Genomic DNA, 72,089 nt, shown 5'->3' on the forward strand with positions numbered 1-72,089 from the left:
AGTGTATGAATTCATGAATACAAGCATGTATTTGTTATGATTTGTATGTGTGCATGAGTATATGTGTTGACATGTTATTGTATGGGTTGTATGATCGATGTGCTACATGAGATATGCGAACATAAGATAACAAAATATAAACCATATGATAATGAATTATGAGACTATGTGAATACATGTCTATGAGATAAAATATGTAATAATATGAGAATATGATAAAAGTGAGTTCATGAGAAATGATATTAGCTAGGTAAGCATATGTAAAGGTTATATAAACAATAAAACCATGAGTTGGGCAAGTATATGGTTGGGTGATCATTTATGTAAACTAGTATAATAGAATTATATGATTAAATGAGAAGTGAGATAAGCTAAATAAGATTGACTTATAGGATGATATGAGAATAGTATATCAACGAGGAGACTTGAACATAAGTGATGATAAGAACATATAAGATAAGATATATTGGGAAAATTCATGTGCTTAATAAAATTTTGATATATAGGTTATATGATAAAGATCTATGGAGTCATATGAGAAGGTTATAGGAACTATATGAAATTGAGCTAAGTAAATAGATTAAATTGCTATATAAATGAAATAATAGAAGTGATATATGTGTATAAGTATGACATAGGTTAAGTGATCTATGTGAATAAAAAAGAGTGAAGCATAAGCTATATGATATTATATAGGTTATTATATACATATATGATATACGTTATTAAATCGGAAATATGTGATTATGAAAAGAAGAATATAAACTATGTGAATACAAGTATATGTAATATGATATATGACTATGAGCTAGGAAAATGTTTTATAATCTAAGCAAGGATAAGTTATGAGACTACATGTGAAATGAAATGAGTCATATGAGTACATATATATATGATGAAATGGTTGACTATATGAACATGTGAATATATGTCGATGAGAAGACATAAGAATAAGATTTGAGCAATGTGACAAGAAATTTGAAATTACATGAAAAGTTGATATAAGCTATGCAAAAGTGATCTATGTGACTATATGTATATGATATGTGATACAAGTTATGTGACAAGTATAAATGATATTTCCCATGTTAAGTGATATGAGAGCTAGGGGTATAGTTGGCATACCAAGAGTCGATGGTTATATGTGGTCCTTCGGGATATATATGTTATACGAGGTCTTTTGGGACATACATGAGGTCTTTTGGGACAAAATTTTACATGTCCCTAGTGGGGATCTATACGAGCTTTGGTGACAGCACATGTGCATAACCTCTACGTACTCACATTTCTTTAGTTTTCACAAGTGTACCATGGGCAATTAAATGATATAATATAAATAAAGTGTATGTGTGGTTGTGTGTTTCTTGGTGAAATGCGTTATATGGATTTTATAAATGATAAGTATAAGATTATATGATAAATGGTATTAATGATAATGATGATCTATGTGTATGTATAAATTTTGCTATATGAAACATTATATGATTTTGTGTGATAAGATAGTATGAAATGTTCATGCATTGTTAGTAGTTAAATTTTATATTATATGTTTTATCTACCTCTCTAAGTCATCAACTTAGCATGTGAATGTTTCACACGTAGGTTTCGAGAAGATTAAATGGCAAAGAGGAGCAAGACAGGTTAACCTCTCCTTTCCGAAGATCAGATCAGAAAAGTGTTTTGAATCATATGTATTTTGTTATATTAAATGCAGTTGGCATGTACTAAGAGATTTAAATTGAATATGCTCTGATATTTTTTGTAAGACCAATTGTTTTAATTAATGTAAATTATTCAGTTTTGATTTAAATGGAAATTTGAAATTCTCTATTTACCTTGTAAAAGAAAAACATCTTGAAAAGTCAATGTGACATCTCGGATTCGTATCCGGGTCGGGTACGAGTTGGGGGTGTTACAAATTCACCCTCTTTTGACTATTTCATCCTCTTGATTGGCTCAACATAAATTCTTTTTAAATCATAGCAAAGTAAATAAATGAGAACATAAGGTATGCGAGTCATTAATAATGCAGTTTTAGTGTCGAATCACATGTACAAAGATACCATCAATACATATGTATCAGTGTACTAAAGGTCAGGAATACTATAGCACCATCAACACATATGTATTGTATATTGTATCCTAAAAGTATTGTAGCACGATAACACATATATACTATATACCTAATGCAACTACTAATACTCTATGGCATGCCAAATATACGAAGAACCCTTAATGTACATACAATGAGTATTTCCATTGAAAACATATATCATTCATTTATCAGAGATATCCATAGATAGATATAACGAAAATATCATATAAAAGAGTAATGACCAGTTCATACTTGAAAATATTCAATTTCAAACATAGGAAAGTATATTATGAAAATATCATAACGAAATCAAAATAGTTTCAATATCCAAAATATAAAGGTTGGTTTATCACAATTCTTCCTTATATCATATATAATAGTATAAGTATAAGAATGCACTCACCTTAACACTATGTACCAACCCGAAATGTAACCTCTTGAAAAGTTTCAAACTCGTTCTTTTTCCTTTATGTTTTTGTTCATCTCGCCTTGACTAAACTTGGATGCTTCAAACACACAAAACTAAAAACATATGTTAGAATTTAATTCTAACCTTATAATATCCTAAATTTTGGTTATAGACCAAAACGTAAATTTTGAAAGTTTAGTTATCAAAGTATAAAGGTAAGAAAAGCTCAGGGACCAAAGTAGTAATTTTCTTGAAAAGAAATTTTATTCCATAAATGAATAGATCATCCTTAAGAATGAAGTTTTTGTGGGAATCATAATTTTGGTATAGGATTTGTGTTAAAAGTTATAAGCCAGTAAAGTTTGATATAGAATTGGATAAACGTATCGAATCAGAATTTCATGAAAATTTGAAGGATGATAGATAAAGTTTGGAAATATTAATTCCAAATTTTGGAATAGTGAAATTTAATGTGGATCAGTGGAATTGAAGCTGAATTTCCATATTTAGTCGAAGACTAAATTGTAGTTTTCAAAATTTTGCCAAGGGCAAATGTGAAAAGTGGATTTTTATTTGTTCATCTTTTACTTTGAATATGATATAAATAAGATGATGTTATATGAATGGAAAAGTGGAAATTACCATATTTTAGTAAGGTTAAAATGGTAATTTCCAATTAAATGAATTTTAAATTCATTTATATTAAATTAGGAGAAGTGTAATGTTAATTATGAAGAGAAATAAAGAATTTTCAGCCCCTCTTCTTGCTCAAGTCATGCACCCCCATAGCTAGGTAAGGAGAAATTTTGATTTTATTTTTAAGCTTATTCGATTGATTTTTGGATTTAGCTATTAGAGAGAGAATTAATCCTCTTGAAATTCTCTATCATTTGGTATAAAAATTACATGGAAATCATGCTTATATTATGAGAATGGAGATTAGGTTTTATGAAGGACATGTTTGATTTTGAAGATTTGATGGAAGATTATTATGTTTTTGATGTTATAGATTATTTCTAAAGCGTGTGTGATGATTAAAACACTTGAAATCAAGCTTAATCATGTTTGGCCTAAACCTAGGGTTTTGAAGAATTTGTGATTTGGTTAAATTATGTTAGAGGTTTGATTAGAGAAGCTTTGACATGTTGTTTAGAGGTTGAATCCGTGCTTGAAACAAGTTAGTAACCATTAAAAATCTTACCCTATAAATTTCAGCCATGGTGTTTTGAGGTGAGAAAAAATATGGAAAAATTATACAAGGATTGGAAATGATGTAGGAATGATTCTACAAGCTTTAGAAGTTGTTTGAACCATTTTAAATTTTGTGAAAGTTGAGAGGTATATTCAGTAATTTTCAAAAGTTATGGTGTTAATGTGTAATTATTTAATACATGAAGTAATATGCTGGAAATTAATGTTAAAGTGTTGAATTTGATGTTAGAGTGTGAAATTTGGACTATTTTGGAAAGTTAGCAAAGTTTGAGTACTATATGGCAAATATTGAGAAAGTTAGTAACTTAAGTGGTAATAGTGGAAATGTTGAGGTATTGTGCTGAAAATTAGATGCTGGAAAATTTAATTAAGTTGATTGAAGCTTGAATTAAAGAAAAAACTGGCAAGGAACCATTTTGAATGAAATGGAAAAGTTGAGATTAATTCTAAAAGAATTCGTAATTAGTGGTTAAAATGTAAAGTTGAAAATGTTATGTGAAGTTTTGATGAATTTGGATAAAAAGGGACTTGATGGTCAATTTAAAGTATTAAGGTCAACATTGATGATGTGATAAGAAATTAGTATCGATTGAGAATCAAAAGTTTTTTAGGAATTTATTTTCTATTGTGTGCCTATATTAGTAAGATTCTAACATGTGCTTTCAAATGTATATGTGTTATAAATGGTATTCATTTAGATTATGATTGAAATCAAGATTAAGCAATGTTAAAGCTAAGGAGAAGCTTAAGGATGAAATGTGAATTACTAAGGAATGTTTACAAGCTAAGGACAACAGGTGAGTTCGTATTTAATTTGTACTTATATTATCGAACAAACATTGGCTTGCGATGAGCCAGTGATGGAGTTACGATGGTAAGAAGTGACTCTTAAATGTTGTGTGATTTGTGATTCATGCATATATGTTCATTTGGTAAGCTAATAGAATTATGGAATGAGCTAAATATGCTAATTAGGGAAAGTTGCCTAGAAAATATGATATAAACAGTAAGTTTAAAAAATCACCATAAATTATACAGAAGTGATTAGAGAATGATTTTTATACTTTTTGATTTGTATATCAGTCTAGTTTCATTTAAAACAAATGGATACTGATTTCAATAAATATACAAAAAAGATATGAATTCTAAATCAATGATAGGTCAGAAAACATGGTAGCAAATTATGCTCAAAACAACTTTTGTAAGTCAGATTAGAAAATTTACTATAAATTGTACAAGATGAACTAAAAGTGCCTTATATGGTTAGATTTATATTCGAATCTAGTTTCTATTGGTATAAATGGAATATGTTTTAAGTGTGTATATTAATACATAATAATATTTCTTTGAAGGTAATGCAAGCTGTCAGCATATGAAATTCGACATAAATTGTGTTTTCATATTACTCCCATGTTTTATGCTATTGTAAATGTTCGAAATAAGTCAACTTTATTATAATTGGCATTATAGTTATGATATTTATTACATGATGAATATGATGTGTATATGTTAAAGAAAGGTAATTGATGATGATCATGATATATATATAAAAGTTATGTGGAAATGAAATGTTTAGGGTACGAATTGCCCATTGTGTTATGATATGAAAAGTTGAATATGATGATATATTGTTATATTTGATACTTCAATAACATATAATAAATTAATGGAAAAGCACATTGTATGTTGCATTGTGAGTCGTAGGTACACTTGGCATGCCATGAAGTTGAGTAAAATTCAAGTTAAGTTATGATACATTCGTGTACATTACGTATGGCATCGTTAGTGTATATGATATGACTTGCACCTGAAGTGCATCTTATGATGATGATTGGCACCGTGTAGTGCTTAGTGCGCACATTATGTTTGACTCACGTACCTTACATTCTCATAAATATGCATTGGGCTATGAATTTGAAAATAAGTACTTATGAATTTAGAAATAAGTTCTGAATCGAGAATAAGTTCTGAAATGGGAAGGTACTAGTTATGAAAATGAGATGTAAAAATGAATGTGAAAGTGAAAGATAAAAATGAAATATGAAAGTTCTAAAATATATATGAATGAAAAAGAATATGATATGATTATTATGTATGATAATGTTTATCATGGTTTTGACAAAATTGTGAGATGATGATTTTCAGGTCCATCATGAAGAAAAATGGCTTGAATTAATCGGTTTGGATATCTATGATTTTATTTGAATTAAGTTTAATGTTTTAAATTGATATAATTATTAAGTTGTTTTATATTTGATATCACCTTAGTTTGTTTGTAATGTCTCACTAAGTGTATACTTAGCGTGTGATGATTTGCACGCGTAGGTTAAGAAGAGCAATTGAAGAAAGGAGTGCAGATTGACATCAAATCAATAAAGAATAATTACAGGTATCAGTAATGACATCCTACTCTTTTAAATTTTCTAGATGACATGTATACGAATAAGAAATGTTTGAGATATATTATTATGAATATAAATAAGAATCTAAGTTTTGTGTTTTAGATAAAAGTTATATTTTATTAGAATAAAGAAATATTTTAAATTAGACAATTATTAGACATTTTACTTTATGATAGGAAACAATATAGAACTGTCTAGTTACTACCTGAAACTGATATTGATTTGGAAGTTTAAATATTATAATATGATTTTACGTAATTATATTATTCTATTGGAAGGATTAAATTAGATTAGTTTTAAAAATTTAAATTTGTACTGGTTTTCAACTATAGTATGTTTGTAAATACTATGTGACATCTTTTACTCGTATTCAGGTACGTATATGGGTTAAGGGTGCTCCAAACCTTGCTCACTAATCAAATAAAATCTAAAAAAACTCAATAAATGTAAATTCGAAGTACATAAACTTCGTATACTTCAAATTAGTCTTGAATACCATAATTCCATCAAAACTTTATCTTCTCTCTTTTACACTTCAACTCCAACTTTCACATTCTAACTAAAAAATGAAACTTGCATAATAACAAATTATCTAAACACTTCAAACACATTTGCTCTTTAACTTTTCTTAGTAACCGAACTAGTCCTTCCATCTTACTCTTAGGATTTAAGGTTCAAACAATTCATTTTTTTTAAACAACACCATTTCCTAATCAGTTCCATAATCGAACAAATTTATACATCAATAAAAAAATATGGATAATCCTTATTCTCATATGTAATGGAGTAAGGAGAAGGTAGGATAGTAGGCTGCCCCCAACGCCAGGTTGAGAGAGCTTCCGTGAGAGACCTCCAAATTATAAATTGCCCACAGATGTTCCTATACATCAATCCCTTATTTTTTTTTCAAAATTATCAAATTGGTCCACACATAGTCTATCCTTGAATTTTTACTTCAAACAACACTTTAAAACTTTCTAAACACTTAATCCTTCATGTCAGAACTCAAAACAAATTTTCATCTCAAACCAATTTTTTTCATAATACCCAAATAGGTTCCTATAGCTTTAACGATTGGTTTTCAACTTCATTCAAGTATAGAAATAATAAAATAACATTAAGTTTTCATAATCCATCATCAATTCAACTAAATCCTTAAACCTCAAATTCTCTCTCCTCATATTCCATAACACATACTTAATGATATCAAAGTGTCTAAACCTTAAATCTAACTTAAAAGGCTTGAAAATCAAATTTGAAAAATTACCTATTTGCTCTTGGGAGTTCACGGCAGTAGCAACACTTGGAGGAAATATCTTGAACTTTATTTTCCTATAATTTTTTATATCGATTCGATTATTTGAATTTTTCTCGAACTTTAACACTTTATAGCTTTTAACACCATTATGTACCAAAAATCCGAGTAACATGGAATCATTATTATTGGGGTAAACTATTCATTTACAGGAATACAAATTCTTTTCAAGAAAATTACTATTTTAGTCCCTAAACATTTTGCAAGTTTACACTTTATCTAACAAACTTTCATTTTATTCCTTTTGGTCACTAATCATATTTTTAGGTATTACAAATCTCCTCTAAAGAAAAATCCATCCTCAATTTTTTTTTGCCCATCCCTGATTCAAATAGATGAGGATACTACTCTCTTATTGCTTTCTCGGTTTCTCATGTAGCTTCTTCCACTTTATGAATATTCCGATAATTCTATTCCCGAATGTAATGTTACATTCCCAATAATGTGTCATGTAATATTACATTCCGATAATTCTATTCCCGAATGTAATATTATATTCCATGAACCAAACGCGTCATTAATGGTTTGTTGAAGTGACATAAAAAATTATTAAATTAAAAGGGTAAGCTACAAAAATGGTCACTAATGTTTGAGTAAGTATTTGTTTTCTAGATTAAAGTTTCAAAAATAACAAATTGGTCACTAAATCATCAAATAGGCCTTAAATAATGATTTTATATCTAATTTATTCTAATAGTTTTCTATCTTTTTGTTTATCATTTAAAATATTCGATTCCTTTATGTCCAAAAAAGTTAATTTTTAAGTTTTATTTTTAAAATTTAAATGGTATATATATAAATGGAAAATATTAGAAAATAGAAAATTGTGGGGTAAATTAGATATAAAATCATTGTTCAAGAACCTATTTGATATATTAGTGACCAATTTGTTGTTTTTAAAACTTTAGCAAGGAAAACAAAACTTCTCAAATATTAGTGAGTATATGTGTAATTTATCCTTTTTAATTTTATGTTTTCTTAATTAAAAGTTTACAAAACGTCTTGTTTGATCAATAACGTAGTTTATCTTCTTCTTTTTTTTTTTGTTTTTTAAATTTTAAAAACGCCCTGAACAAAAAATATATAAAAGAATTAGGGTAAATTCCCTATTTGGTCATATGTGTATTACTTAATTTATGTTTTGGTTACTTAGCTATTATTTTTTTTAAATCATGTTTAACGTTACGTTTTAGTTCTAGTTTGGTAACTCACCGTTAAAAAAATAATAGTAATGCTAATGTGATTTTTTTAAAAAAAAAACTTAATGCTAACGTGGCATTATCTTATGGAAACACCATAGTATTATCGTTAGTTTCTTAATAACGAGTGACCTAAATATAATATTATGTATGATTTTGGAAAAAATAATTATTTGAATGAACAAAACATAAACTAGGTAATAGGTGTATAACCAAACAGGTCATTTACCGAAAAAATAATATAAACATAAAATGGGTAAACTACACTTGAGTACCTCAATTATCACTTTTTTTGTTTGGACACCCAACTTTATTTTTTTCAAAATCAAACGAAACATTTAATTTTGGTTTTATTTTAGTCGCTCACCATTAAATAATTAATAAAACTACTGGCATAACATTTTATTTTTTCTCAATGATGATTTGACACTATCTTATTGCGATATGTCAATATCATCATTAATTTTTAACGACGGATGATCAAAATAAAACCAAACTAAACGTTAAGTGTGATTTTGAAAAAATATAGTTAGATGACTAAAATGAAACAAAAGTAAAAATTAGAGTACTAAAAGTGTAGTTTACCCATCTAAAGTTTATATTTCCCGTTGTTGCACATAATATTTCCTATTTTTTGTACGTCAAAGAATCGGATAACTATATAGTAATAAATAAGTAGTCAGTACGGTAGTATTAGATAAATAAATAAATAACAATTCTACTCATTGATAAGACAATAACTATGGTTGTTGATAGTATTTTTTTTCTTCTAATTACATCTTCACGTTTTTTCTTATCATGAATTTATTAAATAAAAAATTAATTCATGATTTAAATTTTCTTTGTTATTGTTGGTATTAATTTTATAAATTCAGCCAATAAAACATCATAGATATATATATATATATATATATATCGAATGATTATTAAAAAGGTATAATTCATATACAATTCGAACTCAAATATGAGATGTTTCATTGGTATTTTTATTTCATTAACATTTGATTTGAGAATTAAATTTATTATTATAATTAAAAAAAATAACCAACAACCAGTTGATTTAGTGAGACAACAAACATAAAAATCATTTAAATTTTTAAGCAATGTCAGAAATTTTAATATTGACATTTGCGAATTTAGTAAATTGAGTTAGGATGATCGCCCTCATCTTTGTATTACCTGATCCGGATTAGTTGACCAATAAACCGAATACATGTGGTTATAAAAAAAGACATACCCCATCTTCTATTCAAAATTTAAATGATTTTTATGTTTGTTGTATCAAACATACCTTAGAAGTTGGAACACTAAAGCAGAAAAATGGAGAAAAAGCAAAAGTTGAAGGCAATAAATGTGTTGATGTTCACTAAAATGAGTTCCACGTGTAGTTCAATCTTATTTCAAATAAGTTTATGAATTAATTTCGTAATCAAATCATTAATTTATTATACGATGGGACTTCCATAATCTTATTTTTTTCTTTCCTCTTCAAACAATCTCATTCAAAATTAGTTATGTAATTATTTTCTAATTATTTTTTAGACATGGTTTGTTGAATTTCTGATTTTTAAATCAGTGATTTAACAACTTGGTTTAATAATGTTATGTAATTGGATTGGACAAATGTTTTAGTTTTTGAAAATTGAATTCTAATAAGCGACTTTGGTCAAGCAGAAGGATCATAATTCAATAATATATATATAAGGTGTCTTTTAAAAAAAACTAGGGTAAATTATACATTTAGTACTTTAACTATTAGTTTTGGTCCGTTTTAGTACCTAAACTTTCAATTTTTTAAAAATCATGCCTAACGGTTAATTTTCATTTCATTTTGATACCCCACCATTAAAAACTGAACGTGTTTAGTACATAAACTATCAGTTTTGATATGTTTTTGTACCTAAACTTTCAAAAAAAAAATTAAAAAAACTTAACGTTAATTTTTGAATAGAGGAATTAAAATGAAACAAAACCTAAAATTTTTAATGGTGGAGTACTAAAATGAAACAAAATTTAAACTTTTAGTATAGTTTTGAAAAAATTGAAAGTTTAGGCACTAAAACGGAACAAAACTAATGATTTAGGTACTAAAGTGTAATTTACCCAAAAAAACAATTCAATCACTTAATTTACCCCTATACATTGTTTACAATAGAAATAGCTAAAGATGTACATTATAATTTCTTCTTTGACTTCGTTTAACCACATAGAAAACTAAATTAAGTATTCACCATAAATTCCAGAACCAAATGAATTTAAAATTTATACCCTTCTTAAATCATTAATTGCATAAACTCAGACTTGTATTTCTATGCAAGTGTTATCTCTTTATTTTAAATAAAAAATATTTTATTTTTCATTTTCTACAAGAATAAATACGATAATAACTCATGTTACTAAAATGAAACAAAAATTAAACTTTTAGTATAATTTTGAAAAAAATTGAAAGTTTAGGCACTAAAACGGATCAAAACTAATAATTTAGGTACTAAAGTGTAATTTACCCAAAAAAAATCAATTCAATCACTTAATTTACCCCTATACATTGTTTACAATAGAAATAGCTAAAGATGTACATTATAATTTCTTCTTTGACTTCGTTTAACCACATAGAAAACTAAATTAAGTATCCACCATAAATTCCAGAACCAAACGAATTTAAAATTTATACCCTTCTTAAATCATTAATTGTATAAACTCAGACTTGTATTTCTACGCAAGTGTTATCTCTTTATTTTAAATAAAAAATATTTTATTTTTCATTTTCTACAAGAATAAATACGATAATAACTCATGTTACTAAAATGAAACAAAAATTAAACTTTTAGTATAGTTTTGAAAAAATTAAAAGTTTAGGCACTAAAACGGATCAAAACTAATAATTTAGGTACTAAAGTGTAATTTACCCAAAAAATCAATTCAATCACTTAATTTACCCCTATACATTGTTTACAACATAAATAGCTAAAGATGTACATTATAATTTCTTCTTTGACTTCGTTTAACCACATAGAAAACTAAATTAAGTATTCACCATAAATTCCAGAACCAAATGAATTTAAAATTTATACCCTTCTTAAATCATTAATTGTATAAACTCAGACTTGTATTTCTACGCAAGTGTTATCTCTTTATTTTAAATAAAAAATATTTTATTTTTCATTTTCTACAAGAATAAATACGATAATAACTCATGTTACTAAAATGAAACAAAAATTAAACTTTTAGTATAGTTTTGAAAAAATTAAAAGTTTAGGCACTAAAACGGATCAAAACTAATAATTTAGGTACTAAAGTGTAATTTACCCAAAAAATCAATTCAATCACTTAATTTACCCCTATACATTGTTTACAACATAAATAGCTAAAGATGTACATTATAATTTCTTCTTTGACTTCGTTTAACCACATAGAAAACTAAATCAAGTATTCATCATAAATTCCAGAACCAAATGAATTTAAAATTTATACCCTTCTTAAATCATTAATTGTATAAACTCAGACTTGTATTTCTACGCAAGTGTTATCTCTTTATTTTAAATAAAAAATATTTTATTTTTCATTTTCTACAAGAATAAATACGATAATAACTCATGTTACTAAAATGAAACAAAAATTAAACTTTTAGTATAGTTTTGAAAAAATTAAAAGTTTAGGCACTAAAACGGATCAAAACTAATAATTTAGGTACTAAAGTGTAATTTACCCAAAAAATCAATTCAAACACTTAATTTACCCCTATACATTGTTTACAACATAAATAGCTAAAGATGTACATTATAATTTCTTCTTTGACTTCGTTTAACCACATAGAAAACTAAATTAAGTATCCACCATAAATTCCAGAACCAAACGAATTTAAAATTTATACCCTTCTTAAATCATTAATTGTATAAACTCAGACTTGTATTTCTACGCAAGTGTTATCTCTTTATTTTAAATAAAAAATATTTTATTTTTCATTTTCTACAAGAATAAATACGATAATAACTCATGTTACTAAAATGAAACAAAAATTAAACTTTTAGTATAGTTTTGAAAAAATTAAAAGTTTAGGCACTAAAACGGATCAAAACTAATAATTTAGGTACTAAAGTGTAATTTACCCAAAAAATCAATTCAATCACTTAATTTACCCCTATACATTGTTTACAACATAAATAGCTAAAGATGTACATTATAATTTCTTCTTTGACTTCGTTTAACCACATAGAAAACTAAATTAAGTATTCACCATAAATTCCAGAACCAAATGAATTTAAAATTTATACCCTTCTTAAATCATTAATTGTATAAACTCAGACTTGTATTTCTACGCAAGTGTTATCTCTTTATTTTAAATAAAAAATATTTTATTTTTCATTTTCTACAAGAATAAATACGATAATAACTCATGTTACTAAAATGAAACAAAAATTAAACTTTTAGTATAGTTTTGAAAAAATTAAAAGTTTAGGCACTAAAACGGATCAAAACTAATAATTTAGGTACTAAAGTGTAATTTACCCAAAAAAATCAATTCAATCACTTAATTTACCCCTATACATTGTTTACAACATAAATAGCTAAAGATGTACATTATAATTTCTTCTTTGACTTCGTTTAACCACATAGAAAACTAAATCAAGTATTCATCATAAATTCCAGAACCAAATGAATTTAAAATTTATACCCTTCTTAAATCATTAATTGTATAAACTCAGACTTGTATTTCTACGCAAGTGTTATCTCTTTATTTTAAATAAAAAATATTTTATTTTTCATTTTCTACAAGAATAAATACGATAATAACTCATGTTACTAAAATGAAACAAAAATTAAACTTTTAGTATAGTTTTGAAAAAATTAAAAGTTTAGGCACTAAAACGGATCAAAACTAATAATTTAGGTACTAAAGTGTAATTTACCCAAAAAATCAATTCAAACACTTAATTTACCCCTATACATTGTTTACAACATAAATAGCTAAAGATGTACATTATAATTTCTTCTTTGACTTCGTTTAACCACATAGAAAACTAAATTAAGTATCCACCATAAATTCCAGAACCAAACGAATTTAAAATTTATACCCTTCTTAAATCATTAATTGTATAAACTCAGACTTGTATTTCTACGCAAGTGTTATCTCTTTATTTTAAATAAAAAATATTTTATTTTTCATTTTCTACAAGAATAAATACGATAATAACTCATGTTACTAAAATGAAACAAAAATTAAACTTTTAGTATAGTTTTGAAAAAATTAAAAGTTTAGGCACTAAAACGGATCAAAACTAATAATTTAGGTACTAAAGTGTAATTTACCCAAAAAATCAATTCAAACACTTAATTTACCCCTATACATTGTTTACAACATAAATAGCTAAAGATGTACATTATAATTTCTTCTTTGACTTCGTTTAACCACATAGAAAACTAAATTAAGTATTCACCATAAATTCCAGAACCAAATGAATTTAAAATTTATACCCTTCTTAAATCATTAATTGTATAAACTCAGACTTGTATTTCTACGCAAGTGTTATCTCTTTATTTTAAATAAAAAATATTTTATTTTTCATTTTCTACAAGAATAAATACGATAATAACTCATGTTACTAAAATGAAACAAAAATTAAACTTTTAGTATAGTTTTGAAAAAATTAAAAGTTTAGGCACTAAAACGGATCAAAACTAATAATTTATGTACTAAAGTGTAATTTACCCAAAAAATCAATTCAATCACTTAATTTACCCCTATACATTGTTTACAACATAAATAGCTAAAGATGTACATTATAATTTCTTCTTTGACTTCGTTTAACCACATAGAAAACTAAATCAAGTATTCATCATAAATTCCAGAACCAAATGAATTTAAAATTTATACCCTTCTTAAATCATTAATTGTATAAACTCAGACTTGTATTTCTACGCAAGTGTTATCTCTTTATTTTAAATAAAACATATTTTATTTTTCATTTTCTACAAGAATAAATACGATAATAACTCATGTTACTAAAATGACCCTAATTTATTAATTATTTTATAACAAAAATAAAACGTTCACTTCTCATGGTATCACCAGGAGTGATATCTTTTAAAATCCAAATCAAACATATTTTACTTTTCAGTTTCTACGAAAATAAATACGATAATAACTCATGTTAGTAAAATGACCTTAATTTATTAATTATTTTATAATAAAATAAAAACTCCACTCCTCATGATATCATGTCAAGGGTTTTGGTATGAGTCGATAGTACGAATCGAAAACAAATTCAATTGAAAGAATACTAAAATATTATTATTTTTAAATAATACTAATTATTATTAAATAATTTTAAACAAAATAATTAAAAATTCCATATTCAATGATCAAATATTGCATTTAGGGATGGTAAAAAAACCCGAATCCGACGGGGAAAATTGAAAATCGAATTAAACGGGTCGGGTTTGTGAATGATAAACGGGGACGGGGACGGAGAAAAACTATTTATGCTAAACGGGGATGGGGACGGGTTTGATAATCCCCGTCTTGATTACCCGACTCGATACCCAGCCCGATAAATATAAAAATAATTATTTTATATATATATAATATTAATAAATTTAATTTAAATTAATATATATATATAATATTTATATATTTAATTTAAATATATATACTCGGCCCGATACCCGTTTAAATAACCGTTTATGCTAAACGAGGATACCCGTTTCCCTGCGGTTTTCTCCGATTACCCGATGGGGATCCCCATTTAAATCCTGTGATTTTTTAAACGGGGACGGATACAAGTTTTTTAAACGGAGACGGAGACGGAAGACCAATACCCGACTCGAACCCGACCCGTTGTCATCCCTAATTGCATTCAAGGAAGAGTATAAACTATATGTGACTTTACCACAAACATTAGTTAAATAAATTATATAAATATATTTTTATATAAAGTATTGTTCTCTTCGTCTTAATGAATTTATCTTTATTTAAAATGTTTTATTAAAAAAATAAATAAATAATAACATTTATATTTTTACCCTCTTATATGTCACACTTTTTCATATAATATATATATATATATATATATATATATATATATATAAAGATAAATCTGTTAAATTTATCAACTACTTTTAAAGATAATTTTATCATTTCTTTTATTTTATATAACTTAATGCATGATCATGTTTATATTTTAAATTTTTTGTGTTTAATCAACATAGCATAAAAATGAAGAGAATGAAACAAATTGGGTTGGAAGAGTTAAACCCTTAAGCCAGATCAAGAATTCGAATCATGACGTTTGTGACTGAAGTAAACTGGATTGAGAGGGTCGTCTTCGTCTTTACAGTATTCGATCTAGATAATTGATTAATTAATCGAATATCAGTTATTATTTCAAAACAAAATGTTGAGAGGGAAAGAATATGAAATAATTTAATATATATAAATAAATTAGAATAAATGTGTGAAACATACTTTAATATTTAATTAAAACGCCGACCAATTTGCAGTTGCAGTAAATTGAAAAGAAAAGAAATAATAAAAGAATAAATTTAAAAATTGTCCCACCAAATCAAAACAAGAAACGCATTGTGAAAAACCCCGTCCTGCCCGTTGTGTTACCTGCCCCTCTTCCTTCCTTCCTCCCTCTTTTATTTAACTCCCTTTCTTTTCGGAAAATAAATCAACGAAAACCCGCTAGATTCTTCTAACTCCCCCCAAATTCTAGGGTTTCTCTTTCCTGTATCCTCTGTTAGAAATCCTAATTCGGTAATTCTTTTCTTCTTTCTCTTGTTTCATGTTTATTTGATTTCTTCATGGATTTGTTTCTTTTTTTTGTCTGTTTGGTTCCCGCGAAATCTGTTAGCTTAACGAATGAGGAAAATTAACGAGGCTAAGAATCTTGTCTTTTTTGTTTTGGTTGGTAGTTTGATAGATTAGTTCGTTTTTCTTAGTTTATAGTTTTTTTATTGAATAAAAGATTACAGGAAAATGTATCAGTTTATGATTTTTAGAGTTTTGAATTCTGGTGGAGGATTTAATGTCTGGTTGTTCTGCTGTTTGGTTGCCTGGAAAATTTAAAGGAACGTGAACTGGTTAGAAGCCTCAATTCAAGTAGCAGAGATATCATTTTAAAGGACTACAAGAAAAGGATACAAAAATTTTTTGTGTTGCACCCGGTGCAAATAATAAGAGCATAGAACAGCTTACACTTGTTGTTTGCAAATGTGAAATATCCTAATTCTGAAAATTTTCTTGTTTCTAAGAGTAAATGCCGGCAGTTTTTTACTTTTTACTCTTTGGAATTAGACAAGTAATTCTTAAATTCATGGCTGGGGCCGTGAAGGCTCCAAGTGGTCAATTATCTAGATTAGAGCTTTTTTTGTTAGCTTGTTATTTTATAAAGTGTTTGATACACAATGTTAGTCATATTTCTTTGTCATATAATATGATCTCACTTGCCTTTATATCTGAATAAACCGAATACAATTTGATAAATGTTATTTAGTTCAGGAAAAAAGTTATTTAGTTCACATTTGGGGTCATTACCTGTCCGCTTTAAAGAGCTTATTTTTCCTTGAATTAGTCAGTTTGAAGGGCAGATTTGAAATAACTTGGATTATGAATATGATTCAGACTAAATATTTTTTTCCCTGTACTTTGAATGGTAGGATTTGTGTCAGCTACTTTGAAAATAGCAACAAATTCGATTGTAGTAGCGGTATTAAAAGAAAGGTGAGGTTGTAAAGAAATTGATGACGTCAACCTTTTTGTAGAAACTATGAAATAGATTAGAACAAAGTGGAGAATCAAAGTAAAGCGTGGTTTCTTGATTGAAACTGCCTCAATTGTTTTACCTATGGTCCTACACTATCATATTAAGGGTGCTCTCTCTCTCTATCTTTTCCAGCAAGTTGGATTCTTGTCTAACTATTCAACCTGGCCCCCTATTTCTTATTTCTTTTATTTAGGAAAAACTACCGCTACTATATTTATGCATTCTTAATGAATTTATTCTTTACATGTGGCTGGAAAAAGGGTTTAGGTAATTTCCTCTTCTTTCTCGATGATTTGAAATAAGGTTAGGGATACGTGGGAAGTGATTTGCATTTTCATATGATTTTTATTTGACTAACACTGTGATAAGTGTAATGTACATCTTGCATAAGTATTTGTGTAGAGTTATCTGCTGAAATATTTCGAAGAATTTCACATTTAGATGAATCAAATGGTCCTTATTGCCCTGCCATAGACCTTATCTTCTTGTGAGAAGGCCTTATTTAACTTTTATAGTTGACCTCTAATCATTCTGGTTATTTTTCAGTATCTCATTTTGGCTTTTGTTCACGATGTCGAGTTTGGAGGAGCCACTCGGTTTTGACAAGCTTCCTAGCATGAGTACTATTGATAGGATTCAGAGGTTCTCCGCTGGTGCTTGTCGACCCAGCGCTGATGAAACGGGCATGGGAAACTCGTGGATTGATGGGAGGAGTTGCAGAACATCTAATAGCTGCAAGTAAGCCAGATATTGTTATCTTTTGAACTGTTCCCCTAAGAACACCCATCTACTCCTTTTTGTTCCACAGAAGTTAACAGTAACATTTAAAACATTTTTGGGGCAATTTTTTGTAATTTTCTTGATATTTAACTGTTTTGATTTAAGTTGAAAGCAAAAATTGTTTTCTTTCTGGTGAAATTAGTTTTCTATTATTCATTACTAATATCAATGGTAATGCTCGCTGAAAAGATACTATAGTGATTTGTAGTGTATTGCAGTATCTGATGTTTACATCTTTGTTTATATTTCATAATTGATGATGGTACTTTATATTAGTCATAAGCAGATCTTCCCATCGAAGGCTAAATGGGTAAATTTAATAATAGAGTTTAAAAACTAAATAATGCTCTGGCAATTCTTCTATCAATAAAATAGATCAAGCTTTATTCTCATGCTAAAGCATTGCTCAAAACATTCTAGCTACTCAATCTCAACTTAATTTTCTTTCTGTGTTGCTTTGACTCTTAATTTTCCTTGATGTACCCATGTCTGAGACAAGGATATGAGGATATAACCTACAAAGATCCTCCGAATACATGAGAAAACTTACAAAAATTTCACTCCCTGATCACGCATAGGCCAAAATAAAATTGTAACTCTTGGGGATAATGTTTCTGTCGTCCATATTGGGTTACTGTTGATACTTGGAAAGTACTTAGATTATTTTTATTATTCCTTTGTTTAGTGAATCTATAAAAGATTGTAAGGGCATTAGCACTTTTTCAGTAAAATTTATTTTAGGATGTGAAAGGGAAAAAAGGCCAACGTTTAGTTTTTCCTTGAAATTTATCAAATGATCTATATGGTTAATTGTTGATGTTCCCTCTTTTCCTATTTCTTTTTGTACCATAATCTTTAAATGGTTAGTATTCTTTATGTATCAGTTATCAATTTATTGAAATTATTGAAAAATCTGTTTTCCAGTGAGGATCATGAAGAATATACAGGGGAGACATTCCCATGGAGAAGGCATGTGAGGGATGTGTCTGAAGGAGAAGCTTTTAACCAAAGGGCTAAAAGCTTAAGCAAGAATAGGGTGAAACTTGGACATGTTATTAAATCAAGGACACGGTCAGATCAGCAGTATAGCTCCAAGTGCAATGACAGAGCCATACGGGACATAACACACAAGGTAATAAATAACCTGAATAGAATAGTGTACAGTGTACTTTTTTTTTTGAAACTACTAGGATTTTATGTAATATTCATTTCCGGGATTTTTAAATGGTTAATAAGTTATCTCTGTATGTGATGAATGTGTTTTCTTTCTTGTGTTTCATTATTTAATATTTCTACAGCTCTTGACTTGCTTCATCTAAAATCTTTTTATTATTGTGAAACAGTTTTTCAAAGGTATGCCAAAGTTTGTGAAGATAGTGGAAGTTGGTCCGAGGGATGGATTACAGAATGAGAAGAATATTGTGCCTACGTCTGTGAAGGTTGAATTGATTCGGAGATTGGTGGCTTCAGGGTTGCCTGTTGTTGAAGCTACAAGTTTTGTATCTCCTAAATGGGTTCCTCAGGTATCATGATTTGCTTATTTTAGATTTAGATAGTACATTATTTTCTTTTCTTTTCTGTGGTTTTCATTCCATTTGATTTGATTAGATGATTATTTTTATGACCGATAGAGGATGCATATGATGTTCACAGCCTTGGAAATTGTCTGTTGTTTCAATTTGGATGCATTTTTTAGTTGGTTTTCAAATAAAGTCATTGAAAAATTGGAGTTGACCTTATAACCATGAGCAGTGAGGCAGTTGTTTTTGGGTTTAATTCCAGATTTTCCTTGGCTTCCTGAGAGCAACTAGTGATCTTTCTTCATCAAAATGTAGTTGTTATGGGTTGCCTTTGCAGTCAATACTATTATTAAGCGTAAATTATTTGGTTATTATTAGGAAATCAGCTTACTAGTATTTTATTAGAAGTATTTGGAGTTCTTATTTATGATTATTTTATATTATTAGAAGTCTTTCCTTATTAGGAGACTTGCTTTTTAATTACCTTGGTAACTCTTTTATTTGACCCAATGTAACCTCTATTTAAGATTCTCCATGATACATAAATAACCTACTATTGATTCATTCTTTACCTTTTTGTATAGTTAGCAGATGCAAAAGATGTAATGAAAGCAGTTTGCGACATAGAGGATGCCAGATTGCCCGTTCTAACTCCTAATTTGAAGGTTGATAATTTTCCATTGGAAGACATATCATCCTCATAGTGATGTCATATAAATTTTCCTAATCTGCCGTGCATATTCTTCTAGGGTTTTGAAGCTGCTGTTGCAGCAGGTGCAAAAGAAGTAGCAGTCTTTGTATCTGCTTCAGAGTCTTTTTCCAAGTCAAACATTAATTGTTGCATTGAAGAAAGCCTAGTACGTTACCGTGCTGTTTGCCTTGCTGCTAAGGAGCATTCAATTCCAGTGCGTGGGTATGTCTTGTTCTCAGTTTAGTTGAAACTCGAGTGATGATATACACATTTACTTGTGCTTATTGTTATCAAATAACTTGAATTCTGGAACAAAATGCCAAATGCTTTGGCACAAATACTTTGGAAAATTCTTGAGTTGCATATGTGATGTCTGCTGTAATGAATCATTAAAAATATAAATCGCAAAATTTGAGTCTTCAAACCTTTATTTCTTTGCTCGTCTTTTCTTATCCATTTCTAGTTGTTTTTAGAAGAATTCTTGATAAATTAGCTCAGCATGTTTGGCTAGTATAGAAGTTGTCTGACTAGATTTTTGAATTATAGTTTGTTAATAGATGCTTGGAATTTGTTTTGTAATCAATTATATTTTACTTTCTTTTCTGCCATTCTAGTTCTGAAAATGTTGCTCAATGACACATCAAATGCAATATAACTCTAGTTGGAGTATTTTGTTTGTGCTTTGTTCATTTTGGCTGGTACAATGTCCAAATTACATGTTGCTAAAATTTTACAGGTATGTTTCATGTGTGGTGGGATGTCCAGTCGAAGGAGTAATTCCTCCGTCCAAAGTGGCCTTCGTGGCAAAGGAACTTTACGATATGGGTTGTTTCGAAATTTCCCTTGGTGATACAATTGGAGTTGGTACCCCTGGTAATCCTCTAGAATCTAGATTGTCACCTTATAGAAACAGAAGTATGTGGTTGAGTAGGCAGCAATCACCTTTGCTAATGTTTTCCATTTTTTATTTTGTTTTCCTCATTTGAAATTTTAGAATTATGCATTACCTTTGCTCATGTGGCGGTAAAAAGAAAAAAAAGAAGAAATAGAATATTGCAAATGATTGTCTCGTATTATTTTTCAACTACTCTTTCATATGCTGAACAAGTTTGTATATGCACGCATTTATATTTGCTTAGACATCCACATTGACATGTACGCATGCATAAATCCATGTATAAAACATGCATGCTGCCTACGTGCATCCATCCATCCATGTAAGCAATATCTTCCCATACATGCATGCTTTGTCGATTTTGTTTTAAGATTTCAATTTAAAGAAAAAGAAAATGTAGAAAACAAATAGGAGTTACTGTTTCAATATGGGATTATCATCACCTTGAAGAATCATAGGTTATTTGTGCAAGAAGGATGTAAAATTATCTGAAAATCTCGTTCATGTGAGTCAAACATTGGTTCTGAGGAGTTCTTTGCCATTTCTATTTGGCACAGGTACTGTGGTTCCGATGCTTGAAGCTGTAATGGCAGTCGTTCCCTCTGAAAAGCTTGCTGTTCATTTCCATGACACTTATGGACAATCTCTTTCAAATATTTTAATCTCTCTCCAAGTAAGCCTTCAAAAAACACAGTTCGTTTGCAATATTAACACAGTTCAAAAACCAGTGATGGAAGCATTACCAGCTACCTTCCTTTATCATTTATCTTATGGACTGTTAGGTTTATTACAAGGTGAGACTGAAACATGGCATTTGTTATGTTGTATCAACAGATGGGGATTAGTACCGTGGATTCCTCGGTAGCGGGATTGGGTGGCTGCCCGTATGCAAAGGGAGCTTCAGGGAATGTTGCTACCGAAGACTTGGTGTATATGCTTAACGGCCTTGGCGTGAGAACCAACGTGGATCTGACGAAGCTCAGGTTGGCCGGTGATTTCATCAATGAACATCTGGGTCGTCAATCTGGCTCGAAGACCGCAGTTGCACTGTGCCGGGCAACCACTGATGCTTCCAAGATGTAATAATATACATACAGTTATAATTATAATTCTAGGGGGTGTTCCTTAAAATGTATAATGTACAATTGGTGTACGAAATAAAAGAACAAACTCGGCTGTATACGTAGCAGTAGTCTTTATTTTTGCAAGGGGAGATGTATTAAGAGTGTGAGGAAAAGCTCCACTATTGTAAGGCATTGGAACTTCTGCATTTTTCCTTGAATAAAAGATTCATTAAAGTTTAGTGAGTAAGTCCAAAAAGATAGGCATAGAAAACGTGAAAGGAGAATGAAATCACTTATTCACAAAAGTAAATAATTTCAAATCATTATTTCATTCTTATAGTCAGGGATATTGCATATAATCCTACATATACAACGAATAATAACTTCTTTTATCATTGAGATCACTGTATATATTTTTAAGATTAAATTAAATTTTCACTTTTTATTTGAATTTATGAGAGCTATAATGATAAAATTATATTATATTCACTTCAATTTTTTATTTTATTAAATAATGGATGAAAAATATTATTTTCCTTATTTTTTTATTGGGCAAACTCTACCATTGACCTCTCAATTATTTAGTCTTTTTACCACCGATCTTTCAATTTTGTCAAGTAGACACCTGACTATTTAATTATATTCAATCAAACCACTAGCCGTTAACATATAACATACATGGTGATGTGTCAGTTAAAACATTTGGTATAATTACACATCTAGTTATACTCACATATAATATTAATTTGGTCCTAATTTTAATAAATTAAAATAAATTTAATAATGAAAGATTGATATTTTAAGAATTTGAAAGATTTTATGACCGATCCCAATCGAAAGAAAAAGGAATAATAATATTTAAAATATGAACAATTCAATAAATCTTTTGGAAAAAAAATCAACAACAAAATTAATGATGAAAGAAGTGATAACTCTTAATTTCAATTTTGAAAAATTTAATTTTTTCTTTTTGAAAAAAAATATTAACTTATTATGTTAATTTTTTTAACGACAGTTAAAAACAATGATGATGACCACAATAAAAATAAATCAAAATATTAGTGATTATATTATAAGTTTTAGCCATGTCTCTAAAATGCAAACATCTTACGAGTTTTGGGACTCTTTATGTTGTTTGACCAACATAAAAGGTAAAATTATGTCAATATTTCTCTTTGTTTTCGGTCTGATCGATTTTAATCACCGATTTTTTTAATTAAGTGCATTTGATCTCTTATATTATTGTTCCATTCGGTATAAATATATTGACAATTAACTTTCGTTAACCTACTAACAGAGATTTGAGTTGGCAATTCCATTATCAATCTTTTTATTGTTTCCATTAACCACCCACGACCAATAAGTAATCTAACAATCATAAACAAATTCCGATATGTTCCTAAAGGAACAAATAACAAGATCAAAGCAAAAAAAAAAGTAAAAAGAAGATTTAAATAATACACTTAACCTTCCCCTGAGAAAGAATAAAAAGCTTTGAAACGTGAAATAATGAACCTGGATAAATAGGTAGCCATGTTTTGCATTGGTTCATACCTATTTTGAATCAAAATATTTATATAAACTGAAAAATAACACGAACATAAACAGGAAAAAGCTAAACAAAAGAAACAAACAGTTGATCTATGAGTTTTGAAACTAATATTTTCAATAAACAAACGGTTGAGCTATGTTTTGCATTGATTCGCAGCTATGGTTATTGATCCTTCTTCGACCAACATTGCTTCACCTTTTCCGGTGGTGGTATCGGCCGATGAAGGATTGGGATGAATCCGATGATTATTAACACTTCCTTGAGAAGATGAGCTGAGAAAACGAGACACTGGTCGATGTATTCTGGCTTTTGAGATGAACCCTTTTATTCTTCTTCTTTTTTCGTTTTGTGTCTTGTGTTGCTTTTTTTTTTCTTCTCGTAGAATCCAATATCTTTACAGTTGAATAAAAGATTCAATGGCGGTAAAGGGTTATTACTAGCAGGGCATTTTCGGCCATCAAAACCTAGGGCTAAACGTAAACATGAAACAACAAAAGGAGAGTAACGAGCGAATATTTTACGTTGTGGGATAATTTTCCTCTATGTAATCATAACACAGTCATGGTTAACAGTGTTTTTGAGTTGATTCATGGCGTTTGAGTTTACAAATGGAGGGAAAGGTCGAGCCTTTGGTGGCAACAATGAGATGGTTAAACAGTTTAAGTAGAAGTGTTTAACAAATAAGAAAGAGTGAGAGATTGTCGGCTAATGATTTGGAATGTAAAGAATTTTCATATTTGAGGAGAGCTAGGCAGGTCAAGAAAGAAGATTTTTGGGTGGTATGATTAGTAGATATATGGATAAATTGATTAGATTTATGAAAAGAATAATTATTTTAAAGAAACTTATCTTTAAAAGTACTGAAATTATCTTTTGCTCCACCCACATCTGAGTCGAAAGCTACTGAAATTAACCCACAGCTGAGCCGAAAATTACTGAAATTAATCCACATCAACCACCATTGTAACTTTTCTTTTGATACTGAAATCTATTGGATTGATAATATAAGACAAAAAGTATTTAGTTCATACAGTTTCCCTTCAATGGAGTCATTGCCGGAACTAATTTCCTCGGACCAGACATAAAAGTTGTGTCCTGTTTTGTACAATACATTTGCATAAAAATAAGCTTAGCTGATTGGCGAAGTATTATAGATATTTTTAGAACTCAATTCGATACATAAACTTGATTAGTTTTTTTAGTTTATCCGAAAAATCAGAAACCAGTGATGCTTTTTTTTTTTTAATATCTTGAGGAAATTGAACTGCCCTAGTCTTTTTTGTCAGATTTGCTTCTCTGATTATGTAACTCTGTATAGAAATTTAAGTTGGTTCGGAGGTTCAGTTTTTGTTCTCATTTTTGAAAGTCGGTTATGTTACAGAGCTTTTCTATTGCCAAGTGTAAAAGTGTATCTTCGGTTATCTTCTCTTGGCATGAGTATCTTAGCTTCTGCGGCAACAAATGTTAATTCCCGTCTGTTTTCTAGGTCTTTGAAAGTAAAAATATGGAAGTAGAAAATGCTAAAGAAGTGAATCTGGAACAGCAGAAGAAGCATAAAGGTAAACATGATAAGCAAAGCCATGGGACGAGGACCCAAACATCGATCGGTGGAAAATTGAAAAGTTCGACCCTTCTTGGAACCCGGACGGATTGTTGGAAGTTAGCTCTTTTTTCCACAATCTTCCCTCGCTACCGAGGTAATCAACTGATTTCCTCTCTTTTTTCTATGCTCGGTGGTACCTTTTTTCTCCTAAAGAAAAATACTTGCAAGAAGCTTGGCCAAAGGTTAAATCAGCTTTGAAAGAATATGGTATTGCTGCCGAGCTCAACTTGGTAAGTTCAAATTCTGTCAAATGTTTTTAGTGACTTAATCTAATGATCTTTTTGTATTCTAGATGTTGGGTTGGTTAAAGTTGAGTATTTTGTTTTTGGCAACCCTTTGTAGATTGTAACAGATAGTTCGGGTGTTCTAAAAGCGTGAGTAGAAAGGAAAGACATGATTTAGTTAATGTCTTCTGCAATTTTCACCATATTAGTTACTATTTTTAAAATTGGGTTTTAAATTTTTTAGAGCATACTTTCTGCACTCCATCTTGTCCCGTTGTAGAAAAAAAAGGATTAGTATTTTTGGTTCATTTCACTTTCACCTGTGTTCTTCTTTCTTCCATACAAACAGAATCTTCTGTCTTATGCCCCATCGATTGTTCCTTATCAGATTGATGGATCAGCATCTGCCTCTCTCATAATTAGATATAATCCCATATATTTATATGTCAGATTGCTTCTTCAAAGATTGAAGGGTCATCTTGCGTAAAATGCTATTACTATATATATATATATATATATATATATTTAATTAAAGGAGAGGTCTCATTAAAACCCCTTCATAATTGTTCTTTTTATGAAGGAAAGCAGAGAAAAATATTACCTCATTTTATTAATATATCATAAGAACAACAATAATTTTTTGTAATACATCAGAAAAGACTATCCTTTAGGTACACAGAAAACATCTTAAATGTATCCAGATTATCACCCAACCCTTAATTTATCAGCCTTCCAATTACAATCCCTAAGAATCAACTTCACTATTAACGCCCTAGACAGCACAAAAGACACGATTTCCTCGACTAGATTACTGAAGTACACAGGAGCAGAAACAGGCGACTGGATCCATTCCACAGCTGTTTTACAATGACTCTCCCGTGTCAATCTACCCCTAGTTGACCGACTGAGGAAAAGAAAATTTCAGTTCCTTTTCTAATTGCCTTCAATTCAGCTAATAGAGGAGGGCCAGATCCTGCACTTTCTAAAAGCGACGTTAGAGTGAAGCCATTTGAGTCTCTAAGAATGCCTCCTGCCAACCCATCTTTTCTAACAACTCCATCAACATTGAACTTGAAGAAATCCACAGGAGGAGGAAGTCATCTCTGCAAAAGGCCTGCTCTGAACCTTTGAGCACTTGAGCCCGTCTGCTAGCGAGGGATCAGCAATCAACGAATCAACTGAGATGGAAACTTGATGGAACTTGGCTAAAAACCACTTAGTCAATCTAAATCTTATGATGAAGAAGAGGGAAGACCTGTCTAGGTCTCGGTTCTCAAATACAATAGAGTTTCTATGTTTCCAAATAGACCAAAGAACAACACCCGGAATAAATTTTCAAATCGTAGAATTTGCCATCAAATCAGGCCAAGACCTAAGGATGGATGGAGGGTCACGAGGCAAAGCTGTACAGACATCCCAAAACATGAAGAACTTATTCCAAATCTCCCAGGCAACTGAGCATAAAATAAACAAATGCTGGACCGATTCTTCATTCTGTTTACAAAGCGGACCAAGATCACAGTCTGCCAAGGGAACCCCCTTTCTTCAACTCTGATTTCACTGCCAATTTTTGATGAGTTACTTGCCAGAGAAAAGTTTCTACTCTATATGAACTCTCTACCGCCAAAAGCCTTCTTTTCCTTGTTTATTCTAATATTTTTCATTGATTACTGGCACCATACTATCATTGCTATAATGTTGGCATTTGTTTCTTTATCATCTGATACCATTAATTGCTGATCAGGTTGAAGGGTCTATGACAGTTTCTACGAGAAGGAAAACTAGGGATCCATATATTATCATTAAAGCCAGGGATCTTATCAAGCTTCTGTCAAGAAGTGTTCCTGCATCTCTGGTAGACTAGTCAACTGTGCTTGCACTTTTCCTCAATAAGAAGCTAGTTAAATGCTTGTTTATTTCACATGAAATTTTTTGACTCTTTTACATGAAATAGGTTTTGATTAGTACTTAAAATCATACGTATAGAGGTTATTTTTCATAGTGCAGATTGCTGAGTTCTCAAGTTAATAGTTTGAGTATAGTTATTACTTTTTTTTTCTATTTTAGGCGGTCAAAATACTTGATGATGAAATGCAGTGTGACATTATAAAAATTGGAAACTTGGTCCGCAACAAGGTATGTGTTTCTGAATTTCATTTATTTTTTTGTTTAAAAATTTGCCCATTTTACTTTTTAAAATATATTGGTTGCTATTGGTGTACAAACAGATGCTCGAGTAGTTAGTTGAAATTTCTGTCGAGCTTTGTTATTTCTTTTATTTTCACTTGTACTTGAGCTTTGGTTGATCAATGGATCTTATATCTCTGGAACACCTGAACTTTAACTTTTTTATGCGCACACTATTTTAGCATTTTGTAGGACCATCGATGATGCACTTCGTAGTTTTACACGTTCTATGCATCTTAATTAAATTTGATGTAAGATCTTTCTTTTTTAGTATTTCATCTTTTTATGACTGTCTGTGCAATGCAAATCAGGGTCCTCTGATTTTGTTATATTCCAATCTGGTGATGTTTCTTATTCATCTCTAATTCTCCTATTCATAGAGTAGCTGATATTGGTATGTAGGTATACAAGTTCATATCTATGCCTATTGTCACTAGTGGGTCGGATATCTGTAATTTTTGAATTATTTAACTACTACTAGTACTATCCAAATTAAATATTACTCTGTCAGATATTTGAATCTGCAGAAATCCGGAGCCATTAAAAGTTGATTGACCAAGGTTTTTTTTTATAGGAATTGAAGGCCTCGTTAAAAACCTCCTTCATGATTAAAGGAACTTATAGATAAGCTCCTTAATCAGCGGGAGGAGGAAAAGAGTGCCTTAAGATATCATTAATTATTAGAAAATACAAGATACAACCTGAGAGCCACCCCCAACATAAACATAACACCAAAAGTAGTCGCAAACAACCCTAAACAACAACATAGACTCAACCTTATCCAACTTAGCAACAACATTAGCCTCAAAAACAGACTGACTATACTAAAATCCTAAATGTGGCCCGAAAGACGCCACAAAAGAAACAACGATAATAGAAGATAGCAGCCAAGTTCAAACACAAAAGCCAAAAGCTTCCACATGAAAAGAATACAAAACAGTAAGCACATAACCGCTTGCCTGCCACTTTAAACTTGTCTTAACAACAGAGACTGTAGTAACCAATTTGTCCATGTTGCTGCACAGTACCCCACGCTGCCCATACTCTGCTTTTCCAGTCCACACCCTGTTGTTTCCGCACTAGAACTCCACTAATGCAGCACTAACTCCACTAATGCAGCACTAACTCTATCATGCTGCAACACAATATAACAATAATAAAGGCCAAATAAACCAACTGACACAATCCATAGTAGCCAAAATCACACACCAAAGCCATGATCTTCCACGCTATAACAGTTGAACAAAACAAACTACAAACAAACTGTAATCGCCCTTCTGCCACTAACTGCTCAACTTCACATCGAAGACCCTCCGAACCTCCAACTCCATAAACAGAAAACATAATCTAGTCCACTAAAAACTATTCAGAACTTAATGATTATGTCAATACTTCCAGTGCTATAATGTTTTGTAACAAAAACCACTTGTGAGCCATCAAACTCTAAACCCAAACCATTACTGATCTTTAAGGAATCTGCCGCTTCCTTCTTTTGAGTCTGCCACTTTGCTCGAAAATCATCATCATATAAGGATCTACCTTCAAGTTCGGGCCATTCTTCTTCTCGATGCACCTTACTCTGGTATTTCTTGCTACGATAGTCTTGGAGAGAGCTGAAATTTTTGTTTTCCACCTTCTTTGCTCTCCGGTTCTGCCTTGGCTCACCCTTTGAATTTTTGAATGCACAATAATTTGTGAGGCCCACATTAGTCACATCCTCCACCACCTTTGACTCTACCCGACCATCCAACATGGGAAAATCTATAAAATAATCTGTAATACCCTCAAAAGCACGTGCAGTCTCACCACTTTTCCTAATGTCATTTTCTGCCTCTCTCTCCGCATGGTCTAGCACTTCCTCGTGTTCCTCCACTTCCTCAAAATTCGTTTGTACCATCCCCTGACCAGCAACCACATTCCTCATACCCATAATTAATTCCTCCCCTTTGTCCTTATTCTCCTCATCTTCACCCGACATGTTGCTGCCTCTAAATCTGTTCCCCAAACAACATAATATACTGTCTTCTTCCTCGAAAAACCGCTCGGAAATCTTCTCCACCGGTGGGTCCACGTTTCTTCCTGCTTCCTCAGCACACTTCTCCATCGCGGAAGGCAAAACTGGCGAGTCACTAACAAGTTCCCCCACCGTGGAAAACGGGTAGGAAACTCCCTTATCCATCAAGGACGAATTTACCCAGACAAATTCTGGGCTGAAACAAGGTATAAACTCAAAAACCTAAACTGTATAGATCCGTTCCCCGACTTTCAAATCGATGTATTCTTCCACTCTAGCTTGACAGTTCGTAGATATCTGAAACATTGCCCTATCAAACGAGCCTGGAAATAAAGACCCTTCCTCAATGGAGATAAGATCTCTCCATTTGTCTACAATGTTTTTGAAGGTGGAATGACACCACACCAACGGTGGGATCCCTCTGCACGAAAGCCATGCCCGACGGCTGCTGCACTAGTAGTTTTTTTACCACACTTTCACTTTATCAAAGCAGTTTTTTAACACCCCAATCTGATTATTAAGAGCATAACCTTACTCTCTTCATCTTCGAAAATGATTAGAATTGTTAAACCACTTAACCTCGTAATTTTCGGACCTAAAATGCCTTTCTTTTGCATAAGAACAACCAACTCTTTCATTGTTGAAAATTTTCTGCACCGACCTACCAAGCTATTTCTGAGAGTGAAGAGCTTGTCCTCAACAACACCGACAATGGGAGCCTCTGAATGCTTCTAAAACACCACATTACTCTTGGCCTCAGCTAGTTTTGGGCCAGCAAACTTCTTTCTCCAGAAAGCTTCACGAGGTTGAAATCTCGCCAAGAAAACTCTAACTATATTCCCTTGAATCCTAGATCTATCAACACAGTTGATAGCCTTCCTCGCTTCCTCCAATCTGGTGAAACGAACAAAACCAAACCTACTTCCTCCCTTGCTTCTTCTGTTAGGGATGAAAGAATCAACCACCTCACCATAACTATCGAAAAATTGCCAAAGACCTTGATGATGAATAAACTCTGGAATATTGAAGATGTTCACCGTAACACAACCTTTCCCAACAGATCTAATCACCTTACTCGCCATAAGTAATAGTGTATGAGATTTAAAAAGAATGGATTTTTGAAAATGCCTAATCTAATTGACCAAGGTTTGAATCCCCATAGAAGCAAACGTAATCTTCATTTCATAATCGGGAGTCGGATTCGGATATCCGAATCCCCAATCTTTATCCACATAAGTAATGTGATTAGGAGAATGGATATTCAAGGGTATCTATCCGTACCCACTTTGAATCAGCAGCAAATAGTAATTTTAACATCTGAATCCGTAAAAAAACGAATCAGATATTTGCAAATATCCTAATCAGCAGTCTGAGTTGTCATCCCTACTAATTATATTCCATAGCTTTATTATCTATTCATGCTGGATGTCTATTTCTCATTCAATCTGGCCTGCTCATGAAAATGCTATAGAATGTTCAAAGTGGAACATTTATGTCCACTTAGTGTTAACTAATTACTAGTCATTTGTAGTGCATGCTGAAAAGGCGAGTTATTTGAATTGCATCCTTTTAGTTTTTATATTTAAATTTGGAAGTTATTTCCGTTCAGGAGACAGTTTTCGGTAACATTTTGTTTGTTTATGTGGCATTTGGTTAATCTATTTTTTTTTGGTAGAAGTCAAGATATTACATTTGTTGTATCTAAAAATTTTCATAAAGTTGGCTAAATATTATGTTTATACAGGAACGATTCGTTAAAAGAAGGCAGCGTCTTGTGGGGCCAAATTCTTCAACTTTGAAGGTGTGTATGCACCCTTATTGATGTCTTCGACTTTGCAAAAAGGCTATTTTGAGGCATGAGTAGATACTATTACAATTAAGTGGTGTGCTGCAATTAACCTCTGCAATTCTATTAACGGTCTTATCCTCCCTTCCTTTACTGGATGCAGGCACTTGAAATATTGACAGGCTGATACATTCTAGTCAAGGTAATTGCTTACCGTCGTTATTTATTGGTAGTTGAACTGCATTTTTTTCTCTTTGTTGAAATGGAGAACCACAAACTGGATATTTTTGTCATCTTCCACATGATGGAATAGGGAAATACTGTCGCCGCTATGGGTTCTTTTAAAAGTTTAAAACAAGTCAGGAGGATTGTGGAGGACTGCATAGAGAATAAGATGCATCCCGTGTACCATATCAAGGTGCCAAAAACTTGACTTTGCAATCTTGGTTTTACTGGTGTTGCTTTAAATTATGTAGTGTTAGACATGTTTTCGTATTGTACGAACAGTCAGGTTTGAAGCCATGAATTTCGTGTTGGGGGCTGGGATAAAATTAATTTTTTATTTAGGGGTTGGAGGGAACAAAGCTTCAAATTTTGTTACAATGACGAATTGAATTGTCAAGTCTTGGGAGGTGCTACAAATGTAAATTTTCCTTTGAACGAAGAAGCTAAAAGGGATTAAATTAAATTATTAATGATTGGAAGGGACTAAAAGTGCTATTGGACCATTTAACCAAGTGATGACAAGGCCCTTCTTGCCACCCTTGGCTTCGCCCATCAGCACCATATCCTTTTTTCCCTGTGTTACCACATCTTTCCTTTCACTTCCCTTTCCGTTATCCAGATTCTCATGATGAAGAAAGAACTCGAGAAGGATCCGGCACTTAAAGATGAAAACTGGGACAGGTTTCTTCCTAAGTTCAAGAAGTAAGATATCTATTCCCTTCGTTCGTGTTTTTTAACGTTTAATTTATTTTCACCTTTGTTGTGTTAGATGCCAATTTAACCATCTAACAATGTGTCCAGGGAAAATGTTCAAACAAAGAAGGTTAAGAGTAAAGAGAAGAAACCATATACCCCATTCCCTCCTCCTCAGCAACCTAGTAAGGTAAGAAAGCTGATCATTTTTCATGGTAAAACAAGCAATGTTTTTTCCTTGCATTTGAAGCACATTACATCTGTATACTGTGTCTGAATGTATCGAATATGGTCTTGGACATGAGTTGTGTGAGAAAAATAAAGAGTTGAAGCATCATAGTATTTGTGGAAAGCCAACTTACATTGGTACATGGTATGTTCCAGATTGACCAAGAAGTCGAATCTGGAGAATACTTCTGGAGTGAGAAAAAGAAATTAGCAAAGAAGTGGCAAGATAACCAGGAGAAGCAGGCAGAGAAAACAGCTGAGAACAAAAGAAAAAGAGCAGCAGCATTTGTTCCTCCCAAGGTTCTAATTTCGAAGCCTATATCGGCTCAAACACACACACAAACACCGTGTCTGACCATTTTTATCACCCGCTTATTTGTTTAAACAATAATATAAATTACCGGTTACAGGAACCCGCGAAGCAAGATTCTAATAATTCCGGGAACATGGAGGAAGATGTCGCTGCCCTTGCCAAGTCGTTGAAGGTAGCTTTAATCATAACATCTCTTTCTCTTCAAATATACTTGTAAACAATCAGGCATATATCTAAGCACTGGTTCACACTGCAGCAAAAGGCCAAGGAGTTCGGGAAGCAAAAATCTCTGAAGAATATCAACGCCGAAGAGTATATTTCAACCCCAACTGCTGAACATCCTTCGAAAAAGAAAAAGAAAGCCAAACAAAGCTAGTATAGGTTTGAACTATAAATTTTAGTCTAGACAAGTTCATGGTACGATGAAGTCTGCTAAATACGTGGTGGCGTTGCTTGATCCCGTGATGCGGATGTACTATTGTCGAGAAAAAGGCTTATATTAGACTGAAAAAACCCGAATATGTCATGTTGGAACTTAATATAGTTGATCACCCAACTAGTTTCTGTTTTTGGGATGATTGATCATATAGCTGAACATGATATCAGAGTTTACTAGTTTGAATCATGAAAACTTGTTCCCCTGAACAGACATTAAAAGGGCTTAATATTCCCTCTCTTTGTTCAAACTATCGAAGAATAGGTAACATTTGTACCAGGTTAAAAATATTTTTTCCCAGTATGATGGCACAAAAAAGTTAATGTTTCATATATCATTTTTTTTTGTATAAATGGTTACTTTGTTTCCTTTTTTTAGCATTTTGTCGCTTAATATTTTATTTTGGAGTAAAATGCCCCCTGATTGGATGAAAATCGTTAGTTGACTAACGATCAATGCTTTCTATTAACGTGATAAGTTCACATGTGATGTCATATCAGTAAAAAATATTTTTAAAGCAAACTATAATTGTAATTAATTACATATATACTTATAAAAATATGTTTTAAAATAAATTTTTTACGACACGACATCACATATGGACTCCTTACGTCAATAGAAAGGGTTAATTGTTAGTCAACTAACAATTTTTATCTAATCCTATTACATTTTGCTCTAAAATAAAACGTTGATACTAAAATGCTCCAAAAAAATATAAGAGTAAAATGATTATTTGTACAAACTTTGGGAGGTAATTTTATTATAATGCCTATCATTTATATGTTTTAACACTAATGAAACAATAAAACACTCGATAATTGAGGATTATATGTGCAGTTTACCATAACTATAAGGGTAAACTATATTAATGACTACTTAATTATTTTTTTTCACTTTAATAATTGATCTTTTAATTTTGTCAATTAAATCACGTTATTATTTAATTGTAGCTAATAAATCCATTAACTTTTAACATTTGATGGAGGTATTAACGTGACAGTTAATAAAATTAACATAATTATATATTTAGTTTTTATTATTTATATTTTTATTAATTTAATTTCAATTTAATTTAGTTCAAAAAATTAATTATACAGTCAAGGGTAACACAATTAAATATAATATTATGATGACAGAGATCATCAACTGATTGAGTTTTTTATTATTATTTAATTTTAATGTTTTAATTGAATAATTTTCTCCTCAATCAAACTGCCAAAACATTAATCCGATAAATTTTCCCACCAATCAAGGGACTTAATTGATCGTTGGTATAATTTACCCTAAATATAAGCTTCATTTTTACATTGTCAACTGTGATAAGCTTTTGGAGAAAAAAATGGCTTCTTCTTCTTCTGCAGCAGCTGCTAAAAGACTATCGAATATCAGCAATCATATTTGTCCCACAGACTCAAACCCTTTAGTCAAAGTATCTGCAGAAGTGTTCCAGGCTTTGTCGAGTGGTCTCCCTGTCGTTGCTCTTGAGTCCACCATCATTTCTCATGGTACTTTTTCCTTTCATATTTTCTTTCTCTCTCTTTTTTTATATTTGTGAATCTGAATAAGCCCTATTTCTTATGATTGGAATTGTTGAAATCCCAGTTCGAGTAGTGATAACTTGCTTTCGAGGGTCAAATTTAATCCTTAATTGATAATAAAAAAATAATCTTTAATTGTCTGTTTGCTGCATTTGGTTGTAGGAATGCCGTATCCTCAGAATTTGGAAACAGCGAAGGAGGTGGAGGCGATTGTGAGGGAGAGTGGAGCTGTTCCTGCTACCATCGCCATTCTGGACGGCATACCTTGCATAGGTTTCTATTCTAAAACTTGTTATATTATAAGCCCTTTTTATGTCTGTTCATGGGAACAAGTTTGTTTCGTCGGTAGTTGACGGCTCACCCTTCTAATTTGGATATGGAGAGCGGCCGCCGGTGAGAGGGTGTCCATTGATCAGCATTTCTATGTTGGAGAGATTTGGTCATGAGAATAAAGATGAGTACGAGGATGAAGAAGAAAAGTGTCTCTAGGTGACGAAGATTCCAGTCTTTCTCACTGTCGTGTTGAGGGATTTTTATAGTGGTCCTAGTTGGTACTGTCAGACATAGGGTAATTATGTCTATATGGAGACTAACAAGCTAGATAGATCTGATAGTCCGGCCTTGGATTTCGTTCTGTCACAAGTCTTGGCTATGCATTGTAGTCATCCCAGAGACCCATGCCCGGAGACAGAGTAAACAGAGAGCTCTGTCTGAAGACTTTGGCTGACGAAGAGCTTACAGTTTCCGTAGGTCCTATCTGACGGAGGCTTGAAAGTTTTCGAAGGTCCTCTCCGGGAGTTTAAAAATGTCTAAACCTTAAATGAGTGGTTTCATTTCTATTAATGTTTGTTGCTAATGCTATTGATTTTCAAGGTTTACTATTTTATTACCTGGGAAAATTGACACATAGCCTTAGTATACATAGCCATTGCTTTGAGTAGCATACATTGTTTCAGGTACTGGATTTGATTATTGTTTTGTTTGTTGATTAAAACTAGAGACCATAAGGCATTCTTGCTAGTTCTTTCTTTACATTTGGAATGTGTAATTCAACAAACTAAGCTCATCTTCCAATGCTTTTAACCGTTTCATATGTTACTGCCATGGCTGCATTTTTGCTGGCCAGATTGGGTTTCTTCCTCTTCACCTTAACCTGGCCATTAGCTGGATATCTATGAATAAAAATTTTAATTTCATTTTTCAAATAGATTCTGGGATTATAATGTTGGTAGTTTTCGTTGTCTCTAGGTTTGAATTCGGAACAACTGGAAAGGCTTGCCAGATTGGGAAAAAGTGCTCAAAAGACAGCTCGAAGAGACATTGCATATGTTGTGAGTATCATATAAAATTGTTGGTTTTTGCATGACAGATTCTCCTGTTCTTTGCCATAGATCTACTCAGGGGAAAAATTGTATGGGATTTGTTACATAATAAATGACATTATGAGACTAATGAACAAAGTTTAATTCACCGAGTCATTAGAATTAAATATTTGGTAAAACATTTTTGTAACTTCTACCCTGAACAACATATGGTTGAATTCCATCTATGTTAGACATTGTTCAGATGGAAGAAAATCATTGTGAAACTTGATAAATAGTTAAACTTACTGTTTCTGTGAAGATATTTTGCAATATTTTCTATCATATCACATTTAGCTTGCTGCAGGGCTGTTGGTTCATCTCTGATATTTCAAAAGAGAATAAACATATTAGATATATGATTTGACTTTTTTAGGCTTTTTTTTTATTGAGTGGTTATAGAATGCTAATTTTTCCAATGAACTTTCAAATTTGGTGCAAATTATAAAGTAATAAGTACAGAGATTGATGTACAACTGCTTGCAGGTCTATTCATTAGTTTATAAAGTATTTTTTTTCTTTAGTATCTTCACTTCAGTTCAATATGTACTTCGAATTCTTTTTGTAATAAGTACAAGATTAAAACCATAAATGATACTGACCTATAGAAATCCAGTGAGTTTAAGGGGCTTATCTCTCAGTATCTAGATCCTATCATGTTCCGATATGTTGCACCTCAAAATATGTCTCTTAACAAACGTCCATTTGCAGGTGGCCACCAAGAGGAATGGTGCAACAACTGTTTCTGCAACTATGTTTTTTGCTGCAATGGTGACTGCCAGATTTGAATCTATTCTTTAATTATATACTCGGATGAATTAACCAATCAAATTTTCCCGTTTCATCTTCTTGGCCGTAATTTTTACCCTTGGTAGTGTCTCCTCTAAGACATTCAGCACTTGCAGGTTGGTATACCTGTTTTTGTTACCGGGGGAACCGGGGGAGTGCATAGGCATGGCGAGCATAGTAAGTCGTACTTTGACATCTGCAATAGTTCTACAAATTGGTTGTCTCTGATAGTGTTTAAGACTCTCCAACCAATGAACCATATCATTGTGTTTTTTTTCATGAGAACATAGACTTAAAATTGTATGAATTTTCTATGCTCTACTAATTGTACTTTTCCGCTTCTTTTGTTTGAAAATGCAGCAATGGATATATCCTCTGATCTCACAGAGCTTGGAAGGACACCAGTGGCGGTCGTCTCTGCTGGTGTAAAATCTATATTAGATATTCCAAGGACACTGGAATATTTGGTACTTATTCACTTTGTCGACAATTGTTTTTGTGAAAGATTCTGGCTTCATACTGAATTATCGATCTTTATACTTCATTGCAACATTGTAAGTTTTTCTTGTTAATACAGGAAACTCAGGGTGTTTGTGTTGCTGCTTACAAGACCAACGAGTTTCCTTCTTTTTTTACTCAAACAAGTGGCTGCAAGGTATAAATAGTCAACTCGTAGAACATTGTATCAAGGTATTTGCATCGAATTTGCTTTTCTGTCATTATAACATACTATTAGATCTGTATAATGGTTAACTTCAATCTTAGATATCAAAACGAAGATCAATGAAAAATGAGTTCTGCTTATTTATCTTTGGACTGCTTTTCTTCTCTTTGTTTTCTTGGAAAATGAGGAGTGGGTTTGGTTAGGAACATCACAGCATTTTTTAAGGTTTCTAATTTGTTGTAGATAGACATCGCTTTTCCGGTTCAAACTTCAAGCAAGAGTGTCAAATCGAGATGTTATGGTTCTGATATGTGCACAAAGAAACATTCTTAGAATGCTACATAGTTTTGCAGATTTACATGCAAGCTTACTGTTTGAATGCTTTGTTCAAAGGAGAATAAATGGTGTTTTCTTTTTCTTGGTTGGTGGTGATAATATAGGTGCCTTGTCAGGTCGATAGCCCTGAAGAATGTGCACGGTTAATTGGCAAGTGACAAAATTCATTCGATCGTATCTTCAGTTCATTGAGAGCTAGTAGTTGTGTCTTCATGACTTTTTTCCCCCTTAACTACAGATGCAAACAGGAAACTCAATCTCGGAAATGGAGTATTGATTGCAGTTCCCATCCCAAAAGAACACTCAGCTTCGGGAAGCTTGATGGAGTCTGCAATTCAACAAGCCCTTACAGAAGCCAGGTCAAAACTGCATCGTGTACACGAAGCATCTGATTTTCTTAATCAATTCCTTGGTTTCTGACCATCGTCTTTATCTTCAGGGAAAAGAACATAACAGGGAATGCCGAGACTCCGTTCTTGCTTGCTCGGGTTAATGAAATAACTGGAGGAGCATCACTCGCTTCTAGTATCCTTGAGAGATGAATTACATTTGTATTTGGAGATTACGCTTGTTGTTCTGTAGATGATATCTTGGGCAGTGAATATTCTTCAACTGGTATTGTATTGTGTTGTAATGGTTTTCTTAACCAAGCTCTAGACATTGCGCTTGTGAAAAACAATGCAGCTATTGGAGCCAAGATATCTGTAGCCCTGGCCAACCTCACCCCAAATAACATTGTGTAAAGGTACACTCTAGGGAGTTGCTGAAAACAATCCTCCCTCAATTTACTTTTGATTTGATATATATATATATATATGATATTACATTCAGGGATCCCTTGAAAGTTTTAAATTTTCCTGTTATTTTTTTATTGATGATATGTTTTCGTCCCTTTGAAGTTCATCCCTAGAATTTTATAAGTTTGCCTCTTTATATATTTCTTTTATTTCAGTTACTTGAATAAACAATTTTACAAGCAAAAATAAGTTGATATAAAAAAATAGCTATATAATGGATAAATTGAGTAATATTCATTTTAGAAATTCATTACATGAGGCCTCAAATCGTGGCTTATCACAGATGCGATTCAATGTTAATATATACTGGTCTTCTTTACACTTGTGTTGCACGTGTACATATTTTTATACGCCCCTCTTATACACTTGTTTTTCTACACCCAATAGACAAAGGTAAAGAGAGAGTACATGTACTGCTTTTCAAAATTATTCTCCTGCCAATCCAGGGGGAAGGTTTCATCTTTTATTTAATTCAGGGTTCTTAAATGTTGCCTGAAATCCCAAAGTGATTTAAAAGTCACATTACTACCATGGATTAAAAGTTCCTATTTGCACTTCGAATAGAATCTCAAAGTGAAAATTATGTTTTTTCTTTTACGTTTAATTTGTTTTTTCTTTAGTTTTTATGTAAGTAACATGCCATTTGTCACTTTTTTATTAGCTCATGTGTTTTTTCCTTTAATTTGTGTTAATTTTAAATTTAAAATATTCACAGATTGAAATTTTAGGTACCTATTTTGATCAAAAAATACTTTAGGTACTTAAAATAAAGTTGGTATATTTTATGTATTTATTTGTGATATAAACCTTAAAATTTATATGTTTATAATGTTTAAAAGGACATGTAAAATGTTTACCCATTTATTTTCACTAATCCAAAGATTGTTAAAAAAAAGTGTAAGAAGAGTGAAGCGATGAAGAATTTGATCAGTAAAGATGATTAATGAACATAGTACGATAGAGATAGTATGGAAAACTATATATTAGTCAAACCCAGTCAAAATCTTTATCTCAAATGTCAAAAATAGTTTCAGGTCTGGCAGTGAATACATCGCATCAATATTTTGTCACATCTAATAACGACGGTTAATATTGGATGATCAATTTGTTATAAATTGATAACATCGTTGATCAAATTATTAGTTTTAAAATATTAATAAAAAAAGATACTCAAATATAAATGGTCATGTATAATTTATCTTTTTTTATATATATAAAAATTGTTTTCACATAGGGTGGTTTTCACACATCGGTCATAGAAAAAAAAGGAAATATCACACTCCCAATGCAACACATTTGATTTGGCATCTTCAAGCTTTTTAACCCACTGAATATGCGTGAAACGGTCATGCATGGATGACAAGCATGACTTTTTTTTTCTTTCAGATATTTTTTAAAATATTATAAGAGTAATATATTGATATCTATTTAAATTTATTTTTAAAAAGAAGTATGTATATAAAAATATTAAATGGGTGGAAATTAGTTCACGTACTTCCACATTTCATTCCAGGTTGAACAGTCAAGCCACATGATTTAGCAACAAACACTACTTTCTCCATACTAACAAGCTTCTCAACGCCTGGTGTAACGTACTTGCACATGCATGGAATATCCAGGCCTTTTACCACATCACACCAGCTCTTCGACGGTGGGATCTCCGGCCCTGGTATTTTTTACGACCATTGGGATACCAAGCTCGGAATACTCATCTCGCATTGGGCCTAGACTCCATCGTGCTGTTCCCAGAGATTCCAACCGTCACCAACATTGCCAGGCTCAAGAAACCAAAGCTTGACGATGCCATTTGCTATTTCTTTTATTCTCTCTTATTTTTTTATCTAAGAAAAACTATATATTGAGATTTGAGAGAAACACTTTGGTAATTTCTGACATAAATACCCATAAACTAGTGGCCCTTTAAAACTTATTGGGTAAAATACACGTTTAGTATTTTAACTATCACTTTTATTCCATTTTAATCACTCTGTTATTTTTTGTTTCATAATCATACATAACATTTCATTTTGGTTTCATTTTGATCACCCGTTAAAAAATAATTGTAATGTTAACATATCATCATTGATTTTTTTTTTTAAAAAAATCACACCAGCAAATCTATTAATTTTTTAATAACAAGTGATTAAAATAAAATTAAAATGTAATATTATGTATGATTTTAGAAAGAATAACACTTAAGTTGAACACCAACAGTTCTATTATTGAATTCTATTCGGGCCGAATTTTAAAGTTGAACACATCTTTACTCAAAAACTCACAAACATAAAATTATCAAATACAACTTAAACTCAAAATAAAATTGAATATTATCTCAACTCTAAAGCTCAACTCCAAATCAAATGTTAAAGTTCGACTCAAGCTCAAAAAAAAATTTAGACAAAACATTCTAACTTTAACTCAATTGAAACTCGAACTAAAAAATGAACCCTTAATACATGAAAACCTTAAATTATATGTTTTTTCAAAAAGAAAAAAACATATAAATGTTAAAAATATTAATAATTTAATTTAAAACATTAAAAATTTAATATATTTTTCTTCGATTTGTTTGCAAACTTTTCGAGTCGGGTATCAAGTAACTCACTTCAGCTTTTTAAGAAATCAATTTGAGTTCAAGCTAGAGAGTCCATTCGATTCAAATATTGATTAAACTTTAACCGAATCAATCTCAAGTAACTCACGCACTGTCCCTTTTCGTTTCAGCTCTAATCACTCTAAAAACATTTCTACTCATGCATGCATTTTTTGAAGGATCAAATTAACATTTCTTAATATATTTCTATTGGAAACGAATCACACCGTTTAGAAGTCTTACATGATTTCAGCGTCAGAAAATTTACATGTAATTCTAGTCCTACAAACAAATATAACCCCCTACCACTTTATCTCAGTCCTGTTACACCAATTAAATGTTAGACTGAAAATCTAACCTAAGTTGCTTCTGTTCCATCATCTAACAAATTCAACAAATCTGCTAACTTACCTGGATGCAACTCGGGAGAGACCCCAACTGCAATCATCTTTCAAATGATCGTGAAACCCAAGGATCCCGATTTAGGCTTCATCATCATCCACAGTTGCAAGAGCATCAGGTCCTGTATTGATTCTACTATCTTGTAAGATAACTTCTCATCAGATGTTAATGTTACCGTATATGGTTTCGATTCAATGTTAAAAGTTTGTCATGCATCTATACTTTGCTTCTCACTAAAGGAAGTCCCATTTTGTTTGAATTTATGTTCAAGTTGGGACTCTTAGTACCCTGGTAAGGAGGGAAGGCACCATGTACTTCCTCAGAAGATTCAGTTCTAGATACCAACATTTTGTAATTCAGCCAATTGAGATTCATCAACTCTTTTGGCCACCATATTGGGACAGAGAGGAGGGGTCGTCTTACGGCAGACATGACACCTAAATCCAATAATCTTGCTTTCGTTCTCTGAATTAAGCCCATAAGCATCTCCATGAAACCATTCTGCATAAAATTAATTGACAGAAATATTATGGAAAAATACAAACAATGAAATTTTCAAGCATCAGCATGGAGGCAGTAGCCTATAGTGAGAACTGGTTAAAAGAAGATGAAAACTAATTACCTTCACAAATTTCACATGCAATATAGTTTGAATTGGATGCGTATCCTGATTCACAACAAAGAAGACATCTGGGTGGATCAGGGGTGATGGTCATATGTTCAGGAGGAGCAAACACCATTTTTCTTTGAAATTGCATCACCCGTTCATCGTTTGGCTTACTAGATAACCGAAGACCGTTAAGCCAGTAACTACTGTAAGCCCTTGTTCTCTTCTTCTGCCAAGAAATTTCCTTTATTTTCTTAGGTGCTTTCTTCTTTGGTTTCCTTTTGCCTTTCTTGCACTTACCAGACTTTTTCTTTTGCAAAGTAACGTATTTTATTTTCCTAGGTGAACGGCGCAGTGGCACAGCAGCAGCAACCTTTTTATCCTTCTGTGATCGTAGTGACATTCGTACCGCCAGTAACTTTTCATTAGCCCTTTTACCTTTTTGTGGCAGTTTCCTTGCACTTTTTCCGCTCGTCTTCCACCCCTTTGTATCACCCTTTCCTCTTTTCATGACATTACCTCCTTTTTTTGCATTGACACTCGACTTGCCATCTTGGCAGCGATGGCATGTATATGCGCAATCCCTAACGATAGCTCCAGCGAATTTTCTAACATGCCTCTTATGAAAATATCCTGAAATTATATCAAACTAATCAGAAATGTGAAATATATGTAAAGAAAAACACGTATGATTGGAAGCTCATAAAAGCAATTAGCATCAACCAATCATCACTTTGTAAAACAAATCAAGCATTTAAGAGCAAGAAAAATACACTTTATTAATATAGAAGAGAACCACTTACCCTTACAATACCGACAGCAGACAGCTTCCCTGACAATTTGATAAAAAAAAAACAAAACAAAAAACAAAAACAAAAATCATAGTTAATCAAAAGAAAAAGTTAAGGAGTATTAGGGCATAAACTACGAAAATGGGTATTCTTGAACATCCATTCAAACCGAACTTATCCCTGAACTCTGAAGTATTGGATCATTTCTTGATGAAGGGTTAACTACTTATTAGTGCTTGAATAAGAATTGAGAAGACTAAATAATTCTCCATCCCAAATATATTCAGTGCCATTATCTCGTAAAAGAACAACTATTTATAAACACCAGCAAAAAAATGTTAATATGTTCTAGTATCTGACAAAGCATATCTTCTAAGTTCTTTTTTCCTTTTCAGTATTAGTTATTAACAAGTTTTGAAAATGACTGACATCGTATTTGAGACTGATTCATAGAAACAACAGTTCCAATACCATGAAACTAAAAACTTCTAGAAATGATAAAGCACTCAAAAGTAATAGAATGATTGTTTCTACCTGATGAAAACATCTTTGTTACAGTGCCCACATTGATAATACTCTGACCTTTCTGCTTTAGAGAAGAGATAGAGGAAACCCTTGTTCTTCGATGACTTCTTTGCCACCCTACTTATCTCAGAAGATTTTTCAGAAATCATCTTATTAGACATCCGGGCAATTTTCCTCTCTTCGAAACTTTTGACAAGATGCAAGGGCAAATAAGATTCATTCAACCAATATTTCTTTCTTTCACTTGAAGATTCTTCAACAACAGCCCCATATCTTTTGACAATGTCAGGGATGATTCTCCTCTTCCCAAAATCAAGAAGATACTTCACCACATCTCCCTCTATGGATTTTCGGCGCACAACACATTTCTTGAACAGTCTAATTGATTTCTTAAAGTCCTTGTCTATTGTAGAGAGAGCATGTGAGCTTTCAATGTCATCCCACCTAATGTTTGATTCAAGTTCTCTTACCTGAAAATATAACAAAAAGAAAGCCAGAACTCAAAAGAATGGTTTGTTCATGAAAACTTTGATAACCGTATTAAAAAACATGTAACCAAAAATGCAAATAATCAAGGAAACTAACCAACCATGTAGGTCAACTGTAGAATATTATCAACTGCCTTGTGTCCGCTTAAGACATTTATAAATGAAAACATATGGCTTAATGATGTAACCATAGTTGGCCAAAATTAAATAAAGAAACAATACCAGACATTATAACTAAATAGCATTTGCTTTGCATACATATCTAACATGCGCAAGATAAGGAGGAAATAAACAAGCCAGTATCTAAAGTTGAATCCTATTGGATCCCAGGGCAAAAAAAAAAAAACTTTCTCGAACAAGCCAGTATCTAAAGTTGAATCCTACTGGATCCCAGGGAAAAAAAAACTTTCTCGAACTGCCAGACCTTTCAAGCCAGTTTCTGGACTCCTTTAAAACCCATAATCTTCCTTCTAGGGCTGTTCCACTCTTCAACCCAGCCACCTTCATATTTTCACCTCTCGACAGCCTCAAATCACAATTACTACACCTACTGCATCTCTTCTTTACCGAAAACACCACCAACACATGAATTTTATTTGTTATTTTTTCCTCTTCACTTGAAGCATTTTATTTTTCTCTATCATACATCTAAAATGGTACGTCAACCACAATTCACTTCCCCTAAACCAAGCAAAAATCATCTAGTTCCAAATAAAAGTTAATTGCATCTGTAACCAAAAACAAAGACCCAAAGTTATGGCCTTCCCAAAAGTGATTTTAACATGGCTACGATGAAAACAGACACAGAAGCCAAGAAATTCCCCTTCTACCAAAGTTCTCTCTTAAGACCCAATGTTCTATCTTAAAACCTTTTTTTTCATTTTAAAGCTTTTAATCAATAAAATTAAAAAATAAAAGGAAATAATACTTATTTTCTTTTAAGGGGAAAAAATAATAATGCTTTGATGCATTATATTGTGATAAATTACTTTTTTACATATTAACCCTTTGAATTTTTCCAAAGAGAGATAAAGTATTTTCCATACAGCCTGATGGGTTTATATATTGTTATATAGTCTTTTCCCTGTAGCATCATGAGAAAGAAATCAATATTTGAAAGAAAAAAAAATATTTAAGCCACAGGATATTATGCCTACAATCAGTGCAGCCATATGGAAAGAATTACAAAATAATAGAAAACTGCATGAAGATTGAAGTCAATAGTCTACATTTCTTTACAATTCAATCAACACAGACAGCTGGAAGATAGGCATCAATATTTTCCCTCCACTTTTGCAGCTATTATCTATTACAAATAAGACACGAGGGGGTAAGGAATCATACCTGGAAAGCAAGCTGTTGTACATTAGTTGATGACTCAACAGCAGCTCGCCATGCAACAGACTTGATTCTCTTTGAAAAATCTGCACTCTCAGGATAGAGTATGCCTGGTATCTTTTTGCCTCCACCTGCAGAATTTAAATTTTAAAGAAATTCAGAATCATTATTCTTTTTTTTTTAACAATACCAACCAAAAACTTAGAAGAACACTAGGAAAAACGCAGACCTTGCCTAGCTGCTTTGGAAACCAGAGAGCGAGGTAAAACCTTCCAGTTGAACAACTGACGAGAAAACGTACCACCTCTCCACCAACAAATACTTGGTCCAACAGCAGGATTCGAAGTTTTTGCAATCCCATGCTTGGCAGATCCACGACTTGAAGCAATCACAATATGAGAAGCCGAGCCCATAGTGACAGCAGAATCCACATGTTTCATCCAGTCTGTTGAAAGAGCAAGATGATGCAGGTTTGCCTCTAACTGTGCATGTGAGACTAATAATGTCAGAAACAATAGAGAATAAGCTCTAAGTAGTCTAACCTCTATAAGTTACCAGTTTTTATATGCTTTTAAGTGGATATAGTTGATATATGACCAGTATCTAGCTCAACTTATTCAAAGAGCTGAGGTGAGAAAAGCTAACATAACCAATATAAGCCCATCAAATCTTCTAATAAACTTGAGTGAACCAGATAATAATTTAATAGAAAAGGAAGGTTAATGACCCTAACCCAAAGTCCAAAATTATCTGAAACTGAAAAAATTTGCTTTGGCATGATAATGTGGAAAAGTTTTTGGAAATCCAAATGTCCAGCCAAACCTAACCCAATCCAGTTTAACACTAAAATATCAATAACCTTAACGGAAAACAATCCACACTCCACAGAAGTCGAAAAGAATCCCAACCTAACCCAACCATTGCTGCCACCACTAAATAAACAGTTTTCAACAAATTTCAATTCGCAGCAATCAATGATATAAGTGTGCATGAGTGAAAATTTGAAAGAGATGAGTTAGACTTAGCAAATTAGCAATAACATATAAAACAGAAATTTCTACATTTTACAAAAAATAACTAGAAAATACTTACCGTTAGCAATAAATGTTTAACAGATGCAATACTAGATGCCTTGAGAATGCTTTTATGCCAGATCTTCATGTAGTTGAGATTCAGCCATGGACCCGAAAGAAGCCCATTCAAACGATTTTCGATGGAAAATATATGACACATTACATCTAAAACATGGCCCTTTTTATTCCACCTTGACTGAAGGTCAACCATCTCACTTTTTGAAACTTCCGGAACACAACCCAAAGCAATTTTAAACAAGCAATCTGTATCATCCACAGGATATCTACAGGGGAAGCACCACCCACAATTTTCCTTACGAGCATCTACGTATATATTATGAATATCCGGCCAAGGAAACCTGTTGGATTTCTTCAAAATAACTTTCATCTGCATCGCAATTATCTCCTCCAGCGATAAAAGTGAATCATCATTTGTTTTTTCTGCTGGCTTACGCATCAACTCTTCTACAACTAATGTGGCAGTTTGGGCAAAACTATAGCGGTTCATGTAGTCATCCCCAGGCTGCAATTGCGATGCATTGCCTCTTTTTGCACTTATGACACGTGAAGCATGGGAAGATGCTAACTTTCTCTTGCTTTCTTGCTTAGCATCTAAAACATTTGATACCGAAGAACCATCTTCAAGAGTTAAACATATTCCTGGTATCTCAAATTGGTTTGAGACCACAACAGATCCCTGTTTCCGAAAGTTAGGAAAGACTGAACCCATTTGCATTGTTTCAGCTGACCCTTCAGAACTCATATGTGGAATTTCTGTTCCAGCCACCAAATCCAACATGTTTGCCAACTCTGACACCTCAATATCATGATGATCAGAATGTCCAGCAACTCCTTTCGCTTCTGGATTTCCACCAGAAGCAGCCTCATTCTTTATGGCACATGTTTCTGCAGAAAAAACAGTTGGAAGGGGTGAGCTAACAGTAGGAATTTCTCCCTTTCTATGTGTCTCTGAACAAGCAGAATTCAGAGATTCAAAGTTATTACTGGCACAATTTGAGCCAACAGCTACATCCCACTGCTTGCAAATCGCTTTTAGTATGTCACTGTACTGGCATGAGGATTTTAGCACATCAAGTACAAGGTTGAGGTCATATCTATGGTAGTAATTTGATGGGTATTCAGCATCAAATGAATCTAATCTGAAATATCAACAACAAAATGTCAATAACAGCAGAAACAACAACATATTGAAAGTCATTAACCCTGACATAAGTAAAATTCTGTGTCCATATTATGTTAGATGATGGAAATAAATGCTTGCATCCTGCTTAAGACACAGATGGAATCTGAGATAGACAAAGGTTGGGGAAATAAAGGACAACACATTCAGAAATAGACACAAACACTGGCAGAAATCAAATCATTTAGAGTAATAGACCAAAGCAACTCAAATTCTATCATGACACAATAAAATACTCATCCATCAAATTAATTTATTAGAAAGAAATATAATTCATCATGGATAACACAAAATTCTAACTGGTAACTGATTTTTGGACATGCGCAAAAGAATATGAAATCCAGTGTTTGTTGTTCATAAATTATTTTACTCAACAAGTAACAAACTATTGAAGTTGTCGTCTCTAGTTTTGTAATTCATAAAAGTTTTAAACCTAAGATTAGAAGATAGGTTTTCCTGTTTATCTTCAGCAACCTCTCTCAAACAGAAATGCACAACAAAAAATTTGGGTAAAAAACTGTGCAACAATATCATTCACACAGACTGATGATTAAAAAATAGAAGCATGCTAACCGTCAATCTGCAAATTTTATATGGACATCAGAAATTCCCAAAAGATCATAATCATGTCAAATAAAATGATTCTTCAGTAAAACAATGCAACACAAAGTGTCATAAATAGTGAGGATAGCTGTTAAAGGCTGTGTCAATGATGTTTCTATATCACATACCATTTGTATGGATAATGATATGAAGATTCCATGGTTAAAGTACTATATATACATATACATATACATATACATATACATATACATATACATATACATATACATATACATATACATATACATATACATATACATATACATATATACAACAACTCATCAAGTTATTGCCTTCTTCACACAATAAGGTTAATAATAGCTACTAGTAACAATTAAAACAATTTCTGACGAACTTAAAAAGAATATGGAGGGAAATGATAGGTAAAAAAAAAAAAGACAACCAGGGTTATAGTCATTCTTCATCAATAAGCTAGGAGAGAACTTCCAACTCATAATACAGACATGCATTCATGACTCATCAACAATGGTAGTACTAGAAATCATTATTTAAAAGGCTATGTAAAAGAACTTACACTAACAAGTAACCAGAGCTGTTATAGTATAACCGACCATGAGGATCGATGCCCAAAAGCTCCGCTCCTCTAAGTGATTTACGAGGTTTCACCCAAGGCTTCTCTCTTTCAATTGCACATTCAGGGCAATACCAGTCACCTTCTGGCAAAAGATCATTCACGACACCTACGCACTTTGAATGGTAAGCAGCAGGACAGCCATCACAGCATATTAAACTCCCATCCATCTTACAAAGGCAGCAATCATCACTATTCCAGTCAGTAGTGTCGTCAATTATATCCTCACTTGGGCTAGATCCACCTGATACGTCCATGACAGCTTTTCTTTTCTTGCAAACTCCATTGTTCATATTTCGACCAAAATCCATGTCAGACTCAGATGTCAAAGACCTTCTATTAATCTCAGATCTTACAGCTTCAACCTCGATCAAATCATCACACAAACACCTAAGTATCTCAACCTTAACAGATGCAGGTAGTATATAATAGTCACTTCTGAATAGTTTCAAACTAGTAAGATCAAAACAATAACCCAATCCTGAATCATGAATGAGTAGATACTCGACCAAGAAAAAGGGCCATGTAATAGAGTCCAAGAAACCCCAATTAAGACTCCTACATTGTATGATCAACAAGAAATATTAAACAATGATAACTAGAAAACAAAAACAATGTTGGAAACGCAAGGGCAAGAGAGGGAAAAGAAATGGAAAGAGAAAAAAATACCTTAAACATTCAGAAGCAGATTCAGAACCTTCATTAGATAAGTACTCCAAATGCTTTCTCAGGGTTTGCAAAATGGAAACATGAATACAATCAAATAATGTGATGGGAAACTGGCACTTCAGTGCAGCCACAAAATCCTCCAACTCAAAGGGACTTAAAAATAATAAAGTACTAAATGACCGTAAACAAGCATAAATAGAAAAAATATCAAGTTCAGAAATCCCATCCAAATTCAAATTCTTGGAAGATGGTGGTAGTTGCAGTTTTGGAGGAAGAACAACAGGCTCTTCAGACACTTTACGACCTGAAGTAATCGGTTTCTCCTCTGTTACTGCACTAACTGAAGGAGATGTTGCCAAACCAGAAACAGCACATATTGCAGGTGGTGTTGAGCTTGAAACACTATTTCTAGAAGACTCTCTACGAGCACTTCTTCTTAAAACCCTTTCTGTTGAAGAGTCCAAGTCCTTTCCAACCTTTATTCTCTTTCTCCGACCACTAGCTTGTTTGAGTGCACTTCTGATATCAACTCGGCACCCATCAATTACTGCAGCAACAGACTCAGGGACACCCTCTAACCCAACAGCACAACAACCATCAGCCTTGACGACATCCAGATCCACAACAGCACCCTTCTCAAGAATTCCTTCAACAGAACTAAAATCTGAATGATCTTTGTTCAATTCCTTGTTAGAAACACCCTCTGCAACATCATTTTGCTCCATTATCTGTGTTTCTTTAGGTATCTCAGCACAAGTGGTAGATTCCCTCCTTTCCCCTTGCCATCCACAGTTACCATCAATAGCACCTTTGTCAACCTCCTCATCAGCCCCTAAATTCAAATCAAAACCACATTCCTTCCCTTGGGTTTTACAATTAAGATTGATATTATCATCCAAATTGCAACTCGCATCCAAATTCAAATCAATAAACCCTCTCTTCTTCACATTCTCTCCCCCACCAAAAGAAATTTCATTATCATTTAAATGATTATTACTACAAGTATCAACATTAAAATCAAACCCAGAAGAATTCAAGTCAAACCCATTTTTCATTTCAATGTCCCCATTCCTATTTAAATCCAAATCCGGCATAGATCCAATTCCCTTATCATCTAGAGTTTCACTCAAATTCCCATCAATAACCTCATCCTCCCTCAAATCCCCAGCAAAACCTTCATTCAGATCAACATTCGTATTTAAATTCAACCTTGTATCAATAGCTAGGGTTTCTTTATTTGCAGTACCTGGACAAACACGAGCCTTCCTCTGAACACGGCGTCGTTTTCTGGGTCTTCCAACCCTCGGCTTCTCACGGACAACCCCAAACTCAGGGCCGGATCCCGGGTCAAGGGTTGGGTTAGAAGCATCAGCCATGACAAGAGAAGCAACTTGATGAAGGTCTAGTTCCTCTGAATGGCCGTTCTCGTAAAGGATCTTGAAAACCCCAGATGAGGAATCAAAGGAATCAACAGTGCCGGAGTGAAGACCAAATCCTTTGAATTCTTTCTTCACGGATTTGCCCACAAACTCCATTTTCTCATTTCCGCATTTTCTTCAGTTTCTTCCCCACTGTTTTTTGGTATTCGAAGAAAACTAAAATATCTGTGGAGAATAAAAGGGAGAGGAAAAGAAAGAAAACCCAGACAGGAAATGTTGATTTAAATTCAACCGAATAAGATTCGGAAGGGTTTTAGTCGAACGAAGAAGCAAAAAGGGAATTATGGGTTTTCTTCTTAAAACGGATAAGTTATTTGAATTCGAGGGTTCAATGGGTAAGACTTTGGGTTCTCTTTGTACAATGATATTAGGAGAAAAATGAAGAAATGGGGTCTCTTTCAATTCAATTCAGGAGACGGAGACATAAAAAGTGGTGAACTTGGGACAAAAGGTGCGATGTTAGGTGCGAATCAGATGTTGAGGAAGAAAACGGCACAATGCGAAATCTTTTTTAATTACTAAAAATTGTTTTTTATGAAAATTTTATTTCTTCATCTTACAATTTGAACTCCGTTATTTATTGATCCGGGTCAAAAGAGGGGTACTATTGGGATGAAAGATGAAATTATTTAAATATAAATTTTATACAATACGTGCTTAATTTTTAAAATAATTAATTTTTAATTTTTACTTAAAAATTATATTTTTTTATCGATCTAAGGTAAGTACAGTGACATTATCTTTTTAAAAATATTTTTTAATCATTTAATATTGAACATTCATACCTTTAATATCTATGGTTTTCTAGCTTAGAAACTCACAGAGTAACAACAATTTTTTTATCACCAAGATCGTTTAGTTCGTACTAGTTCATAATTATATTAAAAGAGAAAATATCATTACAATAACATTAAGATTATAATCAACTAATACTTAGTTGGTAAAAAGGCATTAGATGTCCTTATACATATAATTTTTTAAAAAATCAATGTTATCCTCGTATTATTTTTTCTTTCAATATGGCCCTTTAACTCAGAAAAATAAATTCAATGTGATCTTTTGACCAATGTTTTTTGTCGTTGACCGTTGCAGTATTGGCGTGTCAGTTCACGTGCTGACATGGCAGTCCATCTGTCATGTTAGAGTTACCAATTTAACTCATCTGTTATGTCATCCATCACTCTAATCTGCAACCCTAGACTACCATGTCAGCACCATGAACTATTGCGTCATCACCGTAACGATCAACGACAAAATAAAGTTAGTCAAAGGGTCACATTAGTTTTATATTGAGAGAAAAAAATATGAAGGCTACATTGATTTTTTTCAAAAGTTCAGAGACCTCTGATACCTTTTTACCTACGTTAAATTCATTAATTAAGGTTAACCGTAATAATATTAAATTTTTGTTAAGTTCATTAATTAAGGTTAGCGAGAACTTTATCTCACCGACTTCTCTTTCCTTTTCTTTGTTAGTATTTGTCTTTCCTCAACTCTCTATTTTCCTTATTTGATTTGTATGCTTTGCAAGGAGAAGCATGATCGTCGGACCATCGTTGGTCTTACAATTGCTACTGCATGGGGAGGTGTCTGATTGATACTATGATTGGGAAGTCGATCGTTTGGCTACTCCTCATTGGACTCGTCATGTGGCTCACTGCTGAACTAGAACAATCCTTTTCAAGGTTATCCGATTTAATTCGGGACTAGCTTAGGCCTGATCAATCGTTTTGATTGTTGAATTAGGGTTACGGGGATGAGTATATGGGTTGAGTTTGTATTGGATTTAGGTGTTGTGTAAATGGTTGAGTCATTTATACGTAGGGTTCCTAATTGAACCTAAAATCCTCATCCCCAAATTCTCCCATTAGTCAGTGTTATATTTAATCCGGACAATTAACTCATATGCCTAAGAAAAGCAATACATTTCTCCTTAATTTGAAAATGTTTAGTCGCGTTTGGATAATCAACTCCTCTGCACAAGAAAATCAAGTTGAGAATAACACTACTTTTTCTCTTGAAAACTGCTAGTCAAATTTAGAAGATCGATTCCTCTACACGAAAAAGTTAAATTGTGGATGACATTATTTCTTCTCTTGAAGACAATTAGTCAAATTTAGATGATTGACTCCTTGGTGGTCCGATGATCTTTGTAACACCCTAAACTCGATTGGGCCTAAACTATCACATTGGGCTACCGAAGCAACCCTTGATTTTTAAAACATGCTCATTTTCTTTTTCAAACATACTAAATGACATCATAGTAAACATAATCAACAGTTATGAAAACACTTTATAAAAATTGGAGTTCTGTGACACATAACCAAAATAATACAAATTTTGAGTTATAAATCTGAATACAATAATAAAGGTCCTATGAATACATATGCCCACTAAAGTTACAATACAATACTTTCAAAGGGATGTTGGACGTCCTGCTACGATGGTGCTCCTCGAACGGCTCAAGCTGACAACCTGTGAAAGAAAAATATTTGAACGTAAAGCTTACAAAGTCTAGTAGTATAATCGCTAATCTAGATCAGCATTATGAGTCTCATAAACATAAGCATGTTGAATATATGATACTAAGTAGTAGGTAAATTCATAATCCTAATCAAGTGCTACATACTTAAGGTTTAACAATTCTACCTCTTAGTGTAAGTCTCACGCTTCACTTAGTCTCAACTAAGGGTCTCGCCATGAGTAAACATATACTAGGTCTCTAACCTTAGTATCATACTACAATACATCATCATGTGACACACAAACATCAAATACACAAACAAAGGTAGGCATCATGGTGTAGTCGGGGAGTAATAGTATCTCGGGACTTACACCCCTCTAGCATACCTAAGGTGAGATCCAGAATTCTGCATTGAAAACAACACCTGATTAACCCACCCCTCGCGAGTGTTAGGCATCGCCCCCAAGTTAACCATTGAAGTGCCTTGCGCACTTGATTAGATATAGAAGTGCCTCATGCACTTGCTTAGACATATCCAAATATTCTAACAAACAAGACACATATAACAATCATCATACTGCTAAAGTAACTCGAGTGTCCTTGATGTTTCCTGAGTGTCACAAAAAGGCTAGTTTTATGAAATATTACCTTATAAGGTTCTTATGATTATCACACATAATATTAGTATCTTATTACTATATTGTCTTTATTACCAAGTTCCCCCATAGAGTTAACGTCTCGACACACAAACACGTCAACCAATGCAACGCAAGGGCAATCAAAGTAGCTTGACTACTCGCTATCGAACCTGTCAAAGCTAAGTGAGGTCATACCCTCACTCAACACTATCTCACTTGTTCTCTCATCTAAAACGTTATACAAGGGTTTATTAATCTATTACTATTGTTAATTATTTCCAGTCGTTCATTACTTAAGGGCATTTTAATCATTCTTTGTCTCTAGAGAAGTCTCTATATGATTAGTGATTTTACGATGATTATTGTGTTTGTTATTCACTAGATGTAACACTAGCTAACCCGATACTTGACTTATGTTCATAACTGGATAGCGACACTCTAGTCGCTCTTATCGTACTTCTCCCGAATACCCCTGGAGGGACGACTTATACATTCTCTGTTCATTGACGTTCTCGAAGTATGTGCTTTTTGTTATTATTTAATCTAACTTGCTCATCATATCGCTTGTCAGTATATCCTATACGAAGATCCTCGTTCATAACTATTCGAATACATGCTTGATTGAAGATACTTCGAGATATCACGTTTAGTATTGTTATATTGCTTGTAAATCACTTATGCAAGTGTCCATATGTATATTTGGTCATTTATGTCCCCCACAGACTAATTTCTACTATAACGGATCATCCTTAGCTCTTACAAGCCTTAAACAGGTCAAAACTAACCATCCAAAGTGAGTAGTATTGATACTCTACTTACAATATCAATACACTAGGGTCAAGTATCAATACCCCTATGAGTATCGTACCAAAAATGCATTTTGTTGCTGAAAATTAGGCCAATATCGATACTGTTATCCCAAGTATCGATATTGTAGGGGCAGTATCGATGCTCTCCCTAGAAGTATCGATACTTCAAGTTGAAAATCCCTAAATTTCATCCCAATTCATCTAGTATATATATTGTTCATCCAATATCAATACTCGAACCCAAAAATGACTTGTTTAGGCACGGAAAACACCCAAAATTCATCCCAAAGGTCTTACTTTGGTTCCTAATCATGTGCTAAAGCTTTAGGGAGTTACTTAAGGTGTAAGTGTCATAAAAACACATACTTTACATTTAAAATGTCATTATATCGTGAAATCAAATATAAACCCTATAATGTTTAAACAAGTAATTCTTAGTAATTCTTCATATTTATGAAAGCGTTAACACTCCAAAAGATTAGAAATACACTATTTTGGATAAAGAATCCCAAAATGAAGCTCCTTCAATCAGTATCATCCACTAAGACTTTTATGGTTTTCCACATTTTCTTTAGCCAAGCATGAAAGACAAGGATTCTCTTATCATAAATGGTTGTAGGAACTCTAAGAACGAATTAGAAGTTGATGGAGACGAAGAAGGAACTCTTACCATGTACCTTGGAGTTATGAAGACTTGGAGACGGAAGGAAGAAGAAAAAGGAAAAAGATGGAGAAGAAATGGGACAAAACCCATGCCCAAACTTGGTATAAAACCCCAAAATCAGCTTTGAAATTTAGCATGGGTCTAATTGCTCTTTTGGTCCGTAATTTATCTCATATTTAAAAATCCATTTTTTATGGCTAATTAGACCTCACATCCAACCCAATCAAGCTCAACTCGGCCCAACGACTTTAATTATGAAATCCAAGAGGAGCACATACCTCTCGGGTAAATCCAAAACTACAAGTCCAAAATTTGGGGTGTTACAATCTTAATATCATGCCCATGAGACTTATAAAAAACTCGAAGATCTTAATATCATGCTCAAAAGGCTTATATTATAGTGATCAAATAACATATCCCATTTCAAAGTTATATAACTCTTTTGTAGACTAGACTCCATTCTTGAAATTTCGTTACAATGGATTTAACTTTCTTCCATTTTCAAAGTTTAAATTTAACTTTCTCTCTACGAGGTTCATCCATCTCAAATCTTTTTTGCTTAACAAATATGCAAAATGATGAATATATGTATAAAATTATAATGCATATATTATTAATGCGATGTCTCTATTTATATCTAGAATGTATATAAAAATGTACTTTTTTTACATCTTTAGTCTTTAAAAGAGGTTTTGGTCTTTTTTTCATTGATCATATTCCTTCGTATTGATCTTACTCTAGTATTGATATAGTCGTTAATTCAACCCCGACTCATTAAGGTACTTACAATTTTTTAACGGTCATTACGTGTAGGCACTTGACAAAAGTATGGTTTTATGTTAGGGAAATGGATTTTAAAAATTCTAAAGGGTGACAAATTTATAAAATTTTAGGAAAGAAAATAAATTTTCAATCGAAAATATATAAAAATACTTAAAATATATAATAATTTAAATTGTTTAGGAGAAGACTGCTACCACTGTCTCCTCCATCGATTTATTCCTTCTTAAAAGAATAACGTTGGAAACATTAAGCAACTATTTTGAGAAAAAATACTCAAGACATCCAAAGTTTGCAAAGATATAATTTGAACACATATTTTTTCATTAAACTTGTTTTTTTTTAATAAAACATAAGACAATGTTGTTATATTACATCAATTAATCAAATGATTCTTAACTCATTAGTGTGATTTTTTGTTAATTATTTGTGATGAAAGAACATTTTTTCATGTTCGTTAAATAAAAATAATGTTGTTTTCTTATAAGAACTAATGGGGTAATGTCCTAACCTACTCGATTGTGACTTTTTTTTTAATTATTTATAATAGGCCATGTTTCAAGAAATTCACATTCGTTTTAAGGGATAATATTTTAAGTTCATAATCACATTCGTAATTGTCGTGACCGTCTTTTGGGTGGGCCCGGAATTGAGCTTCGACTTGAATGAAAATGTTAGAGTCGCCACCAATCATTTATTTTAAAAACAAATAGGTTGGCCGGATACCTCAATTTCTTACCTGATCTACATCTTACCAAAGATATGTCAGATTCGAGAGTCGGTTACAGACAAGGAAGGGTTAGCACCCTTGAACTGCCCTTTCGGTACTAATTAATTTTCAGTTGTCTTAATTAAGAAAATTGAAAGTTAAATTAAAAGGTAAAATAGTGATCCAAATTGCTCACCTTTAATGAATTTACGAAAATACCCTTAAAAGATAAAACATTATATTTATAAAAATACTGAACCAGAAAATAGAAAAGGGTTAAATTACGATATTAAAAAATGTATATGTTGAGGAATTAACCAAAATAACGACAAAGTGCACATATTAAAATTCATGACAAAAATAAAATTAAAATAAAAAAACTAAAATAAAATAAAGAAATAAAATAAAAATAAAAATAAAAAACCCTAAATTAATGTAAAAATAAACTACAAATAAGAAAGAAGAAAGAATAAAAAAATAAATAACTACATAACTAAGAACAAAAAAACAAAAGAAAACAACAAAAGAAAAAAATAGATAAAAAGTAAACGTAAATGAAAACAGAAAAAACACACTGTAAAACATAGATATATATATAATAAAATGTAGTATTTAAATAAATAAAAAGAAAAAAATATAATAATAATAAATATATATATATACATAAAAATAAAATATTAGAAAAAAGAAAAAGGAAAAAAATAAAACGAAAATGAAAACCTAAAATAAATAAATAATATTAATAAATAAATAAACATGAAAATAAGTAAAAGGACGAAATTGAAATAAAAATAAAATACATGGTGAAATTTAAAGGGAAATTGGGGTAAAAATTGATTTTGGGGTTTAAAGTGAACGATTTGAAAAATAGGGGACCGAATATGTGATTTGCCCTCTTTTTCGGTAAAACACGCAAATCCTAGGAACCGCGGGTCGGGTCATCGGGCCGGTCGGGTCTACCATATAAGCCAAATTCCACAAACATATTTTCATTTTTCCTTCTCCCTTAAAACGAGTCAAAACACCCCCCGAAAATCCTATGAATGTTCTTGGTGTTCTTCATCTAATGAAGAACACCGCCGCCCCATCCCAGAAATCGGTCGACCACCACTCGTCGGTCGTTGTATATCGATATCGGGCGTCGTTTATTGGCGGTGGCTGCAAAAAAATTACACCATTCGAAAGATCTCCATCATTCCATCTCAAATATTTGATTTGTTTTTACAAAATGACCTCGGGGAGGACTAGATCTGAGGAAAACTCCTCGGTTGCCCTCCACTTCGATCATCGACCCTTTGGTGTTTTTTCAGTCAAAATTGACTAGCAAAAAGCAACACATGCAAAACCGAGCAAGGTAACAAGAAACATACCTTTTTATTCTCTTTTTTCCTATAAAAAATTACAACAATTTCCTTGCCTTTTCTTTTGTATTTTCTTTGTGTAATCTTGTATTTCGAATGTATTTCTACCGTGATTTTTACACATATTTATAGTCATAAATATGTTATTTTTAGTTAGAGTTTCATTCGAACTAAAATGCTTGAGAGTCTTGACTTCTTGTTGTTTTTGGTGATGTTGGAATCGAGGAAACATCGGGAAACTCAAGGTTGATCGAGTGGTGTTGCAGCTACTGCAGCGCTGAGAAGACTGGTGAAAAGCTAGGGTTTCAGACCCTAATCTTCTGGCTTATGTTGGCTCCACTGGATCCCCGTCGCGGGTCGATTCGGGTTGCTCCAGTCGAGTCGTGTTTGGACTGTTTGGTCTATTTGGGGCTGTTGGGTTTATTTGCACTTGGGTTGTTTTAACTGGGCTTATTGGGCTTTGGGGTTTGGAATTGTAAATGAAAAACACATGTAATAAATATAAATATATGTATGTGTGCTATATCATAATAAAATAAAATTATATATATATATATATATAATCAGACGAAAATTAGTGTCCACAACTGCCCCTCTTTGCTCATCATCGTGTAACGGGAATATGACAAAGATTACAAGACACAATTTTCGTTCATCACGAATGTATCGCTGAGTTCAACATCCTTTTCTATGAAGATCGATCCCCCATCTTATCGAATATCCTCCGTTGTAAAGTAGAAATCCGATGTTTATGATTGGTTTGTTAATTACTAAATCACGAAATAACTCCCTCGCTGTGACGTTGAGTTGAGCTGGAAAAATTCTAAGCACGATATCCTTCATCGTGAAGTTGAAACCGAACTCAAAGCTTTGGAAAGTAGCTCCTGGATCGTCTTCTAGCCCAAAACACTTCGTCGTGAAGCTGAAACTTGACCTGAAGACTTTGGTGTTGCTATGTTACAGATGAGTCAATCGTCGTGAAGTTGGGTCAATCCTTTGGGTATGATATCCTTCGTTGTGAAGTTGAAATCATAGGAAAATCGAAAAGTGGCTTCTTGTTGCCAAGCTTGGTCAACCTTGGTCTTTTTCTCGACTTAAAGACCTTGGTGTGAAAATTTGACCGGAAAGTAGTTCCTTGCTGCTACTTGCGGTAGATATGCTCTCGAGCTGAGTGAAATCGATCTAGAAAGTTCTTGTTGACAGATAACTCTTCTCGCCTTCGAGTTATGTTGTACTTGGCTGGGGAGTAAAACCCTGTTATTATGGATACTTATTTATTGTGAGATTAAGTCAATCTGTTGGGCACGATATCCTTCGTTGTGAAGTTGAAATCATGAATGGCTCATTCGTTGTGAAGTTGAGCTTTAAATTGGATATCCTTCGTTGTGAAGTTGAAATTCCATCTTGTAAACTTATCACTTCGAGTTCAATATCTTTCGCTGTTAAGTTGAAATTGACTCTAACAAGAATCTTCAAAATTATGCATATATGCAATGTTATGGATGCAATGCTCTTAGGTGTGCCTAAAATGCATATTTGAAATATGTTATTTTGGACTATAGAGAGAAATCTCGATCTCCGGTTGCCTGTCTTGGTGACTCTTGATTCTAGAATCTTGAATTTCTGATTCCCGATCTTGAATTCTTCAAATGTTTAAATCTGATGTGCATATTTTATTTTTTATCCTCGATTTGGGAAATGCTTCTCAACCATCTCAAGTATAGTGCATGAGCCTTGATCGGCTTCCGAGTACCTATACTTTTAAAAAATCTTTGTAAAGTAATATGCAATTATCTTTTTCAGAAGTGAAAAAATCACTAGGTTTAAATTTAACCCAAGATGCTTAAAAGGAATTGGTTTAGAGAAATGATCGTCTTTATTTATAAGGGAAAAATAACAAACAATACATGACAAACATTCTGGAAAATGAATACATGAATGAAGTATAAATGGATGTCTTAGATCTCAATAATGCGGGCGCTTATGAACTGATAAGCCGTTAGGTGACCTTGAACGGAGCCTTTGTCAAGGGATCTTCGAAGATGCGACAATGTTCAGGAGAGTGAAACCTTTCTCCGACTCGTTAAGTATGTAGAAGATTCGGATGCCGGGATGCTTCACTGTCAGGATTAGGGACCTTTCTTGAATCAATATCCAAATCGCCCTTTCGAGTTTTTAATTTGGACCCATCATTGGTTTCAAGATGCCCTTTGCGGGTTTTCATCTTGAACCCACCTTATTTTCTTTTCTTTTCTTTTTTTCTATTTTCTCTCTTTTTCTCTGTTCTTTTTCTTTTTTTTAAATTTAGGGTGCCTTTTCGGGTTTTCACCCTAAATGTTTTCTCTTTTTTCTTTTCTTTTTCTTTTTTCGAGTTAGGATGCCCTCTCGGGTTTTTATCTTAAGAGAAGTATTTTTTGACTGCATCCAAGTTAACGGGATTTGGAAGTTCTGGCCCATTCATTTTAGCCAGGACAAGTGCTCCTCCAGAGAATGCCTTTTTCACGACATAAGGTCCCTCCCAATTCGATATCCATTTTCCTCTGAAGTCTTTTTGAATTAGCCAAATTCTCTTAAGCACAAGACCTCCTTCACAGAATACTCTCGGGCATATTTGAGCATGATGAATGGCTTTCAATCTCTTTCCCTCTATTAGGTCCAGCTGATCATACTGGGACTGTATCCATTCTGCATCATCTAGTTTGACTTCTGACATGACTCGGAGTGACGAAATTTCTACCTCAATGGGTAGCACTGCTTTCATCCCATAGGCCAATGAAAATGGAGTTGCCCCGGTCAAAGTTTTCACCGAGGTTCGGTAAGAAAACAAAGTAAAAGGCAATTTCTCGTGCCAATCGTTATAGGTCTCAGTCGTTTTTTCCACTATCTTCTTGATTTTTTATTTGTTGCTTCTACTGCTTTGTTAATCTTCGGTCTATAAGCAATAGAGTTATGATGCTTTATGTTGAATTGCTCATAAGCATCATCCATCATCTTGTTGTTCAAGTTTGTAGCATTATCGATAATGATCCTTTCATGTAAAACATACCGACATATGATCTCTTTCTTCAAAAATTTACAAATAGTAGACTGAGTGACACTGGCGTATGATGCAACCTCTACCCATTTTTTGTGAAATAATCAATTGCCACGAGAATGAACCTATGACCATTCGAAGCCTTCGGATGGGTTTGCCCGATAACATCCATACCCAACATAGAGAAAGGCCATGGTGATGTCATCACATGAAGTGGCTAGGGTGGAACATTTATTTTATCCCCGTAAATCTAACACTTATGACATCGTCTAGCTTAGTTGATGCAGTCACTTTCCAGTATGGACCAAAAATATCTGAATCTCATTATTTACTTTGTCATCATATGTTCATTCGCATGTGTTCCACAAATTTCGTCATGTACTTCCTCCACTATCATCTTTGCCTCTTTTGTATCTACACACCTTAACAGGACTTGATCATGGCTTTTCTTGTATAAGACCTCTCTGTCAAGGACATATCCAGCTGTCATCCTTCTAATGGTTCTTTTATCAATTTCGGTGGCTTCCTCTGGATAACTTCGATTTTTGATATATTGCAGAATATCATGGTACTAAGGCTTAGTGTCTTTCACTTCCTCGATTTGATAACAATGAGCTGGGTACTCATACGATTGTATGTCAATTGGCATCATTTCAGACTCCCCGTTAGCCTTGAATGCGGCTGCCAAGGTAGCTAAAGCATCACCCATTTGATTTTCTTTTCTAGGCATATAGTAGGAGGTGACTTCATCGAATTCTTCGAGCAGATCCAGTATTAACTTCTAGTACTCCACCAGCTTTACATACTTGGTTTCATATTCTCCACGGAGCTGATAGATTACTAAGGCTGAATCTTCATATACTCGTAAGGTCTTTATATTTTGCCTCATTGCAGCTCGAATCCCAAAGCACAAGCCTTATATTCTGCCATGTTGTTGGTGCAATCGAAATTTAGTCTGCTAGTGAATGGGTAGTGATTCCCTTCTGGGGAGACCAGTATGGCCCTGATGCCATGTCTTAATGTATTTGATGCACCATCAAAATGCATTTTCCAGGAATTATCTATGAAAATACTTGTTTCTTCTAAGGATATGGCCATCAAGTCTTCGTCTTAGAAGTTAAAGTCTAGCGGTTCGTAATTTACCTCAGTTCTGCTTGCCAAAAAATCCAATATGGCACTTCCCTTTATGGCTTTCTGGCTCATATACTCTATGACAAATTTAGATAACAGCATCTGCCATCGGGCTAGCCTTCTAGAGAGAGCAAGTACATCCATCGTGTAATTTAATGGAGAGAAAATAACCTCAGTGACCAAAAATGCCTTATAATATACGATTTTAACAAACTTTTTTTGGATTTGCCAAAATGACCAACAAAATTGCAATGCGAAATAAAAATCGCAATGCGATCTCCAGAATCGCAAATCAGTTCCCAGAATCGCAATGCGATAGTACAAATTCGTATTGCGATTTTCCATAATCGCAACGCGAATATGAAAATCGCAACGCGAACATATAAATCGCAACGAGATTCTGACTATCGCAATGAGTATCCGTAAAATCGCAACGCGTATCCGTAAATCGCAACGAGAATACGTAAATTGCAACGCGTATCCGTAAATAGCAACGCAATTTTTAAAGCGCCATTATAATCGCTACGCGTATTTTATTTTCAAATTCCAAACACGAATATTAATTATCGGAACACTGAACCGTCCACAGTATATCCCGTAATCGCAACTCATAACCTAAAACCTAAAAAAAATCACAACTCAGTCCCATCTCTATCTCTCACTCTCTACGGCGAAATCCGTCCCCATCTTCGAAGATTTCCATCCCCATCTCCGGCGAAATCCCTCACAACCATTCACGGTCTGAAATCCCTCACAATCATTCAGAAATGGAAAATCAACCTCCGAGGGTTAGTTTTTTTAATTATTTTGGTTTAGAAATTGTTGCATTATTTTAGGTTTTTCATATTGAAATTGATGATAAGTTTACTGGTAATTTCAATAATAGATTAACCATTTCACTTAGATTTCTTATTAAGTTCATTCGATTGCTGCCAATACTACTAAACTGTTTAGTCTTTAACCCTGTGAAGTTAGTATTTGTCTTTGTTTTGTCTTTTGGTTGAAGTAATGCAATCCATTAAAGTTTCAATTTGCAGAAGAAGAATAGTTTCTAAACTTAAAATCGTAACATGAAAATGAAAACCGCAACACGAAAATGACTATCGCAACGAGCGAAATGAAAATCGCAACGAGAGAATCGTAACGCGAAATGAAAATCACAACGAGATAATCGCAACGCGAAACCAAAATCGTATTGCGATTTTCATTTCGCGTTGCGATTGTCTCGTTGCGATTTTAATTTTACGTTGCGATTCTCTCGTTGCGATTTTCATTTCGCGTTGCGATTCTCTCGTTGAGATAGTCATTTCCGCGTTGCGATTTTCATTCTCTCGTTGCAATTTTCATTTCAACCAAAAGACAAAACAGTGTTGCAAATTTTAGTTTCAAGAATAAACTACTACTCTTTATGTTTATTGTTTTTGGTATATCTTCACAGTGTAGTTTTTGGTATATCTAACTTGGTATGTTTATTGTTTTTGTAGAAATTTTTTTCGGCTTCATTGATATTAAGGAATAAAGTTAGCCTAGCCACTACAATTGCTTCGAAGCTTTCACCTGCACAAAGAAAATTGTTTGAGGAAACCTGCTTCGGGCCATGGTTGAGAGTACAACATCCGGGTGGAGATGCTAATTTGACCCATTTGTGGCTTCAGACCATGACTAGCGATCTACCCGACAGTATACAACGTGGTGAGGAAGAGATATGGTTTTATTTTCCACCGGCGTATACTTGTTTTGGGCGGAAGGAGTTCTGCTTAATCACTGGTCTATGATTCGGACACGATGATGTAGGCCGGTACACTCGTCATATCACCCGCCCATCATGGTTATCCCGGGTTTTTCCTGATGAGTCAATAGAGAAGTCAAACTTACACGTCGAAGACCTGAAGAAATTGTTTAATAAGAAAGATGGTTTTACTATGATGAATGACGTCGATGTTGTCCGAGTATGCCTTCTAGTACTTGTGTATGCCGACTTTTTAGGCAGAGAGGCCAGACAACCTATTCCTCAGGAGCTAATATTATTGGTAGATGACCTAAATGCATTAAATCTGTTTCCGTGGGGTTCGTATATATGGAAAGCTACCTGGACTAAGTTGTCGTCTGCCTTTGATGACCGCAAAAGTTTGCGTGGCGATGGGTCGAAATACACTTTGTCAGGCTTTGTTTGGGCCTTTAAGGTAAGAATTTCTATATAATGTTTTCAAAATTATAATTAATTATTTAACAATTACTAATGTTTGTTATTATATTGTTTGTAGATTTGGATATTCGAGGCTTTCCCCAGCATGCAGACATATGCATTAAAAACTTCAAATGATATTCCTAGGGCTATTTCCTGGAAGAGTAAACGTCTGTTGGATTGGGAAGACTTAATACCATACACGACAATAAATAATGTAAGTTAACACAAATACTATCATATATAAACAAGTTATTAATAGTAGACGTTTAACTTTGTTTGAGTTTTTATATTTTTAGGAGGCCAACACTCCATTACAGAGACTGACACCCACGGAGGCTGAGCTTGCCACTGATTGGTGGCAAGCTAGTCAGCGTTTTTTTGATGGCACGAATGATGAGCAGCCTCCTCTTCCTCCACTTAGAGAGCCATCACCTCACCCAGAGCCATCACCTGATCGACCCGACTATACACCTCTACAACGAGAGCCATCACCTATCCGTCACATCATCGAGCCTCTTCTCCACCATCACCTCATGATAGGCGACCGACAAAGATGCCACGACTTCTATCTCCCTGTTCTCCACATCCACCTCCACGGGATGAGTCAAGGGAGTTACGTGATGAGGTCAATGCCTTGCGTGAGGAGATCGATACTCTACGCGATAACGATGGTGCATGGTGTGTGGAGGTGTCTACTTTACATGGTGAGGTTACCGCTCTACGTGAGATGGTAGTATCGTTGCAGAATGAGGTTCATACTCTACGCAACGAGGTAAGTTTAAGATTTTCCATATTTAACTTGATGATAAATTTACTCGTAATTTCACTTAGATTAAAAATTTCACGTAGATTGCTTAGTAAATTTATTCGGTTGCTGCCAATACTGCTAAACTGTTTATTCTTTAACACTGTGAAGTTAGTATTTGTCTTTGTTTTCACTGTTTAAATATCATGTCTGTTTATTTACTGATTTTTGTATTTAATTATTTAGCGGCCCGATAAGGTGGATGCTTTACGTCGGGTTTTTCTTGCACGACGGAGTTCACGCATCAGACGGCATGCACGTGCTATTAAGTCTCCGTACACCCCAATAGTGCGAAGACACCGCAAGAAGAAGCCCGACTCGCCTTTCATCCCTCAAGAGTCAACTCCTATCGTTGAAGAGGCCCCTATCATTCCTCGATAGTCCCCTCCCACCGTTCAAGAGGCCACTGTCATCGTTGAAGAGGTCCCTCCAACCATTCAAGAGCCCGATTCACATGGCGTCATATGTAAGATTCTTGAGAAACCCTCTGACGTGCCGGACATGATGGATAAGAGTTAGCTCTCGTATGAGTTACCGGCCAGTACCATTCCGGTATCTGAAGTGGAGAGGAGACAACTACCGGACAGAATTCTGGATAACACCCTTTGGGCTAAGACCACGATTGATTTTTATCTACATGAGCGGAGCCAGGGGTGTTTCACTGACATATGCAAGCTCAACGATGATATCTATTTGTTGCTTGATCGGTCTTGGTGGGGCGTATTATTAGGGGTCAAAGACAATGGCTATTTCGATGGAGGGGTAAGCCTTATATTTTTCTTATATTTCAATTTGACTATTTTTTTTTAATTTATGTATGTCACTAATATATGTCTTTTTTTTATAAAACAACATATCGATGCGTGGGTGTCACATTTTCTAATAATTAGGAAACTTAAGAAAAATAAAAGAAATACACGATATACAATTATACCGACGTCTTTTAACGTCGTTCACTTGAAGAATCAACGAGATGAATCATTTGCGTTGGGCAATGGACAAGCTAAACTTTATCCTGCATGGTGGGAGGTCGATAAGGTTAGTATTTATTTTAGATTGAGTTTAAAGGTATTCATAAATAAGTGCGCAAATGAATGAATTATTACTTATGATTGCAGGTGTTTATCCCTGTTTTGGAAAGTAAACATTGGCTTCTCGTCGAGCTTCAGCTCCCATCCCTTAAGGCAATAGTATATGATAGCATGATAAATTACATATCATTGGCTGATTTAAGAGATATTTTTAAGGGATGGAGCTCTCATTTGGCTAAATTCTTGGATGCGATAAATTATTGGACTCGTTCTGGAAACAAGAAGCCAAAGAAGCTCAATATTACAGTTAGCAGAGACGAGACTGCACCACAACAAATGAAGGAAGCCAGAGGGGATTGTGGTCCTCTCGTATGCATGTGCTTGGAGCGTTTGACGACAGGAAGTACACATTTTCTACCTCCCACCGATAGAGATAGAGGTATAGTAGGCTTGTGGTTTCGGCATTTTATGGCTAGAGCGATATATGCGAGACGTTGCCTACCTGCATCCGCATTATGAAAGTGTCCATAAACAATTAGTAAGTTTATAGGCTTTTGGTTTGAAAATGTTTGGTTAAGTACCTAGAATTCAATAATTTGCTGTTTGTAGGTTTTAGATGTGTAGAAAGTGTTGTTTGAGCAAATGTTTGGTTTCTGCAGGTTAATCTCAGAAGTGAGCTGTGTGAAAATGATGTATGGCTGCAAAAGTTGATTCAATAGTAGATGAGGAAATAAGAATTATTGCTTATTTTTTTGATTGTTTAATTGATTTGTAAAAGATGATTTGTAAAAGTTGATTTGTTTAATTGATGTGAACATAATTCTTATTTGTGCTTGTTTAATTGATTGAAATTTAATGGTTGATTTTGTTGATTTCAATCTGCAATATGTTGAAGGCAAAAATGACTATCGCAATGTGAAATGAAAATCGCAACGAGAGAATCGCAATGCGAAATTAAAATCGCAACGACAAAATCGCAACGCGAAACTAAATTCGCGTTGCGATTTTCATTTCGCATTGCGATTCCCTCGTTGCGATTTTCATTTCGCATTGCGATTCTCTCATTGCGATTTTCATTTCGCATTGTGATAGTCATTTCCGCGTTGCGATTTTCATTTCGCATTGCGATTCCCTCGTTGCGATTTTCATTTCGCATTGCGATTCTCTCGTTGCGATTTTCATTTCGCATTGCGATAGTCATTTCCGCGTTGCGATTTTCACGTTGCGATTTTCATTTCGCATTGCGATTCTCTCGTTGCGATAGTAATTTCCGCGTTGCGATAGACGTTAAGATGATTGCGAACGTCATTTCCGTGTTGCGATAGTCAAATGAATGCCTAATAAGTGATAACAATTGAACATATCATAGCAATTTTCAAACTCAAGTTACTAATACATGCCTAACTGAAAATGTTAAAAGTTCACACATAAAATCCACATAATACAACGTTTGCATTTAAAAATCACCTAAGTTAACAGTCCCAAAAGGTGAAGCCGGTTGTGATTGGGATTTTAAAGATGATTGCGATTTTGATTGCCTTTTACTTGACACCATATGAGCTTTGGATTTTGATGAGGATCCATATTTTGGTAGAGGAAAAGATGATTGTGATGGCACTGGTGATCCACATGTCAACCTTGTATGACCACTTTCCTTGCACCGACTACATGTCGATCTCTTCTTCTCTTCACCCTTAGACGGTATACGATCATGACTTTTTGGTCGGCCAGGTAGCCTTCTGTCCATGGCTGGTGGCAAAACTGTTTGTAAGTCATCTGGTATGTCCCACTCAGAAGGATGTGGAATAGGGTAAACAATCTCGCCATAAGTCTGGCGATATACTTCTATAGTGTAGCAATCCATAGCGTATGCGCTTGAATCATCTTGGTTTAGATGAAGAGAAACTTTTATAACATGTCCACACGGATAACCAGATGTTTGCCATTTCATACAACTACACGTCTTTGCATTTAGATCGACAAGCCCTTTTAAGTTATTATCCAGTACTTCAAACAAAGTGTTTGAACATGGTTCAACTCTCCATGACGTTGACTTCACAACACGTTTCGTTATCTTTTTTTCTGTCCATGGTGTAACACGATGTTCCAATGTTCCTGTAAATTTAAATAAATAATACTTAGTAAAATATATGATAAGTTACGAATTTAAAGAAATAATACCTGCATGGTTTCTTTTCTTGTAGTACCACTGTTGAATAGAGGCTCAAAAAAACTCCATTAACATAGTAATGGGTAATTTCCGGGAATGAAAAATTAGAGCGTTGATTGATTCTGCACTATTAGACATCATGAAACCATATCTTGCTCCAAGTTGATGTACTCTTGACCATCTTTCAAACCCGACATCTTCTAGTGTTTGAGCACACTGAGGCAAAACACGTCTTAAACAGTTTATATGCTTATTAAAATCCACTTCCCGATAAGCTTTTACAGCCTTCCAGTATGTCCATTTGTGATTTTTTATACCAGCAGACCTTGATTTTAGATTTCTATACAAATGAACACCACAAAGTCCATGAAAAGCATCTGGGAAACACCTTCTAACAGCGTTGTCAATTGAGTTTGCCCTATCGGATATGATTGTCAGATTGCTAATAGGACCTATGCAATCCCTAAGATGCCCCATAAACCATGTCCATGAATAAGAGGTTTCAGATTTGCCAACCCCGTAAGCTATTGGCAGTATCCTATTGTTAGCATCCATGGCTACTGCTAATAAGTTTACTCCAAGGTATCGACCTTTTAAATGTGCTCCGTCAACTATAATAAATGGGTGCATGCAATTAATAAACGAACGAATCTACAAAATCATATACACAAGAAATATAATCATTTAAATGTGAAATGCATGTAGCTAACAAAAATGAGTTAACAAAATTATATTGATTTACTAACCGCAACACCAATGGTGATAAACAGCAACTCAAAGCGTCCATCTCTATCTGTTTTGATATGAGTTACCGACCCAGGATTTTTCAGCTTTAAATTGTGACAATAAGCCGGCAGTTGGGCAAACGATGCTTCTGGCGACCCCCTCAACAATTCCAAGGCATAACATTTGGCTCTCCAAGCTTGAGAATATGAGATACTAATCTTGAACCGAGCATTCATGTCAGTCATAATTTCATGTCCCCGATATACCCTACCATTCAAAAACATTAACTCAGCCAGAAAACCACCCAACACCTTTTTGTTTGCCTGTCTATAGTGAGGAAAAACTTGGGTTCTTGAACATGTATGTTTATCAATAAAAGTCCTAACTTGAAACATTTCGTAATCTTTTATCCTCTTTGCAATCATACGCCACATACAGTTTTTGTCAATCATACACCTTGTTTCGAAACGATCTTTGCTTGATTTGTTAACTTTTAGTTGATAGCCATCTTCCACACATTTCGTATACAAAGCTATCTTCAAGTCTTCCTTTGTATCAAAACAATCATCTTTCTTGATACGAATAATTTTTGTGTAACAATCAACTGCTATCTTTACCAACTCTTCTTCCGGTATCTGAAGTAATTCTGGCATATTCCAATTATACTCCCATGGCATTTTCTTTGGGGACTTTTCTTTGGGGATTTCTTCTTCTTATTTTTCTTCTTCAGTGTTATATGAATTACAGAATGGATGTTCAACATGTTCATTTACAGTCGTAACTTCCTCCTCATTATCATCAACAACATCTTCCTCGGCGACGGCTGTTTCATCATCAAAATTCGGGTATTGACCAATATCAAAATCATTACACGCAGGGTCTATTTCTTCTTCTGAAAAATCATCAAAATCCGAGTATTGACCAAGATCAAAGTCCGGGTATTGACCAAGATCAAATTTCGAATACTGACTAGTACTCACAATTTTTTCTGTTGGCTCATCATCGTCTAACTGGTCAATACGAAAACCGGAATTTTGTGCTGAAAGTTGATTGGGATTTGGATTAGGGAAAGGTTGTGGGTTTTGAGATTGTGTTTGGTATTGGAAATGTGGTGAAACAATATTTGTATGGTGATGAAATTGTGGTGGAACCATTAAATTTTGAGCACCATAAACTGGGGTTGAAAAACTTAGTTGATTACTACCCGCTACTGACCCAACTTCACTACTTCTAGGTTCAACAACATATAATGTAACATCATCACTTGAAACACTAATGTAAGCAATGAATCGTTCAGCATCTTCATTGTCGGTTAACAAATAAACTTTACCATTTCTCTGATAAGATAGCCTAAATCCACTTAGGGGCTCTAAATTCAATTTATTTGCAACACGTAACATTAGAGTTTCATAAGTTAACTTTTTTAATGACAGTTTTAGTTGAAGATTCATGGGTAAAGGCATATATTGTAAAACACCATGAACATTCTCCCATGACCCTCCAAAACACAAATCTATCCAAACATGATCAACATTAGATGATTTCATTATTGTAAATTAATTTACTAAACAAACAAGCTGCGAAACTAAAACCTGTTGCCGGATGGGGAAGGATGTCATTAGATATAGGAACGGATGTCGCCGGAGAGAGTGATAGATGGAGATGGAATGAGTTGCGATTTAGGGATTTAGGTAATGAGTTGCTGCTGCTGCGTAGTTATATACCCAAAACATTTGTGTTGCGAAATTAAAACCTATTGTGAATTCAGAAATCGAGTTGCAAATTTGAAATTCAGTATTGCGATAGTCAGAATCTCGTTGCGATTTACAGATTCACATTGCGATTTATGTGTTCACGTTGCGATTTACGTATTCGCATTGCGATTTATGTATTCTCGTTGCGATTTACAGATACGTGTTGCGATTTACGGATACGCGTTGCGATTTTACGTATTGTCGTTGCGATTTACGGATACGCATTGCGATTTTACGGATACTCGTTGCGATAGTCAGAATCGCGTTGCGATTTATATGTTCGCGTTGCGATTTTCATATTTGCGTTGCGATTCTGGAAAATCGCAATGCGAATTTGTACTATCGCATTGCGATTCTTCATAATCGCGTTGCGATTCTGGGAACTGATTTGCGATTCTGGAGATCGCGTTG

General features: G+C 33.3%; 2 protein-coding genes and 2 pseudogenes across 4 annotated transcripts; 3 read left to right on the forward strand and 1 right to left on the reverse strand.

Moving 5' to 3' along the window:
- Nucleotides 1-16,263: 16,263 nt before the first annotated feature.
- LOC120184401 (hydroxymethylglutaryl-CoA lyase, mitochondrial-like) lies at nt 16,264-22,586 on the forward strand. 3 transcript variants are annotated; one of them, XM_039188882.1, is made up of 9 exons: nt 16,264-16,388; nt 17,944-18,135; nt 19,102-19,309; nt 19,521-19,700; nt 20,282-20,362; nt 20,447-20,610; nt 21,125-21,261; nt 21,841-21,956; nt 22,118-22,586. In XM_039188882.1, the coding sequence occupies exons 2-9, from the start codon at nt 17,969-17,971 to the stop codon at nt 22,364-22,366; spliced, it is 1,302 nt and encodes a 433-aa protein (XP_039044813.1). In that variant the 5' UTR covers nt 16,264-16,388; nt 17,944-17,968; the 3' UTR covers nt 22,367-22,586. The 3 variants fall into 3 exon arrangements, with proteins under 3 accessions (XP_039044813.1, XP_039044811.1, XP_039044812.1); XM_039188880.1 differs by lacking the exon at nt 16,264-16,388 and adding an exon at nt 17,134-17,354; XM_039188881.1 differs by lacking the exon at nt 16,264-16,388 and adding an exon at nt 17,625-17,664.
- A 2,817-nt stretch (nt 22,587-25,403) lies between these two features.
- On the forward strand, nt 25,404-33,908 carry LOC120184410 (annotated as a pseudogene).
- Nucleotides 33,909-34,932: 1,024 nt separating this feature from the next.
- LOC120184411 (pseudouridine-5'-phosphate glycosidase-like) lies at nt 34,933-39,070 on the forward strand. Its single transcript, XM_039188887.1, has 11 exons — nt 34,933-35,113; nt 35,309-35,419; nt 36,395-36,477; nt 37,219-37,278; nt 37,413-37,473; nt 37,657-37,763; nt 37,874-37,951; nt 38,401-38,446; nt 38,535-38,655; nt 38,736-38,821; nt 38,954-39,070. Exons 1-11 carry the CDS (start codon nt 34,948-34,950, stop codon nt 39,037-39,039), a joined length of 1,005 nt encoding a protein of 334 aa, XP_039044818.1. The 5' UTR covers nt 34,933-34,947; the 3' UTR covers nt 39,040-39,070.
- Nucleotides 39,071-41,864: 2,794 nt separating this feature from the next.
- On the reverse strand, nt 41,865-51,919 carry LOC120184409 (annotated as a pseudogene).
- Between the last annotated feature and the right edge of the window lie 20,170 nt (nt 51,920-72,089).

This window comes from Hibiscus syriacus, unplaced genomic scaffold (assembly GCF_006381635.1).
Source record: "Hibiscus syriacus cultivar Baekdansim isolate YM2019G1 unplaced genomic scaffold, ASM638163v2 tig00112888_pilon, whole genome shotgun sequence".
NCBI lineage: Eukaryota > Viridiplantae > Streptophyta > Magnoliopsida > Malvales > Malvaceae > Hibiscus > Hibiscus syriacus.

Coding starts and splice junctions, on each gene's coding strand:
- LOC120184411 (XM_039188887.1), top strand. CDS start 34,948: ATGGCTTCTTCTTCTTCTGCAGCAGCTGCTAAAAGACTATCGAATATC. Junction 37,279..37,412: donor CTATGTTTTTTGCTGCAATG/GTGACTGCCAGA, acceptor CAGCACTTGCAG/GTTGGTATACCTGTTTTTGT. Junction 37,952..38,400: donor CTCAAACAAGTGGCTGCAAG/GTATAAATAGTC, acceptor GTGATAATATAG/GTGCCTTGTCAGGTCGATAG.
- LOC120184401 (XM_039188880.1), top strand. CDS start 17,284: ATGGTAGGATTTGTGTCAGCTACTTTGAAAATAGCAACAAATTCGATT. Junction 18,136..19,101: donor AGAACATCTAATAGCTGCAA/GTAAGCCAGATA, acceptor TCTGTTTTCCAG/TGAGGATCATGAAGAATATA. Junction 19,701..20,281: donor CTCCTAAATGGGTTCCTCAG/GTATCATGATTT, acceptor CTTTTTGTATAG/TTAGCAGATGCAAAAGATGT.